At 46.0% G+C, this 60,948-nt stretch overlaps 2 protein-coding genes across 3 annotated transcripts; both read right to left on the reverse strand.

The window, feature by feature from the left end:
• Window positions 1-26,615: 26,615 nt before the first annotated feature.
• Window positions 26,616-33,241, reverse strand: LOC103112119 (ficolin-1-like). Its single transcript, XM_007521507.2, has 9 exons — window positions 33,084-33,241; window positions 31,446-31,559; window positions 30,349-30,402; window positions 29,476-29,511; window positions 29,269-29,301; window positions 28,833-28,960; window positions 28,367-28,496; window positions 27,725-27,859; window positions 26,616-27,085 (listed from the first exon to the last, which is right to left on the reverse strand). Exons 1-9 carry the CDS (start codon window positions 33,184-33,186, stop codon window positions 26,820-26,822), a joined length of 999 nt encoding a protein of 332 aa, XP_007521569.2. The 5' UTR covers window positions 33,187-33,241; the 3' UTR covers window positions 26,616-26,819.
• An 18,584-nt stretch (window positions 33,242-51,825) lies between these two features.
• Window positions 51,826-60,235, reverse strand: FCN1 (ficolin 1). Of its 2 annotated transcripts, XM_016187387.2 has the most exons (9): window positions 60,118-60,235; window positions 58,369-58,482; window positions 57,252-57,305; window positions 56,050-56,085; window positions 55,364-55,396; window positions 54,929-55,056; window positions 54,467-54,596; window positions 53,142-53,276; window positions 51,826-52,211 (listed from the first exon to the last, which is right to left on the reverse strand). In XM_016187387.2, exons 1-9 carry the CDS (start codon window positions 60,218-60,220, stop codon window positions 51,964-51,966), a joined length of 981 nt encoding a protein of 326 aa, XP_016042873.1. In that variant the 5' UTR covers window positions 60,221-60,235; the 3' UTR covers window positions 51,826-51,963. The 2 variants fall into 2 exon arrangements, with proteins under 2 accessions (XP_016042873.1, XP_060055318.1); XM_060199335.1 differs by lacking the exon at window positions 53,142-53,276 and having other exon boundaries at window positions 60,118-60,214.
• Between the last annotated feature and the right edge of the window lie 713 nt (window positions 60,236-60,948).

The raw sequence follows: 60,948 nt of genomic DNA on the forward strand, positions 1-60,948 counted from the left end.
GTAGGAAGATGGATCAGAAAACACAACCCAACAATATGTTGTCTACAGGAAACTCACCTAACTCAACAAGACAAACACAGACTTAAAGTGAAAGGATGGAAAGCTATCATACAAGCCAATGGCCCACAAAAAAGGGCAGGAACAGCTATTCTCATATCTGACATGATAGACTTTAAAATAGATAAGATTAAAAAAGATAGGAATGAACACTACTTAATGCTCAGAGGATCAGTCAATCAAGAGGACTTAACAATTATTAATATCTATGCACCCAATGAGAAGCCATCTAATACATCAAACTTCTACTGAAAGAGCTACAGCAATATATTAACAGTAACACAATCATAGTAGGGGACTTCAACACCCCACTATCTCAACTTGACAGATCATCCAGGAAGAAAATCAGTAAAGACATAAGGGAGCTAAATGAAGAGATAGATAAACTAGAACTATTGGACATTTTCAGAGTCATTCATCCCAAGAAACTGGAATACATATTTTACTCAAATCCACATGGATCATTCTCAAGGATAGACCATATGTTAGGCCACAAAGACAGCATCAGCCAATTCAAGAGCACTGAAATCATCCCAGGCATCTTCTCAGACCACAGTGGAATTAAACTAACACTTAACAATCAACAAAAGATTAGTAACAGGCCCAAAATGTGGAAGCTCAACAGTACACTTCTTAATAACTTCTGGGTCAAAGAGGAAATCAAGGAAGAAATCAAAATGTTTCGAGAGTTCAATGAAAATGAAGATACAAGTTATCAAAATATTTGGGACACAGCTAAAGCAGTCCTAAGAGGGAAGTTCATAGCTATACAAGCACACATTAGGAAACAAGAAAAGGCACAAATAAACAGCCTGATTGCACATCTTAAAGACCTAGAAGTAGAACAACAAAGGAATCTTAAAGCAACCAGAAGGACAGAAATCACTAAAGTTAGGGCAGAAATAAATAACATTGAGAATAGGAAAACCATACAAAAGATCAATGAAAGTAAATGTTGGTTCTTCGAAAGAGTAAACAAAATCGACAAACCTTTAGCCAGACTCACAAAACAAAAAAGGGAGAAGACCCAAATAAATCAATAGTAAATGAAAGAGGAGATATCACAACAGACACTGCAGAAATTCAACATATCATGCGAGGATTCTATGAACAACTTTATGCCACCAAGCTAGAGAACCTGGAAGAAATGAATGATTTCCTAGATACCTACCAACTTCCAAAACTAAGTAAAGAGGAAGTGGATAGCATGAACAGGCCCATCACAGCTAATGAAATTGAAACAGTTATCAAAAATCTCCCCAAAAATAAAAGTCCTGGACCAGATGGTTTTACAAATGTATTCTACAAAACTTTGAAAGAAGAACTAATACCTCTACTTTTAAAAGTCTTCCAGAAGATTGAAGACACTGGAATACTCCCTGCCAACTTCTATGAAGCCAACATCACCCTGATACCAAAAGCAGACAGGGACACAACCAAAAAAGAAAACTACAGACCAGTATCTCTGATGAATATAGATGCGAAAATATTGAACAAAATTCTAGCCAACCAGATATAGCAGTATATCAAAAAGATGGTTCATCATGACCAAGTGGGGTTTATCCCAGGCATGCAAGGTTGGTTTAATATACGTAAGTCAATCAATGTGATCCACCACATCAACAAAAGCAAGACCAAAAACCACATGGTCATATCAATAGATGCAGAGAAAGCCTTTGACAAAATACAACATCCCTTTATGATCAAAACACTACAAAATATAGGAATAGATGGAAAATTCCTGAAGATAGTGGAGTCTATATATAGCAAACCTACAGCCAACATCATACTCAATGGTGAAAAACTGGAAGCATTTCCCCTCAGATCAGGTACTAGACAGGGCTGCCCACTATCACCATTACTATTCAACATAGTGTTGGAAGTTCTTGCCATAGTGATCAGGCAGGAGCAAGGAATTAAAGGCATACAGATTGGAAGAGAAGAAGTCAAACTCTCCTTATTTGCAGATGACATGATAGTATACATGGAAAAACCTAAGAAATCCAGCAAGAAGCTTTTGGAAATCATCAGGCAGTATAGTAATGTGTCAGGATATAAAATTAACATTCCAAAGTCAGTGGCATTCCTCTATGCAAACACTAAGTTAGAAGAAATTGAAACCAAGAAATCAGTTCCTTCTTCTATAGCAACAAAAACAATAAAATATCTAGGAGTAAACCTAACCAAAGAAGTGAAAGACTTGTATACTGAAAATTATGAGTCACTACTCAAAGAAATTGAAAAAGACACAAAGAAGTGGAAAGATATTCCATGTTCATGGGTTGGAAGAATTAACATCATCAAAATGAATATACTACCCAGAGCCATCTACAAATTTAATTCTATCCCCATCAAGATCCCAAGCACATTTTTTAGGAGAATAGAACAAATGCTACAAATGTTTATCTGGAACCAGAAAAGACCTAGAATTGCCAAAACAATCTTGAGAAAAAAGAACAGAACCGCAGGCATCACACTCCCAGATCTCAAACTGTATTATAGGGCTATTGTCATCAAAACTGCTTGGTACTGGAACATGAACAGACACAGTGACCAGTGGAATAGAATTGAGAGCCCAAAAATGAGGCCCCACACCTATGGACTTCTAATCTTTGACAAAGGTGCCCAGACTATTACATGGGGAAAGCAGAGTCTCTTCAACAAATGGTGTTGGAAACAATGGGTTGAAACATGCAGAAGAATGAAACTGAATCACTGTATTTCACCAAATACAAAAGTAAATTCCAAGTGGATCAAGAACTTGGATGTTAGACCACAAACTATCAGATACTTAGAGGAAAATATTGGCAGAACTTTTTCCACATAAATTTTAAAGACATTTTCAATGAAACGAATCCAATTACAAGGAAGACTAAGGCAAGTATAAACCTATGGGACTACATCAAATTAAAAAGCTTCTTCACAGCAAAAGAAACCACTACCCAAACCAAGAGACCCCTCACAGAGTGGGAGAAGATCTTTACATGTCATACATCAGATAAGAGTTTAATAACCAACATATATAAAGAGCTTGCCAGACTCAACAACAAGACAACAAATAACCCCATCCAAAAATGGGGGGAGGACTTGGACAGAATATTCACCACAGAAGAGATCCAAAAGGCTGAGAAACACATGAAAAAATGCTCCAAGTCTCTGATTGTCAGAGAAATGCAAATCAAGACAACAATGAGATATCACCTCACTCCTGTAAGAATGTCATACATCAGAAAAGGTAACAGCAGCAAATGCTGGAGAGGGTGTGGGATCAAAGGAACCCTCCTGCACTGCTGGTGGGAATGTCAATTGGTCCAACCTCTGTGGAGAACAGTCTGGAGAACTCTCAGAAGGCTAGACATGGACCTACCCTATGACCCTGCAATTCCCCTCCTGGGGATATATCCTAAGGAACCCAACACATCCATCCAAAAAGATCTGTGTACACATATGTTCTTGGCAGCACAATTTGTAATAGCCAAAACCTGGAAGCAACCCAGGTGTCCAACAACAGATGAGTGGCTGAGCAAGTTGTGGTCTATATACACAATGGAATACTACTCAGCTGTAAAAAATGGTGACTTCACCGTTTTCAGCCGATCTTGGATGGACCTTGAAAAAAATCATGTTGAGTGAAATAAGTCAGAAACAGAAGGATGAATATGGGATGATCTCACTCTCAGGCAGAAGTTGAAAAACAAGATTAGAAAAGAAAACACAAGTCGAATCTGAAATGAAATTGGAGTATTACACCAAAGTAAAAGACTCTGGGGTAGGTGGGTGGGTAGGGAGAATACAGGTCTATGAAAGATGATGAATGACATAGTGGGGGTTGTATTGTTTATTTATTTTATTTATTTATTCCCTTTTGTTGCCCTTGTTGTTTTATTGTTGTAGTTATTATTGTTGTTGTCGTTGTTGGATAGGACAGAGAGAAATGGAGAGAGGAGGGGAAGACAGAGAGGAGGAGAGAAAGATAGACACCTGCAGACCTGCTTCACCGCCTGTGAAGCAACTCCCCTGCAGGTGGGGAGCCGGGATCCTTATGCTGGTCCTTGTGCTTTGCGCCACCTGCGCTTAACCCGCTGCGCTACAGCCCGACTTGGGTTGTATTGTTAAATGGGAATCTGCGGAATGTTATGCATGTACAAACTATTGTATTTACTGTTGAATGTAAAACATTAATTCCCCTATAAAGAAATAAATTATTTAAAAAAAAAGAAAAAGGAAAAGTCACATACAGGGGGAAACCCCTAAGACTATCAGCAGACTTCTCTATTCAAACTAATAGCCAGAAGAAAATGGCAAGATCTCTATCGAGCCCTGAATGAAAAAGGGTTTCAACCAAGGATAATATATCCTGCTAGACTTTCACTCAAACTAGGTAGAGGGATAAAAACCTTCTCAGACAGGCAACACTTAAAGGAGGCACCCATCAGCAAGCCTTCCCTGAAAGAGGTTCTAAAAGACCTCTTATAAACAAGAACATCACCATAATACTTGCCATATATCAAAGCGAGTAAAAAAATTGATGAATAACGGTGCTACAATACATTAAATCCATAATATCAATAAATTTCCATGGCTTAAACTCATCCATTAAAAGGCATAGAGTGGGAGGATGGAACAGAAACACAACCCAACCATGTGCTGTGTGCAAGAATACCACCTGACCCAACAAGACAAACACAGATTTAAGGTGAAAGGATGGAAAACTATCATACAGGCTAATGGACCACAAAAAAGGGCAGGAATAGTTATTTCATCTCTGACACAGTAGACTTTAAATTAAATAAAGTAATAAAAGATAGGCAAGGCCATTACGTAATGATTAGAGGATCAATCAACCAACAAGATTTAACAATTATTAACATCTATATACCCAATGAGGGTCCATCTAAATACATCAAACATCTACTGAAACAACTACATCACTAGTAATACAATAATAGTAGGAGACTTCAACACCCCACTCTCACACTTAGACAGATCAATGAAGCAGAGAATCAACAAAGAAACAAAGAATTAAATAAAGAGATGGACAGACTAGACCTCCTGAACATTTTCAGAGTTCTTCATCCCCCCCCCAAAAAAAAAAAACATGAATACACATTCTTTTCAAATCCACACAGCACATACTCAAGGACAGACTACATGCTAGGCCACAAAGACAGTATCATCAAATTCAAGGGCACTGAAATAACCCCAAGTATCTTCTCACATCACAATGGAGTAAAGCTAACATTCAATAACAAACAGAAAATTAATAAAAGTCACAACATTTGGAAACTCAACAACATGCTGCTTAAGAACCACTGGGTCAGAGAGGCACTCAAGAAAGAAATTCAAATGTTCCTGGAAACAAATGAAAATTATGATACAAGGTATCAAAATATTTGGGACTGGCTAAAGCAGTACTGAGAGGGAAGCTCATAGCCATACAACCACACATTAGAGAACAAGAAAAAGCTCAAATAAACAACCTTACTGCATGCCTTAGAGACTTAGAGAAAGAGGGAAAAAATAACCCTAAAGCAACCAGAAGGACAGAAATCACTGAAATTAAATAAAAAATAAACAGCATTGACAATAAGAGAACCATACAAAAGATCAATGAAGCCAAATGTTGGTTATTTGAAAAAATTAAACAAGATTGACAAACCCCTAGCCAGACTAACTAAAAAAAAAAAAGGGAGAAGAATCAGATTAATAGAATTGTAAATGATAGAGGAAATATCACAACTGAAACCACAGGAATCCAGAAAATCATGCAAAACTTCTACAAAGAACTATATGCCACCAAGCTAGAGAATCTGGAAGAAATGGAAGAATTCCTAGAAACATATGCCCTTCCAAAACTCCTAGAAACGTATGCCCTTCCAAAACATGAATCAAGAACTACAAAGCCCAAATGCACCAATCACAGACAAAGAAATAGAAACAGTTATTAAGAATCTTCCCAACAACTAAAGTCCTGGGCCAGATGGCTTTACAAATGAATTCTACAAAACCTTCAGGAAACAGTTAATACCAATACTTCTAATGCTCTTTCACAAGATCGAAGTAACAGGAACACTCCCTTCTACCTTCATTTTTAAAATTTATTTATTTATTCCCGTTTGTAGCTCTTGTTATTTTATTGTTGTAGTTATTATTGTTGTCATCGTTGTTGGATAGGACAGATAGAAGTGGAGAGAGGAGGGGAGATAGGAAGAGAAAAAGATAGACACCTGCAGATCTGCTAAACCTCCTGCAGATGGGGAGCCAGGGGATCGAACAGGGATCCTTCCACTGGTCTTTGCACTTTGTGCTACCTGTGCTTAACCTGCTGTGCTAACGCCCAACTCCCCCACTCCCTTCTACCTTCTATGAAGCCAACATCACCCTGATACCAAAAGCAGATAGTGACACAACAAAAAAGGAAAACTACAGACCAATATCTCTGATGAACATATACGCCCAAATATTAAACAAGATCCTGGCCAACCGAACACAGCAGTATATCAAAAGATTGTTCATCACTGTCCGGCATTAAGCCAACCCCCTCACCCCATCCTGCATTACTGACATTATGGCCTATTTACATAATCATTGTTTTGCCTGAAAGAACCCCACCCATCCCATTGATCTATCTTCTTTCTACCTCAAGACCCGCCCTGCCTGCAGGGTAACAATAATCCCACCAGTTAAAACCCTCAGTTGCTAAGGAAGCTTCTACCTTCCCAGCATGCTTTTGCCTTTCTCCACCCCCTTTCCTAGCCATTTTCTTTTCTGACTTGCCACTTCTGGTTTTATCCTATAAAAGCATTGACTCTCTGATCAATAGATCTTTTTTGCATTACTACGCTGTCACGAGTTCCTGAGTCATCTATCTCCCATGTTGCTGAGTGAGTAGCAGCCCAGGCTGAGTCCTGTCAAGTTCTCTCCAACCCAGAAAGCACATACCGGGGAAGAGGCACCACCACGCTAGTCCTGCACATCACAACCAAGTGGGATTTATCCCAGGAATGCAAGATAGGATCAACATACATAAGTCAATCAATGTCATTCACCACATCAATAAAAGCAAAACCAAAAACCACATGATTATCTCAATAGATGCAGCAAAAGCCTTTGACAAAATCCAACACCCATTCATGCTCAAAACACTACAAAAAATGGGAATAGATGAGAAATTCCTAAAGATAGTGGAGTCCATATATAGCACACCCATATCCAACATCATACTCAATGGACAGAAGCTGAAAGCATTCCCCCCTCAGATCGGGGACTAGACAGGCTGTCCATTATCACCATTACTCTTTAACATAGTATTGGAACTTCTTGCCATAGCAATCAGACAAGAGAAAGAAGTCAAAGAAATACAGATTGGAAGGGAAGAAGTCAAGTTCTCACTATTTGCAGATGATATGATAGTATATATAGAAAAACCTAAAGAATCCAGCAGAAAGCTACTGGAAGTTATTAGGCAATATAGCAAGGCATCAGGCTTCAAATCAATGTGCAAAAATCAGTGGCATTTCTTTATGCAAACACTAAATCTGAAGAAGAGGACATCCATAAATCACTCCCATTCACTGTTGCAGCAAAATCAATAAAATACCTAGGAATAAACCGGACCAAAGAAGTGAAAAACTTATATACTGAAAACTATGAGTCACTATTCAAGGAAATAGAAAATGATACCAAGAAATGGAAAGACATCCCATTTTTGTAGATTGGAAGAATTACTATAATCAAAATGAATTTTCTTCCCAGAGCCATATACAAATTTAACACAATCAAATTTCCACCAAGCTTCTCTAAGAGATTAGAGCAAAAACTATAACCATTTATCTGGAACCAGAAAACACCTAGAATCACCAAAACAATCTTGAGGAAAAGAAACAGAAATGGAGGCATCATACTCCCAGATCTCAAACTATATTATAAGGCCATCATCATCAAAACATCCTGGTACTGGAACAAAAAATAGGTACACAGACCAATGAAACAGAATTGAAAACCCAGAACTAAACCCTCACACCTATGGATATCTAATCTTTGAAAAGGGGATTCAAAGTATTAAATGGAGAATGGAAGCGATCTTCAATAAATGGTGCTGGGAAAACTTTGTTGCAACATGCTGAAGAATGAAACTACCTTATCTCACCAGAAACAAAAATCAACTCAAAATGGATCAATGACCATGGTTGTTAGACCAGGAACTATCAAATACTTAGAGGAAAATATTGGTAGAACACTTTCCCACTTTAACCTCAAGGACAGCTTTGATAATACAAACCCAACTGCAAAGGAGACTAAAACAGAAACAAATCAATGGGACTACATCAAATTGAAGAGCTTCTGCACAGCCAAAGAAACTATCACACAAAGAGATCCCTCACAGAATGGGAGAAGATCTTCACATGCCATACATCAGACAAGAGACTAGTAACCAAAATACACAAAGAGCTCAGCAAACTCAGCAACAAATAAGCAAATGACCCCATCCCAAAGTGAACAGAAGATATGAACAGAACATTCACTGCAAAAGAGATCCAAAAGGCTAACAAACACATGAAAAATTGCAACAGTTTCTGATTGTCAGAGAAATGCAAATAAAGACATACCACCTCACCCCTGTGAGAATGACATACATCAAAAAGGACAGAAGCAACAAATGTTGGAGAGGCTGTGGGGACAGAGGAACCCTTCTGCACTGCAGGTGGGAATGTAAATTGATCCAATCTCTGTGGAGAGCAGTCTGGAGAACTCTCACAAGGCTAAAAATGGACCTTCCATATGACCCAGTAATTCCTCTCCTAGGGATATACACCAAGGACTCCATAACACCCAATCAAAAAGATATATGTGTACACCTATGTTCACAGCAGCACAATCTGTAATATGTAAAACCTGGAAGCAAACCAGGTGCCCAACAACAGATGAATGGTTGAGAAAGCTATCATATATATACACAATGGAATACTATGCAGCTATAAAGAACAATGAACCCACCTTTGCTGACCCATCTTGGATGGAGCTAGAAGGAATTATGTTAAGTGAGCTAAGTCAGAAAGACAAAGAAAGTATGGGATGATCCCACTTATCAACAGAAGTTGAGAAAGAAGAACAGAAAGGAAACCTCAAAGAAGGATTTGACTGAATTTGGAGTAGGGCACCAAAGTAAAAATCTCTGGGTTGAGGACGAGGGCGAAGTTCAGCTTCACAGATGGGGGTGGGGAGGAGGGTGAGGTTGTGATGGGACACAGTCTTTTAGTGGTGGGAATGGTGTTTATGTACACTCCTATTACTATGTAGTCATATAAACCACCATTTAATTAATATGAGAGGGGAAAATTGATTAAATGTCTCAAACCTTTGAATGCATAAACCATAGGCTGAGTCTTTGATATGTTGACTCTAAAGTTTAGACAAGGCAGAATTGAAGCAACCAGTAGCACAGCTATATACAAATAATGTAAAAGTCCATAAATTATGGTGATGTTGTGTATGATACAGCAAATCCTAGCAAAGGGATTTTTCAAAGTTAACCCAATGCAAAATAATGTGATTATAGCAATAACTATCTATTGCCTTCTTAAACCCTAAGACAGCATGAACCTTCCACTTCCTCTATAGAGCCTATATTTCCCCCAGTCCTGGAACCTCTAGGGTGGGGCTCACTTTCCTGCATGTTTCTGTCAATTCATAGCAAATGATACTGCATCTGCTAATCCCAACCTAATCAACACAACGAGGACCACTTCAACATGCTTCACTTTGGACTGTATCCAAAGACATCAGACATGGAATGTCAACCCTTCAGCCTCATTACTCAAGTGAGACCTTTCCTTTCATAGTATTCTCTAATTCCATTCTAGGTGGTTCAATTCCTAACAAAGTCTCAAAACCTAGATATAGAACAGGTCCCAGGAGATAGGGTATATGTTCACATGTATACATAAATGGCAAAATATATAGCTGAAAACAGAAGTACACAATTGTCTACAGTGAGTCAGTATGAAGTTCATAATGAAATATTGCTTACTTATACTTAGATACCCTCCTCACCTACTTCTATTATATCCCTCACTCACTCCAAAGCTAACTTTATCAAAGCAATGATTGCAAAAGCTGAATAAGGGCAAAAGAGTGGCATAATTTAATGATGACTTTTTAGTCACTATCAGGCCACCCCATCAGCTAAGGCCCTAGTCAGGGAGTTCTGAAATTTCCAAACAGACATGATGGGCCTAGACCTCAAATATATCCCTCTCTTCATTGTTACTGGTCATCTCTACAGGGAACAACACAATATATGGGCCTTTGTGGGCCCCCAGAGTACCTTGTCCTCAACTTGGATCAACAACGGTAGAGAATGTTCCATCCTCTGAAAGGAAGCTGAGAACATACTCTATGCTACACCTGAAGAAGATGGGTTCTGATATTGGGGCAGCTTGGATCCTTCCTACTCATAACCACAATGTGAGCTAGAATCTACAGGGATGCAGATGTCACCTAGGTTCCTAAACTGAATATCAACCCCAGATTACATAAAATCATTGGGGTTTACAGTCAACAATATTTAAACACCTTTCCCATATTTCCCTGATCCAGCTTTCTGGTCTTTTTTCCAGCCGTGGCATCATCTCCCCAGACAATAACTTGGATCCACCTGCATATCAGATTGCAGGCTCAGGGGAAAAAAACAGAGAAAAAAAAAAAACTAGTATAGCCAAAAGCCCTTTGGATTATAACTAAAATAGGCCTACTAGCTGTCTACAAAACAGAGGCCCCCTCAACTCTTCATCTATAATATTACAGCCTTTAGGTTCATGATTAGTAACAATATTTTGGCTTTATATGTTAACTCTCTTTTCAGCCATCAGGTTCCAGATGCTACCATGATGCCAACCAAACTTTCCTGGACCAACACCCCCACCAATGTGTCCTGGAACTCCGATTACTCAGAACTCTACCCCACTAGGAATGAGAGAGGCAGGCTGGGAGTATGGATCGACTTGTCAATGCCCATGTTCAGCGGGGAAGCAATTACAGAAGCCAGACCTTCCACCTTCTGCATCCCACAATGACCTTGGGTTCATACTCCCAGAGGGTTAAAGAATAGGAATGGGGTACGGAGTTCTGATGGTGGGAATTGTGTGGCATTTTACCCCTATTATCCTATGGTTTTTGTTGGGCATTACACCAGCTCCCCCCTGCTCCATGCTGCATTGCTTGATGCTGTGGTCTATTTACATAATCATTTTTTGTCTGAGACCCACCTACCAGCAGGACATTAGTTTAATCCCTACTGGTTCAATGGAAGCTTGCTATCTTTGCGCTCTTTTTTCTGATCCACCCCATCTCCTAGCCATTTCCTTTTCCGACCTGACACTTCTGCCTCAGAAGATATAGAAGGCAGTTTATTCTGATCAATAAAAGCATTGCATTGCATTCCTGCTCAGTCATGAGAGTTCCTGCTTCCTCTCCTGCATTGTTGAGTAAGCAGCAGCCCAGGTTGGTTCTAGTTGAGTTCTCTCCAACTGAGAGAGCACATGCCCAGGAAGAAACAGCCTCAGGATAGCCCAGCATCTGGCGCCCAAACAGGGACTCACCCATCGGCTTCACACACAAATGGCAGACCTACAAAGGTGCCCCAGATAAGTGTATGCCACTTTGCTCTCTGCAACCTAGTGTTAAGGTACTGTGATTTTTTTCCTTCTTATTATTTTTCTGACACCCCTCCACAATGGGCAATCTTCCTCTTTATAAGATGTTTTACAAACCCTGTACTCTTTTTTTCTCTATACAGTTTTTATATCTCTGGGACATTTTGCTTGGGGCCACACCTTGGATCCTCTTGACCATGGTCGCAGCTTTCAGAGGAAACCTCCCAAAAGGCTAAGGGACCTTGAGGCTGAGGTCCAAGAGTTAAGGGAGATGTCATTGCACTTACCCAGAACCATACATATTTACTAAAGAAAGCAAAGCCTGTCCCGATCCTGACCCACTTTAAGCCCTCTGCATTTTGCCCCAAGGCTCCCGTTTTGGCAGTCATGTATCCAGCTTCTCCTGCATCCTCCACAGCCACTTCTCTGGCAGCCACTGCCGCCGCTTATCCAGTGGCTTCCACTTTCGTAACTACTCCCCCCTCCGCTATGCCACGATCGGTCACTGTATACCTTTGCTGGCTTCGCAATGGAGCTTTTCCTCCAGAACAAGTCCACACATTCGCAGTAAACGTTGCCCCAAATAGACAAAAACTTCAGGCATGGTATCCGTTTTCTTCCACAGATCTTAAAGGACTTCGCCAGGCAATTAAGGAGGATGGAATTCATGCTCCATGGACCAGATCCATTTGACAAGGCCTTCTCCAGAACCTTAATACCCCCAAGATTGGAGAGACATAGCTCTTGATACACTCCTAGGCCCACTCTTCCTGCAATGGGAGGCAGTTTTTCATGATAAATATTTACAGCAATCCCAAAGAAATAGCCAGAATCATCTCGAGTGGAATTTTGAGGCACTGTTTGGAATGGGTCATTTGGAAACAGGAATTCAACAAGCAGAGGCCAAGTTTCCACTCAGTTATTTTGATCAGGTTTGCCTCTGCTCATTACAAGCATGGGAGAGGTTAACACCACCCACGGGAGCGGCCTCAGCCCCCATTCTCTCCCTTCACCAAGAACCTGATGAATCCCCAGCTAAATTCATGACCAGGGTCCAATCAAGATTGGAGAGAAAGATTTCTAATCCTGACACCCATTTTCTCCTCCAGCAGTCCATTGTCTGGGATGGCATACGTCCAGACTTCCATCAGGCATGCCTCAGTCTTAAAAACGAACACCCAGATACCTGGAATTTATCAACACAGGAGTTTATATCAAGCTCTCATCAGACACCCATTATGACACAGGCCTATGAAGCGACCCTATATAAGCGAAATTCCAGTCATAGCTATTGATATACAGGAGTTTTTTCTCTATTCCCTTGCACCCACAAGATTGTAAACGTTTTGCCTTCTCTGTTCCTTCTATTAATAACGCCAGCCCTGCCGATAGATTTGAATGGGTGGTACTGTTCCAGGGAATGGCCAATAGTCCTACAATTTGTCAAGAGGCTGTTAAATCTGCCCTTTTTCCATATATTCATAAGTCCCTTAAGGTTTTTTCATTATATGGATGACGTTTTAATATGGGGAGAATTAGATACAGATCTCTCTGCCCTACGTGATTTTCTTATCCCTGCCTTAAAGAAAAGCAGCCTTAATGTAGCTCCTGAGAAGCTAATTCCTCCAATATATTTCTTAGGCTCAGAGATTTCCCTAATGCAGATCGTCCTTTAAAACCTTGTGTTACTTTTCCTTCTAATCTCACTCTTGCTTCTTTACAAAGTTTTCTTGGAAATTTAAATTGGCTTAGGAAGTATCTTTATCTCCCTACTAGCTGCCTCCAACCACTGTTTGATCTGGTAAAAAGAAACAAAGAGCCCTCCTCAAAACGTATGTTAACCCCCAAAGCCTCCTTGGCACTGGAAAGGATTAACCAGGCTCTCCAGGACATGCACATCATTCGATTCTCCCCCTTCTCTCCGGCAAATCTTCTAATTTTTAACTCCACCCCCACGGTAGTGGGGTCACTGTGGCAGAAGCATGGAGTTCTCAAATGGCTTCATACGCCAGTAGGGGGAGCTCTAAGACTCCTTACCAAGATTGATGCCTTAGCATTTATGATTCGTCAAGGAAGAAACATTTCAGTACAGGTCTTAGGAAGGGAACCGGATTTAATCATTCTTTCCTTTTCTCTCACAGATACAGAGTGACTCATATGCCACCATTCTCATTTTGCCATAAGTTTTCCAGGTCAATTAGATAATCATTTTCCTTCTAATAAATTGACAGCTTCTTTACCTCTTTTGCCTCTACTAGTACCTAAACTTTTCTCTCGAGATCCCATCCCCTTTGCTCCTACAATCTTCAGTGATGGTGGAGAAAAGGGAGCTGCTGCCCCTATGTATTATCCAGACAAGCAATACCCCAAATCTCTCTTTACTCAGCTTCCTGATAATTCCTCTCAGTACAAAGAACTTTATGCTATTTTTTTTTTTGCATTATATCAGAATCCTTCAATCTTTTTTCTGACAGTGTGTATACTGTTAACTTACTTCCATGGCTTGCTCGTTCTTATGTGAAAACTGATGTCAATTACTTTCTCCTTTCTTAATTCAAATTGCCTCTATGCTCTGTTTTTTAACCCAACCACTATATGTTCAACACCTTCATTCCCACAGCCATCTTCCTGGTCCCCTGTCTGAAGGGAATGCTGCAGCTGACCGCCTTGCCTCCACATGAATTCTCCTAGTGTCTGTCTCTAATCCTGTTGACTTTCACTCCCTAACCCATGTTAATCTTAAAGGCCTTTGAGCTCAATTTCCTGATATTCCTCTGGCACAGTTGAAATGTATTCTTGCTACATGCTTCTCCTGTGTATGTCTAATCAAGACATCTGCTATTCAAACTCTTGGGGTTAACCCCCGAGGCTTAAAAGTTAATGCTCTTTGGCAAATTGATGTCACCCACTTACCCAACATTGGCAAACAAAAATATGTGTTTGTCTCAGTTGATACCTTCTCTAAGTTTATGTGGGCTACAGCTCAGATGGGAGAAAGCTCAAAAAAGCTTATAAGCCATATGCTCTCCTGTTTTGTTGTAATGGGCATACCTCTTCAACTTAAAACTGACAATAAGTATGCTTTTACCAGCAAACAATTTAAAGATTTTTGTTCCCTCTGGAACATTACTTATACTACAGGCATTCCCTATAATCCATAGGGACAAGGCATTGTCAAGAGGGCCCATCAAACCTTTAAGGCTCAATTAAATAAAGAAAAAGGGGGAATATACCCCCCAATATCCAGCTGGCAAAAGCCTTAACTACATTCAATCTCTTTAATATTTACAAAAACTTGGACCAACATACTATTATTCTTCATTGGCAAATGCCATCCACCCTTCCAGCTATTAAGGTCAAATGGAAAGACCCACTCAATAAAATCTGGAAAAGGCCTGACCCCCTAATGACCATGGGGAGGTGTTTCACATGTGTTTTTCTGCAGAATTACATAAAACCTGTCTGGCTTCCTGCCTGCCATGTCTGGCAATACCCACATGATGGTGCTGCTACCCCTGAGGAACAAGAAACACTGCAAGAGGACTGGCTGCAGGATGCACCCCAGGACCCATAATACAACATGGCAGAATCTGAAAAATCTGGTTCACAAAAAAAAAAGCCCTCTCCCCCCTTCTCTAAATGGCTTATCCTATGACTGGCCAGTTGTGTTTTGTAAGTGAGTGAATGAGTAAAAAAAAAAAACATTTTTTAAATTTATTTTTTATTTAAGAAAGGATAAATTAACAAAACCATAGGATAGGAAGGGTACAACTCCACACAATTCCCACCAAGAGAACTCCATATCCCACCCCCTCCCCTGATAGCTTTCTCATTCTCTATCCCTCTGGGAGCCTGGACCCAGGGTCGTTGTGAGTTGCAGAAGGTGAAGGTCTGGCTTCGGCAATTGCTTCCCCTCTGAACATGGACTTTGACTGGTCGGTCCATACTCCCAGTCTGCCTCTCTCTTTCCCTAGTAGGGTGGGGCTCTGGGGAAGCGGAGCTCCAGGACACATTGGTGCGGTCTTCAGTCCAAGGAAGCCTGGCCGGCATCCTGATGGCATCTGGAACCTGGTGGCTGAGTAATGAAGTTAAAGGGTTGTTATTCCACACCGGAAGTCTCTGGACACAGTCTGAGCTGAAGCATGTTGAGGTGGCAATCATTTCATTGATTAGGTTGCGATCGGCAGATGTAATATTATTTGATATGGATTGGGAGAGACATGCGGGAAGGTGGGCCCTATCCTAAGGTTCCAGGACTGGGGGAAATATAGGCTCTATAGTGGAGATGTGAGGTTCCTGCTGTCTTAGGGTTCAAAAAGACAATGGATAGTTATTGTTATCATCACATTATTTGGTAATTGGGTTAACTTTGAAAAGTCCTTTTGTTAGGGTTTGCTGTATAAAAACATTTTTTTTTGAGTAAGTTGAATGACCAAAATTTTTTGTATGACCCATTTTGCTCAGAGTACTCTGAAACTTAACTGACTTTATATAAAAATGCTGGACACAGCCATGGTTTCTGGAGACGTCCAGAAACAGTCCAAAAATTGTTTTCTCCTCTTTTGATTTTTTTTTAAGTCTTGGTATAAATATTAGTCTTAAACTATGTGAGTAAAGATGGTTCAACTAAGACAGTACAAATCTAAATTCGTGTTTGAAATGATATGTCTTTGTAACAAAGTTTTTCTTCTCCTGTGTGTTACAAACTACATGTTTATGTGTGTGTTTCAAGTTTGGTAAACATTAACTTAACGGTTAAAAGTGTAACTTTGAAGCTCCATTCTTACCAAGCAGAGTTAAAGAAGGAGTTTTCAACATGATTCTTATAAAGGTAAAATTAATTCGCTAAAGTAACTGAGTATTTAAAGTAAAAGTCTAAGTATTCAACGTGACAATTCATCATCTCCAAAATTAAAATAGAAATTCTCTATACAGGACATTTTTGGAGGGCCCCCCAAAATGCCCTGTAAATAATCTTGTGGAAATTAATCCACAACAAATCTGGCACCAATCTGACGTTTTAAATGTTCAAAAAAAAAAGAAAAACCATTGTCACTAACATGTGTTAACTCCCTAAGTAACCTGAGTTTGTTTAAAGTCCAAAGTAAAAAATAGCTAAAAATCAATATATATTTTACCTAAATTTGGTCTGAAGATCCTGTTGTACAGATACTGCTACATGAGGTCACATAAGATGACCTTTAAACAAAATTATAAAGATACTTAAACCAATTATAATCATCGAGTTATCATTTATAGTAAACTTTTGGCTTGTTACAAGGTTTGTTTCACAAGTAAGTGATTACAGCTATGTCAAGCCTTCACATGAAGAAGCATCTACTCAAACGGAATCCCCAGAAATCCATTTGGATCTCTGTCCTCTGACATTGCCCACAAATACATCTGCCCCCGAAACCCATGATGTGACCTGACATGATCTAAAGAACCTGATTCACAGATTCCAAGGACAGAAATTTCCTACTGCCTTTCTCTCTCCCATCGCTGTCTGCCCTTCTTGCTTCTGCTTTGCCTGTCACGTTTTGGCAGTTCCAGCTCACTCTCTACAGAGAAGCAAAGTTCCAGTGGCTGTCCTCCCCCATCAAGATGGACGTGCAGCATTTCTTCCCTTGGTTGTTGGCATTGGACTGATGCTTCTATGGGACTTGCTGATACACCTTTGGACACTCCCTTTACACTGCTGGACTTCTCGAGGACTGACTGTAGCAGTCCATGGACCTTGCAGCCAGCTATCTTGGGACTTGCAACACCAGATCACCCCTCTCGCTCCTTGGCCTATCAGGCCCCCACTCCTCCGCCTATCAGGCAGCACCCCCTTTATGCCCATCAGGCAGCCCCCTCTATGCCTACCAAGCCACTCTTCAGTCTCATGCTGTCCCTTGGTACTCTTACTTATTCCTCCCTGTCTTGTTCCAGTTCTTTAAAAAAACAAACAAAAAAAAAAAAACGCCTACACAATATAGGTTTCTGTTCACCCCTACACTGCTATTCCCCCAACTGAAATGGAGTATTTTACAGACATTCACCCATTTAAATATGGCCATTTAGAAAGATGAGATGTCGGGAGTCGGGCTGTAGCGCAGCGGGTTAAGTGCAGGTGGCACAAAGCACAAGGACCAGCATAAGGATCCCAGTTCGAGCCCTGGCTCCCCACCTGCAGGGGAGTCGCTTCTAGGTGGTGAAGTAGGTCTGCAGGTGTCTATCTTTCCCTCCTCTCTCCATTTCTCTCTGTCCTATCCAACAATGACAACAACAATAATAACTACAACAATAAAACAACAAGGGCAACAAAGGGAATAAATAAATAAAATAAATATTTAAAAAAAAATTAAAAAAAAAGAAAGATGAGATGTCAGGAAATTGTGAGGATGTGGTTGAACTTGGCAGGGCTTGAACCTGAGGGGTGTCTAATCCTGTTAGTCTCTCTCTTTCTCTACCAGGATGTTGAGCAAGGAGGGACAGTAGTACCCCAAAGGTGTGCCTCCTCCTATCAGACTTCCTACCTCACAAAGCACCAGACATTCCTGATACTATGGCCATTAGATAAAAAGAAAGGGGGAGATGTTGTGCATTACGCCAGCTCCTCCTGCTACATGCTGCATTGCTTGATGCTGTGGTCTATTTACATAGTCATTGTTTTGTCTGAGACCTGCCCTGCCTGCAAGGTATTGGTTTTATCCCCACTGGTTAGATGAAAGCTTGCTACCTTTGAGCTCTTTTTCCTGCTCCTCCCCCTCTCCCAGCCATTTCATTTTCCTGCCTGCCACTTCTGACTCAGAAGATATAAAAGGCAGGTTTTTTTTTTTAATCAATAAAAGCATTGCTTTGCATTCCCACTCAGTCACGAGAGTTCCTGGTTCCTCTCCCACATCACTGAGTAAGGAACAGCACAGGTTGGCTCCAGTTGAGTTCTCTCCAACCCAGAGAGCACGTGCCCAGGAAGAAACACCCTCAGCCTAGCCTAGTAGTTTTGGGTTTCCTTTTTATAAATAAAATTAAAATAATGGAAGAAAGGGAGGTCAGTGAACTCAGCCCAGTGCTGAGTGTCCCAGAAAGCCAAACACTGTCACTAACTAGCTTTTTCAGAAAGGGAAAGGCTCTTTACTGCAATGTGGATTCAGTGGAGGCAGGAGCAGCTTCTCAACTCTACCTTATTATTAGTTCTTCTTTCAGGAAATGACAATACAGTAGGAGGGGATAGCTATTCTGAAGGCAAGTCCTGTACAAACAAGATGTGGTTTGAAGCCATCTGTTCTCCCTGGATCAATGTAGCACTACTGGAAATTTCCTCTTAAAGCAAAGCTTGTACCAGGGCTTCACTCATTCCATTGTTTTGAAGGATCTTGACAGACACTGTGGAGGATGTGAACCTCAGAGACTTTTCCAAATTCATTGTTAGTAGATGAACAGTTCCTAAAGAAGCCTTTTCTTTCTTTTATCTTTTTTTTTTTTTTTTTTTTTTTTACCAGAACACTGCTCAGCTCTTGCTTATGTTGGTGCAGGGGATTGAACCTGGGACTTTGGAGGCTCATGCAGGAGAGTCTGTTTGCATAAACATTATGTTATCTATCTCTGCCCCCTTAGGAAGCATTTTCCTACAAGCAGAGCAGTCAGAGCTATATTTCTCCAGTGTGATTAACAACCTTCTATTTAATTCATCCCTTCAAGACAATGCCAGGCAACCTATACCTTGGGGTCTCAGTTTTTTACCAGGATGTTACTGACAGCAAAGAAACAGAAGTTGAATGGCTTTGTGCTTCAAAATTTCTGCACAAGAATGGATGGATGGTGGATTGGAGCTCCAGGCACACCCAGCTCAAATAGGAGGGAAAGGGCATGAGCAGAACACAAGGTTGGCAATGCGGGGGCTTAGGGGATGGTGAGGTGGACACAGACCTTCATTCTAGCTTCAGACGATTCTGAAATGACTCTAGACTTTGACATTGCTTGTGCAGTAGTTCTGAGGAGGGAGAGAGGGGAGGAGGGAGGAAGGGAGGGAGAGAGAGAGAGAGAATGCAACATAACTGTATTAACATAGGTGACACTAGTGTCTCTGAGGTACTGGTAAAGCAACTTGTCCCTGTTGAGGACAGAGCTGCATCCAGTGGTATGACCTTCAGGTGACTTTGACAAAAGTGCAGTGCCAAAGCTCAAAGTCTGTGTGCTGCCCCCAATACTCTCACTTTACAAAGGGGTTCCTGGATGCAGAGGATGGCAATCCTGGACCTGGTAGGGATCTCACTGCCCCTGCAGCTGGTATTGCCAGGTGTCTCTCTAATCGACCATGCCTCAGCTGTGTGAGCCCACTAGGCACGACCACCAATCTGGGACTCTGGATCTGCAGAAGTCACTGTGGCTGGTAGGAATGGAGGGTGGTGTAGTCGGGCCCCAGCCCCAGCTGGCCTTCCTGCTCTGAAGCTAGTGGAATGCTGAGGCTGCTCCTGGGGCTGGGTGGTCAGTTCTGGCAGGTGCTGCGGAAATGATGTTACAGCTCACAGGGTTCCCCCAGAGCCAACTGATGTTATAAGGGGGCCTGGTCAGAAGGCCTGCTCATAACCACTGATCGCTGTCACCCTCAGGTCGACACACACACACACACACACACACACTCATGTATGTCACATGTAGCAACATCTGCATTGCAAAGTGGTTTATTATCACTTCAATTAAATACAAGCCACTCTCCCAAGTGCCTTTAATTTTCATCTTTTCAAGTTCCCAAATCCAAAGACTAATTTCTAAATAAATCAAAGTCAGAAACCAATTAGGTATTTTTGAAAAAGAAGTCTGCTTTGCTCTTAGACTGTATCTCTCATAAGCAGAAGTTTAAAAAATGGTGATCACTACCAGTACAAAGAAGTTTTTCTATGAGAGTGGCAGGACAAGACTGCAGTACCGCTCTGGCATAAAAGACCCCTGCAAGTCCTGTGCTCTACCTACTGAGCCACTTCTTCCTTCCCAAATGGTGACTTTAAAAATGACATTGACATGGGGTGGGGAGGATGTTTCAGGCTCTTGAACATGTTTCAGGCTCTTGTGTTCCGTGTTTAAAAATTTCATTGCTTCTTCCAGAGTGATGACAGTGTATTATTATAGGGCTGTTTATTCTCAAGAGGAATTTCTCAAGAATTGTTTTCCTAGCACTAATGATTCCCAGAAGAAGACTTCCTGAAACAGGCTCAATTTCAGAAGCACACTGACTCCAGGGAGGGGAGGCCCAGGGAAAGCTCAAACTCTCCCTTTCTAGTGTTGTCGGGAGGTGTTTCCACCGAAAGGGGTGAAAGACGATAGAACCCTAAATAGGGAGAAGCAGGAATGGAGGAGGGTTCCTATATGTGGTGGTCACTCCCACCAATTCTAGCCCCATAATGATCCAGGTTTGAAAACATGTACCTTCATCTCTGACACCCAGTAGCTGCACTGTGTTCTCACCATGCCTGCCCATTGATGCTATTGGCAAAGCTCCCAGGAAGTGGCAACTCAGGTTTGAAGCATGACAATCTGCAGACCATCTGACCCCTGGGACTGCTGAACATATTGTGAGGATCTCTGGTCATGGTGGAGAAGAGCTTGTCCTTGTGAGATATCAAAGTGTCACCTGCTCTGTAGGAATTGAGGATTGTGTGGGTTTCACAGCCCAGCCCCCTAGTCAGGGCTGACCCTAATGTAGACCCCCATGCTGAGCTGCAGAGAAGGGAGGCTCTGGGCCTGGAGGAGAATATGAGGAAACCCTTCCCAGTGACAGTGTTCCCCTTTCTAGAATCCAACTTTCTTCCCAAGAAGACTGGGTCCTCCCTTCCCCTAGCTTGGGCCTTTCCAGAGTTTCCTCCCCCTTCATGGGGATCCAGGGCACAATGTGGTTGCAGCGAGAAGTGCTTTCATAGGTCCATATCCATGGAAACACATGGGCACAGGTCTGAGCCGGTGTGAAGTGACTGTCCTCAGCAGGTGTGTGTGATTTAATGGCAGGTCAGCTCATTGAGTCTTAGCAGCTGGAATCCAACTGGCTGTGTCACTGACCCCCAGCTACTTTGACACCTGACAGTGGTCTCTGTGGGACAGATGGACAGCAGGTATCAGAGAGCACAGACCCCAACCCAGGTAAACAGGGGAAATAGCCAAGAGACTAAGCTGGGCTTCCACCTGCAAGAAAACACATTGGAGCCTAGGACTTGTGCCTCTGAGGAGCCAGTAAATGAGCCCACACATATAGAACCACCAAACAACATGACAAACTGGCCAGAAGCATTCAATTTGTTAAAAAAAAAAAAACTTTTTAATTAACTGTGCTAGGAAAATTGGACAGTGATGTGATAACAGTTAAACTAGACCTCCACCTAAACCATATAACAAAATTATAGCAAGAATGCATCAGAGATCTAGATTTTAGACCAGAAACTCTAAACTTTATAGAAGAGAATGTTGGTGAAACTTTGCAGGATCTTCATGTAAAGCTGTATTTGGAGACTCAATCCCATGGGATATTTGCATATCACACATCCAGTAAGTGACTGATGTCAAAAACTTCTATATAGAGTTGATACAGATCTACAAAAAATGTAAAAATAATCCAAGAGAAATGAGACAAAGAACTAAACAGTTTTTCTGAAGAAGAGATACAACAGACACATAAACAAATGCTCCACTTCACTAATCATGAGAGAAATGGAAGTTAAAATTATGCTGAGATTCCATGTCACAGCTGAGAGAATAGCTCGCATCAACAAAACACGTGTTGGCGAGGCTGTGGAGAAAAAGATATTCTAACACATTGCAGGTGGGAATCCAAACTGGTATAACCACTATGGAAACTGTATGGAGAGTCCTTTAAAAATAAAAACACAACTTAAATTAAAAAAATAATAAAATTAAAATAATTAAATAAAAAATAAAAACAGAATTGCTTTATGACCCAGCAATACCACTCTTGGGCATTTATCCAAAGGACAGTCGAACACTGTTTTGAAGTGACATGTTACCCTGAGTTCAGAGCTGCATTATTCACAATATCCTAAAAGTGGAAGCAGCCTAAATGCCCATTGACAAATGAGCACTTAAATCAATTGTGAGATCTATATTCCATAGAATAGTATTCTACTCTCAAAAAAACACAATTCTGTGTCCTTTGGGACAAAATCAATAAAACTGGTGGTGATTATATTCAAGAAAATATGTACAGGGATCAAAGATGGTTTCACTCCTAAGTGGAATCTTGAGACCTAATACACACACACACACACACACACACACACACACACAAGCAAGCAAATTGTTTCTAAGACTTTGTAAAAACATAGGTGGTTATTTTGGGGAGATGGGAGTATGGGTGCTCAGAATTTGGTGATGGGTGTGATGTGGAAATATACCCTATAACCTTCAGTCTCTGTAGCTCACTGCTAAGTGCAGATAAATAATAAGGGTTGGGGGCGGGGAATGCTGTGATCCTCTGTTGAATGTCATGGCTTGAGACTCAGACACACCAGCTCACACCCTTGCTCCCCTCCTTCCCACTGTATCACCAGGGCAAATATCTGGCTGAAGATAGAGCACAGTGTCCAGAACAGATGCAGGTGGGGGTCTAATTAGGAGACACTATCAGTGACCATGATGGGAGTCACCTCCTTCCCAGGGCCAGAAAACACAGGCCCACCTTACCTGGACAGGTATCAGCAGCTTGTGCATTCAGGGTCCTGATGCACAGGAGCAGGAGGAGCTGGACCGCAGGCCCCAGGGCCACCATGACCTTGCTCAGCTCCATGTCTTCTGCTCTGTGCCCTCAGAGGTATCCCAGCTCTTAGAGAGTGGAGGAAGTGCAAGCTGGGGCTGCAGTTTCTCAACTCCCTGGACTGCCCACTTCCTGCAGGCTCTCTGCTTGCACCATCATGGAGATGATGGCAAAGTCTCTCTCCTTCTATCCTGGTCTCAACCAGCTGACTCCACCTGCACTACTTCCTGGACAAAATCCCATGCCTCCATAGAGGTAAACAAACGGGCTGAAAATTTCTGAGACCACCAAATAATGTGGGATACAGTCCTTATTTCAATCCCACTGGTGGACAGTGTTCTTTGATTTTCCCAGAGAAAGATTAAAGCCTGTTAAATCTGACTCAAGTCCACTCAAAACACAGCACCTTTGGCCTCCCTCACGCTGATGGGGTGGACCTGTCTTGTCCTTCCAGGTTCCTGAGGCCACATTCCTCATCCTACTCAACCAGTGACACTCCCTCTGGATGAAGCTGTGCCTCCAAAGGCCCAGGGCTGCCCAGACATATTGATGCCTTGAAGCTGATCAAGTAGATTCATCTAAAAAATACCTGCCAGTGCTCTGCTTACAGGAACTAATTTTGCAAGCAAGAATGCACCCTTTTTGACTTTGTGGATTCTGTGACACTTGTGAAGGGTCTAAAATGTGGAGGAAGTATCACCAGGGAGACCAGTGCGGCTGACCCTATGCTCACGACCTGGTGCAATGGGAGGCCAAACTCTGTGACAGCAGCTTGTGTGGGAAGGGAAAGGCCCTCTACTGCCACAAGAGGAAAAATGGAAGCAGGAGTCCATGCTCAAATCTACTTCCATCCCTTTTCTAGAGGGAGTATGATGGAGGGTTTAGGGGAGTTTAGAACACCACCTTAGTTGTTATCCACTATAGACTGGGATCTATACAAGGTGCATGGAGTTTGAGGCCATCTGATCTCCCTGTCTCCTGAGTCATGGCCCCATGAATACTGCTCAGTTTTGTTTTTTGTTTTGTTTTTGTTTTTGTTTTGTGAATTTCCTCGTGAGTCAAGACTTGTTGTCAGATGTGAACTCTTTCCATTGTTCTGGATGTTCACGGCACTCTGTGTAGGAAATGTGTCTCAGAAACTATTTGTTTATCTTGCAAATTTTTGTTAAAATTTCATTTTATCTGCTCCTTGGGAAGTGGCTCTTGCACTGGGAACTCTGAGAGATCTACTGGGCTGGTCCAGTTTATCCCCCTCAAGTTATCGCATCTCTCATGCCAGGCATCTCTAGGCTCCTGGTGCACTTTGTGGTAGGATGCTACCAAGAGCACAGGGTCAGAGGGTGCGATGTTTTGTTGTCTGAGGTCACCAGAGCTGAGTCCCAGTGGAGTGGCCTCACCTGCTGAAGAGGAGCTGAGTCAGGATTACCCCTCCCTCGGCTGTCAGGTCTTGCAGAACAGAGCCACGTCTACACAGCTCAGTCCCAAATGTCCTTCATCCTCCTTCCAGACTACACGGCCAGTGCTTTGGGGGCCTGTTTCAAAGCTCCTGACAGCTGATGGACATTTCCCCAGCATGCTCACTGTGGATATTCTAGGGAAAGCTTGCAGTAGGATGTGACTGAAGAAAGCATGATGATGGGCAGCCCTGCACCAACCAGCACACAGAACCACAGCTGCCTGTTAGCTGGAGTGGATGTGGGTGTTCACACCTGTCCCCTGTCCCCAGCAAGTCTAATAGTGACACCTTAAAGAGATCAAGACCCCTACTCACAATCCTCTTTACTCTCAGCCCACCTTGCAGGCCCTGAGAGGACAATGTCAGTGTGTATGAATAGGAGACAGTTCCCTGAGGAGGAGCCCCTGCCCTCAGATAAGACCCTGCTTCTAGGACAAGCCCCTGGCTCACCAAGAGGAGCATTAGACCTGTTTCAGGTAACAAGCTGAGCTCAGTGGTGAATCCTCTGAATCTGGAGGACACTCCCTGGACACTGGTGTTGGTGGCCCTGCAGTCTTCATGTCTGAGAGGCTGATACCACCCTGTGCTCAGCTCCTGCATCACCATCGCTTTGTGACCTGTGCTGACACTGAGGACCAGGGGCTACAGAGTGAATATGGGGGTGATTTCAGGTGGCAGCACCATGCCATGATGATAAGCATCGCCTTTACAGTCTGACCCAGGCCGGGAAGGAAGGAGCAGACATTTCGTGTGAGCTGGTCCATTAAGTGCTCTCACCAGCTTGTACCTCAGGGGAGTCTGCGTGTTGCTCCTATGCTCATAACTCTGGGTTAGACAGGTGAGAGGGCTGAGAGTCTTCACTAAAACCCATGGTGATGCACCAGACAGTGGGCTGGGGGTGTGTGGGGAGCACAGCTGAGTCTCAGGCCAAGTACAGAGAGCACACTGACCAGAGGGGCTCCTGAGTCCTTAGCCCTGGGCAATGGGCTGTGGTCTTTAGGACAAAGGTCTCCAGCAGGTAACAGAAAACTGTGTCCTTTCCTGGGAAAGCCACTCCACACCAAGCTCTCCATAGTGCTGTGTGCTTCATAGTGGTAATAGTCTCCTAAAGGACTGTGGCAGGGGGTAGGGAGGAGCCCTGATTGCAACTCAAAAGGCAGTTTGTGGCTACCTTGCACCTTTCAGAGTGTAGTCGAGACAACTGGCAGAACACAGAGTGTAGAGGGGCTGATACTGGGAGCCTGAGCCTAGGAGGGATCTCCCAGGGAGTGGACAATAGGAGAGGCCCGCACCCTCCCCAGAAGACACAGGCCACTGTCCTCCCTGGGAGGCCCTGCCTAGGAAATGTGGGTGCAAAGTGAGAGTCCTGGGACAATGTCTATGTGGGTTCTAGGGGCAACAGGCTGGACTCACAGTGAAGCAAAGCAGCCCCACTTGCAGGAGGCTCAGAGGCCAGCTATCTGCCCTGGGGTTTGATTTCAGTTGTGCTTTGAGGAGTATTTCTGCTCTCACATGCTCTGTAGTCCCAAGTCTGAGGATTTTTGCAGTGAGCCCAGGACCAGGGATTCTGAGTGTGGACATGGGACTCTGAGGTTTGGCACCCCAAGTCACCTATATAGCAGGGGAAACATCATCTCCAAGTGGTCTTGACTCTCACCTACCAGTCACTCCCAGGGGAATAAGGACAGACTAATGGACACGGGCACATAATCAAACTCAGGTGATCTTCCCCTTAGCCAGGGACAGACCAGGGTGCAGGTGAATACATTGCAAATATAAAGTACTGAAGACACAGAAGGGTCTGCTAGCCTCTGTGATTGCAGAATAGCTGTATTGAAGTGACATTTCCTTCTCTGACAGGTCTCCTTTACAGTGTGACTTTCCCTCCTCCAAACCCATCTGTGTGGGCTCACCACTCCCAGTAGATATGCGGCTGGGGAGGCCGCAGTTTCATCTCTGACAACCTGTAGCTGTAGTTGTATCCTCGCCATGAATTCCAGTTGATGCCATTGGCATAGCTGTGGTGGGCCCCTCCCAGGTAGTGGCCATTTAGGTTTGAGAGATGACAGGATGCATACCACCAGGCTCCCTGGTAGACCTGGGCACACCTTGAGGAATCCATGCCCTTGTCTTTGGTAGAGAAGGTCTTGCCATTATGGATTGTCAAGGCATCGCCTACTCAGGAAGAATGGAGCGTGGTGTGGGTGTCACAGCCCAGCCTCCTGGTGTTGTTCCCCTAGTCAGGGTCAACCCCTGTATAGACTGAACTGCAGGGGGGAGGGATGCTGTGGGCCTGGAGGAGGTCATTTAGGACTCTTCAGCCTCTGGACCCTTCAGTCTCCTGACCCTGATACCTTTCCCACAAGGCAGTGTCCCCAATTCCAGATTCAAACATTCCTCCCCAGGAAGTATAGGCCACTGTTGCCCTATAAGGACCCTCCTTCACCCCAGCCTGGGCTCTCCATAGGTATTCCCCCTTTGGGGTATTCAGGACAGACAGAGGGGCCAGTGTGATGTGGTTTCTTGGGCCCATATCCCTGGACACATATGGGCACAGGCTCTGAGCCCTTGTGAAGTGTGTGAGCTGGTGGCAGGTCAGCTCACTGAATCTCAACAGCTGGGACCTGACAGGCTGTGTCAACATCCCTCAGCTACCCTGACACCTGGCTGTGGTCTCAGTGGGACAGATGGACAGTGGGGCACAGAAAGCAGAGACTGCAGGCTGGGTCACATGCAGAGACAACCAGCAGCCTGAGTTATTTCCCACCTGCAAACACAATGGAGCCCAGGCTCTGTGCCTGTGAGGACCCTCACCTGCAGTGCCCCCCACGAAGTCCCCCAGCATCAGCTTGTAATCCTCGGCCTCAGTCTCTATTCTGAACATCCTGTAGTGGGCAAACTTGTGGTTGCCCTCAAAGTCCACCAGGTCCACACGGAGCTCATTCGTCCCTGTTGGGAGGGGTTTTGCGAGGGAGAGACCTTCTGAGTCAGACAGGGCTATGAGGAGGTGGGGTACATTCTCAGAGGAAAACTTAACAGGACTCACAGGATACTGCTGGCAGGAATCTATGAACACTCTCTGCTGTCTCAGGGCCTCCTGGGTGACCCCTGAGCTGAGCTGGCCCTCTGGGTTATAGACTCATCAGAAAAAGATCAAGAGGAGATGGGAAACCTACACAGGTCCTGGGGACTGAACATTGTCCCTTCTATCAGGACTAAGACCTTAGGTCCTGAGTGGAATACAGCTCAGCAAACACCCCCACTCTGAGTCTGAATACAGAGACTCAGAGCAGACATGTCTGTCTGGGGGTGTCATAGGAATTGTGATATTTCTGCACCCATATTCTCTCCCTGTGGGCAGAGAAGACACAATGTCAATTGTTCCAGACATCTAGGACCAAGGTTGGGAGAGATGACTTGTGAACCCTTTGTGTTGCCAACGCCTTGGACCCTTACCCTGATTAGTGAGGGCGTAAATGTTGTCATTGCCCAGCCAGAATTCACCCAGCTGACTGCCAAAGCCCTTCTTGTAGGAGGCCCAGTCCCTGTAGAAGTCCACAGAGCCATCCACCCTGCGCTGGAACACCTGGGGAGGGAGGGCTCTCACCCCACAGCCTGGAATGAACCATCATACCCCCCCCCCCCCAGGTGGGACACAAGAGACCTAAGGCCCAGCAAGGAGTGTGATGGAGAGGAGGGACGGGGGTGTGGGGAATAGCCAGACACAGCAGAGGGCTGCCCTGGCCTGGCTCTACCCCTGGGCACTGCCCATAAAGGCTGCTTTTGGTCTCAGTGAAGGAATGCACTGGGTTCAAGGAGGGGACCTCTAGAAGCCAGAATGGGAAACACAGAGACACAGAGCCCCAACCCAAGGCGATGTCAGGTGAGGGGGTCTCCAGTTTCAGGGCTGAACCTCACTCACTGTCCAGCCCCCTCCATCAGTGTGCATGTCACACAGCACAACCATTGGCCGGCAGAAAGGCAGGAAGATAGTGTACCAGCCACTCAGAGTGTGTCCCCTCTTAAGTACATCCTGGCAGGTCCTGGCGCCTAGAGGGCATGGGGAGGAGGAAGCACAGGAGGGTAGGCTCAGTGGGCATGTGCATGGAAGAGGGACCAGGCTTGGCATAGACACTGTGACACAGCAACCTGAGTGATGCCTGCTCCCCACTGTCTTCCCATGTCCATCAATCTAGAGCTGCCCAGAGCCCCTGGAATCTGGGAACCCTGATAGCAGAGTCAGGAGAGGGAGGGAAAGACAGAGGGAGGAAGGGAGGGAGGGAAGGACAGACAGAGGGAAATGGTCTCAGGGACATTTTCCCCAGCAGCACTCGGGCTCAGTAATTGAGGAGGGTTACCTTTCATACAGTCCTCAGCTGATCCAGGTTCTCCTGTAGAGAAAGGACAGGTGTCATAGGTGTTGTGGAAGGCCACGTCCCTTGAGCACAGAGTGATCTGTCCTGGCCTACCCTCCCTCCCTCACTTCCATTTCTACCAGAGCCTCTGCAATCCATCTCCCTACTTGGAGTTCTGGGACCCCTACCCCAGAAGAGCTGATAGCTTACCTTTCTGCCCAGGAAGGCCCTTCTCCCCTTGCTGGCCTGCAGAAGGGCAAGGGGGTCAGTACAGAGAACCCCACCAGACAGCACCCTGATATCTTGGGTATAATCTGCAGGTAAGATGATGCAATCATGCAACTCATCTCCAGCTGAGGATCGAGGCACCTTGTCCCACTCTGATTCAGGGCTTTCAGTAGCAAGTCTCTGTGGAGAGTGGGGCTTGAGGCCACAGAATCCCCTGGGTGAGGAGAGGTCACACTAGACTAAGAACCCTGGGTCAGGATTCTCAGGATTGTCTCCAGCCTGTTTGGGAATAAAAGTGACAGTCCCCTCTCTGTCCTCCTGTCTCCATTTTCCTGGTCTCCTCCCCCTCCCAGTATCTCTGTCTCTAATGTGTCTTCACAACCCCATTCTATCCATATGCTTCTGCCTCTTGCATATTTTTTTTTCCTCTAGGGTTATTGCTGGGCTCGGTGCCTGCACCATGAATCCACCACTCCTGGAGGCCATTTTCCCCCCTTTTTGTTACCCTAGTTGTTGCAGCCTCGTTGCGGTTATTATTGCCATTGTTGACATTGTTTTGTTGTTGGATAGGACAGAGGGAAATGGAGAGAGGAGGGGAAGACAGAGAGAGGGGGAGAGAAAGACAGACACCTGCAGACCTGCTTCACCGCCCGTGAAGCGACTCCCCTGCAGGTGGGGAGCCGGGGGCTCGAACCGGGATCCTTATGCCGGTCCCTGCGCTTTGCGCCACGTGCGCTTAACCCACTGCGCCACCGCCCGACCCCCCCTTGCATATTTTATCTTGTATCTCCCTCCCTTCTCTGCACATCGCCGTGGGGTTCTCCTCTAAGTGCTCAGTTTCAGTCACTAACTCACCTTTGGGTCCAAAGTATCCAATCCTCCCACGGGTTCCAGGGGAGCCTGGTTCTCCTGCAGGTGCCAAGGACACAGTAGAAGATGCAGCTGTGCTCCTCCCAGGATCATCTCCATGTTCACCTGCCGTCACTCATTCCAGTGACCCTCATAACAGGTGCCCCCACTCACTGGAGATCACAGACACTGGGATGGAGCCCCACTGTGGCCAGAGCACAGAAAGCTAGCACCAGAGCTAAGGCAGGTATGGTGTCCCAGTTCCAGCTTCCATGAGCCCAATGCAGCCTGGATCTGAGGCTGCACTCGGCTACACTCAGGAGTCAGGGGATGGGGAACATGGCAGCCCCTTCAGAAACCAGCCCTGAGGGGCCAGAGGAAGGGAATCCTGGAAAGGGACCTCACTGCCCTTTGCCTGAGCCTGAGCCTTGGGAGCAGCTTAGGTCTGGTCACTTCTCTCAGGGTCCGACACCTCCCCAGGATCACCTGCAGGAGCCAGGGCACCCTAGGGTGACACTGAGCAGTGTGTCTATACGCCCTCCTAGAGTCACCCCCCAGGTGGGTTTATGGCTGGAGAAGCTGCTGTGCTCAGGGCCCAAGTGCTCCCCATTTGGCAGGTGTCTAGGTCTGAGAGTTTGAGTCCTTCTCTGGATTAACAGTCCCCAGTGGGGATACCTGTGACTGCCAAAGCACAGAGCACCCTCTCCAGTGTCCCCAAAGAAGCCCCAGCTGTATCCCATCACTTGAACACATAGCTCTCTTGTCCTGGATACCAACTCCCTTTGGGGACACTGGGGGACATTGTCACTTTCTTCCAGCTTCAGCTTCCTTACTGAGGTTGATCAGAGGAGTCTGTCTTCCAATTTCCAGGTAGAACGTGGATTCAGATCCTCTCTCCACACGAGCCAGGAACTCAGGACAAGAAAGCAAGAGAGCAGCCTCCCACAGGGCTCCCAGACCCAGGGACCTAGGATCCCTCTAATGCTGGCTCTGAGTAGGGCCAGACCCCCTTGCACCTAGAGTCCCACAAGACTCTGCCCACATTAGACCCTCTGAGCAGCTGCTCTCAGCCCACCCCAGCCACCATGCCCCTCAGCACCTACCTTTCTTTCCAGGATCACCTGTGAATCCCTTGGGCCCTGTAGCTCCAGGTAGCCCCGGGCAGCCCCGCAGGATGGTCATCTTGTCGGAGCCCTCCAGACTCACTACCTGCACCTCTAGGGATAGACAGGCAGCTTCACAGACAGCCTGACTGAGGGCCTCAGAGGCAGTACTCAGGCCTTTGTTCCCTAGACCTACCCAAAGTGGCCTGTGGCCTGGGGGTTTCCCATCTCTGATGGCAGAGGTCAAACAAGTATGTCACAGGGCAGTATCCTAGTGAATACTGTCATCCTGAAGGATGCTTTCCCCCTGTGCTGTTTATCTTCAAATCAGTCCCTCAATCCCTTTGTTCACTTTAGCCCTGAGTGGCCAAGTGAGGGTAGGAGAAATGGGAGTGATTCGAAGACATAATACCCAAACAACATTGTCATATTCTTGATGGTACTTCTCAGGGGCATTAGTAGACACTTTCAGTGCAACATTATATCTGCACATAAAGTTGAGAGAAGCTCCTTCTCCCCCATCCCTGGGCATTGGCCAAGATTCCTGAGAGGGTATGATGTTATGAGAGATGTTTGATCCAAGGACACAAGGCTAGGTCAAAAAACTGGGACAGGAGATTTATTTAATTTTTGAAGAAAAGTTGTAATCAGGCTAATGACACAACCAAATGCCTCTTGAAAACTCCCAGGAATTGGTGACGTGGGCTCTATGCTCCCTGGGTGCCCACCCCATGGCTCCACTTCAGGATGTCTCTCCATTCTCCTGTCTGCTTGCTTTGCAGTGACACAGGTGATGGACTGTTTGTGATCCCTCCACAAATGTATCACCACTCAGAGAACTGTGTCCCCAAGAGAAAGCTATTACCAGCTATGCCTCTGATTGACCTGTCTGGCCTGAGATGGCATGGAGGTAGCTTAGAACCATTGCTGTCTTTGCACCCCAACAATATCAGCAGAATCATATTCTCTGTATGAGGGTGAGAATCTGTAAGGCCAATCCTCCAAGTAATTTTGGGAAATTTCATTTACAGAATCTACCAGGGACCAGAGACTACTTCTCCAGGTAGAATGTGTGCCCTGTCGTGCGTATCATCTATGTTCTAGCCCCATCACCACATGTGAGATGTCATGATCGTACGAAAACTCCAGTGTTGTATTGTCTTATCCTGCTTTTCTCTTTCTGTGTCTTTTTCTCTAAAGTAAAATGAGTAAATGATATCCATTAATAGTATCTAAATGATACTATTAATGATATCTTCCATGGGAAAGACCATTAGCCACACACACACACACACACGCACACACACACACACACACACACATACACCTCTTGGGGAGATTCTTCATGTAGTTTCTAAGAAGACAGGAAGACAATAGAGGGCATTGTCTCCTTCTCAGGAGAGAGGCACTATGATGCTGTGGACCAATCATAACCTGGTACTCAGACTTTCCCAAACAACCCCTGCTCCTGTCCCCTCACACTATGGCACCTGGGCAGGTGTCCTCCTGCTGAGAATAAAGCAGAGTTGTGGGGAGTCTCTGGAATCAGACATGCAGGGGGAAATCTAGGGACACTATCAATGACCAAAGATGGGAGTTACCTCCTTCCAGGGGCAGAAAAACGCAGGTCCACCTTACCTGGACAGGTGTCAGCAGCCCAGGTGCTCAATGTCCTGAGGCACAGGAGCAGGAGGAGCTGGCCTGAGGGCCCCAGGGCCACCCTGACTTTGCTCAGCTCCATGTCCTCTGCTCTGAGTCTTCAGATGAGCTCTGACTCTTATAGGGTGGAGAAAGTTCTGTCTGGTGCTGCAGTTTCTCAACTTTCCTGGAATTCTAACTCCCCAAGGGTTTCTGTTTGCACAAGCAAGAGAGAGCAGATGATGAGAAAGGACCTCATCTCCCACCTTGGCCCCAACCAGCTGCCCCACTCCCTTGCCATTTCTCCTGACAAGGACATCTGCTCCTACACATAACCTCTTAGTTGAAAAAAAAAAGCCAGAACACCTGTTAGAAGTCCTGTAATTTATTAAATATGTTTCAAGTACTCCTTATTGCAGCTCCAACTAGTGATTATCATCACTTAATTTTTGCAGGCAGAGAGACTGAAGCTGTTGGGCAGCCCCCCTGCTCCGTCCTCCATTGCTGACACAATGGCCTATTTACATAATCATTGTTTTGCCTGATCTATCTGCTTTCTACCTTGAGACCTGCCCTGCCTGTACGGTATATTAATCCCGCCAGTTAAAACCCTAGCAACTGTTGCTACAGAAGCTTTCCACCTTCCAGCTGTTTCTTTTCTCCACCCCCTTTCCCAGCCATCTCCGTTCCTGACTTGCCACTTCCGGTTTTATCCTATAAAGCCACTTCTGTTTCTGGATTCTCTCGTCTTCTTCTCTTTTCTCTCTTGTGTCCCAACCTGGAGAAGGGCTGGTATGCAGAGAGGGAAGCGGCCATTGCAGTTTGGTGCCAGTGACTTAAGCCTTTGTGCTCACACCCAACTCTGGAGCTCCCACACGAATAAAGATTTGTATTGCTACCACCCCAAGCTTGGTTCCTGGATCGTCTCTCCCACCCGTGAAGCTAGCCTGACATGAAGCTATTTAAAAATCAGTTAGTTCCATCCAATTCCAAAGATTCTTGAAGTCCATCACTCCTGAGCATGAGAGTTGTCATCTCTGCTCACTCCAGATCTCTGACACCACATTCCATATCTTGTCTAGCAAGGCACACTCCCCTGGGTGAGATACAGCCCTAAAGGCACACGAGTTGGGAACTGCTAAGGAATGGACCTGGCACAGTTATAACTGTCAGTACTCTCCTAATAGGAGCTGTTATTGCAATGGCCAATATGTGCTTTTAGTCTTCGTGGGCTGTCTGTGGCCTTCGCAGGTGGGTCTGAATCTGGGAAGAAAGGGAGATGAGTGAACCTGAACACCTGCCCAGTGCTGAGTGGATTGGAGCTCCAGGCACACCCAGCCCAAGTAGGAGGAAAAGGGCATGAGCAGACTGCAAGGTTGGCAGTGTGGGGGCTTAGGGGCTGGTGGGTGGACACAGACCTTCATTCTAGCTTTGGAAGATCCTGAAATGACTCTAGACTATGACATTGCTTGTGCAGTAGTTCTGAGAAGAAAGATACAGAAAATGAGAGAAAGATAATACAAATTTACTCTATAACCATAGATAACACTAGTGCCTCTGAGGTAACAGTAAAGCAACTTGTCCCTGCTGGGGACAGAGGTGGGTCTCAGTGGCATAACCTCAGGTCAATCAGGTCTACCTCTCTCAAACTTGATTTCCAGAGCCCTTTTCTAGTGAGCTTTCTCTTCCTTGCCTGGTAAATAGCATCATTTTGGTGAGATCATTAGCACCAGGAAAGTTATATGAGTAATTTTTTTTTTTTGTTAGTGAACCAGGTTTATGAAATTTAAGTGGCCCAAAATTTGTGAAAAAAAAACAAAACGATTTTTTGACATGTTCTGGTGTTTACAGTTGGAACAATGAAAATAATAATGCTTTGGGCAATGATATCTTAGTTACATATCTGCCATAAAAGAAAAAAAAAAAAATAAACCAGTTCAAACATGATATTTTTAATTATCTGAGAAATTTTAATTTTTAATTTTAATTTAATTATCTGAGAAATTGATATCGACAAAAGTGCAGCGCAAAAGCTCAAAGTCTGTGTGCTGCCCCCAATACTCTCACATTAAAAAGGGGCCCTAGATGGAGAGGGTGACAATCTTGGACCTGGTAGGGATCTCACTGCCCCTGCAGCTGGTATTGCCAGGTGTCTCTCTAATCGAGGATGCCTCAGCTGTGTGAGCCCACTGGGCACGACCACCAACCTGGGACCCTGGATCTGCAGAAGTCACTGTGGCTGGTAGGAATGGAGGGTGGTGTAGTCGGGCCCCAGCCCCAGCTGGCCTTCCTGCTCTGAAGCCAGTGGAATGCTGAGGCTGCTCCTGGGGCTGAGTGGTCAGTTCTGGCAGGTGCTGCGGAAATGATGCTACAGCTCACAGGATTCCCCAGGAGCCAACTGGTGTTCTAAGGGGGCCTGGTCAGCAAGGCCTGCCCATGACCACTGACTACTGTCACTCTCAGGTTGACATACACACACACACACACTCACATATGTCACATGCAGCTGCATATGCACTGCAAAATGGTTGTCACTTCAATTAAATACAAGCCACTCTCCCAAGCGCCTTAATTTTCATCTTTTCAAGTTCCTAAATCCAAAGACTGATTTCTAAATAAACCAAAGTCAGAAACCAATTAAGTATTTTTGAAAAAGAAATATACTTTTGGGTCCTGATATTGGGGCACCTTGGAATGTTCCTATTGATGACCACAGAATATGAGCTCAGATCTACAGGGATGCAGAGGTCACATAGGTTCCTAAGCTGAATATGGGCCTCAGATCACATCAAATTGATGGAATTTACAGTAAACAGTATTTATACACCTTTCCCATATCTGAGAGCTACTCTCTTCCCTGATCCAGTTTTCTGGTCCTTTTTCCAGCCATGATATAATCTCCCCAGACAATAACTTGAATCCACCTGCATATCAGATTTCAGGCTCAGGGAAACAAACAAACAAACAAAAAACTAGTATAGCCACAGGCTCTTTGGTATATAACTAAAACATGCCTACTAGCTATCTACATAACAGAGGCCCCCACCCCCAACTTTTCATCTGCACTACTCCAGCCTTTAGGTTCATGATTAGTCAACAACTTGTTTGGCTTTATATGTTAACTCTCTTTTCAGCCACTAGATTCCAGATGCTACCATAATGCCAACAAGACTTCCCTGGACAGACAACCCCACCAATATGTCCTGGAGCTCTGATTCCCCAGAACCCCACCCCACTAGGGAAAGAAAGGCAGGCTGGGAGTATGGATTGAACTGCCAATGCCCGTGTTCAGCAGGGAAGCAATTACAGAAGCCAGACCTTCCACCTTCTTCATCCCACAATGACCCTGAGTCCATACTCCCAGAGGGTTAAAGAACAGGAAACCCGGGTGTCGGGCAGTGGTGCTGCGGGTTAAGCGCAGGTGGTGCAAAGTGCAAGGACTGGAGTAAGGATCCCGGTTTGAGCCCCCAGCTCCCCACCTGCAGGAGAGTCGCTTCACAGGCGGTGAAACAGGTCTGCAGGTGTCTATCTTTCTCTCCCTCTCTCTGTTTTCCCCTCCTCTCTCCATTTCTCTCTGTCCTAACAACAACAATAACTACAACAACAATGAAAAGCAACAAAGGCAACAAAAGGGAAAATAAATAAATATAAAAAGAAATTAAGAAAAAGAGTAGGAAACTTATGAAGGGAAGGGATGGGATACAGAGTTCTGGTGGTGGGAATTATGTGGAGTTGTACCCCTCTTATCCTATGGTTTTGTCAGTGTTTCATATATATGTATATGTATCTGTATCTGTATATGTATATGTATATAGTAAGCTTTGCTCTTAGACTATATCTCTCATAAGCAGATGTTTAAAAAATGATGGCCACTACCAGTGCAAAGATGTTCTTCTATGGTAGTGGCAGGACAAAACTGCAGCACCACTCTGGCATAAGACCCCTGCAAGTCCTGTGCTCTACCTACTGAGCCACTTCTTCCTTCCCAACTGGTGACTTTAAAAATGACATGGGGGGAGGGGAATTCAGGCTTTTCAGTAGTCATGTGTTCTGTGTTAAAAGTTTCATTTCTTTGGAATAGGGCACCAAAGTAAAAATTCTGGGTTGAGGATGAGAGTAGATGTTCAGCTTCACTGGAGGAGGGGCAGACCTTTGGTGGTGGAAATGGTGTTGATGTACACTCCTATTAACTTGTAGTCTCATAAATCATTATTTAATTAAAATGAGGGGGAAAATTGATTGAATATCTCTAACTTTTTGATGCATAGACCATAGGCTGAGTATATGTTCCTTTAATCTAAGCACTTAAGTCTTCAAATTGGTAATCAGATTGAATTTTAATAGTGGGCTCAAACTGTTAATACATTTCTAATAATTACTTGTTCTTTGAAATATTATATTGGGGAGAAAAGAAGCAACCAGTGGTGATACTTTATAAGATACAGCTATATATAAATAATGTCAAAGGATATAAATTATGGTGAAGTTGTGTATGATACAGCAAATCCTAACAATGGGATTTTCAAAGTTAACCCAATTGCCAAATAAGTTGATAGTAGCTAGATAGTATCTATTGCTTTCTTAAATCCCAAGACAGCAGGAACCTCCAACTTCTTCCATCAAGCCCATAATTCTCCCAGCCTTGGAACCTCCAGAATTGGGCTCACTTTTCTGCATGCTTCTTTCAAGTCATACCAACTGATACTGCATCACTTCGGCATGCTTCATTTCGGACTGTGTCCGGAGATGTCAGGTGTGGAATGTCAACCCTTCAGCCTCATTATTTGGGTCTTTTCTCATAGGACTCCTTAATTCCACTTCTGGTGGTTCACTTACTAACAAAGCCCCAAAACCTAGATATAGACCAGGTCCCTTGATATAGGGTATATATACACATGAATCCATAATGGGCAAAATATATACCTTAAAGCAAAAGTGAACAATAGTTTGCAGTGAGTCAATAAATGAAGCAAGCAAGTAGAAAGACCTAAAAAGATACCATAAAGTACTTAATAAAATAGTTTATACTTAGGCCTTCCTCACCTACTTCCTGTTACACTTCCCTCAATCACTCCAAAGCTAACCTTGTCAAAGTCAGGACTACAAAAGCTGAATGAGGGCAAGAGACTGGCATACTTTAATGATGACTTTTTAGTCACTACCAGACCACCCCATCATCTGGGGCCCTAGTCAGGGAGTCCTGGGATTCCCACAGGCATGATGGCCCTAGACCTCGAATAGATTCCACTCTCCACTGTCACTAATCATCTCCATCAGGAAAAATACAATTGTGGGCCCCCATAGGACCTTGCTCTCACTATGGATCAACAATGGTAGAGACTATTCCATCCTCCAAAGGGAGGTTGGATAACGTACTCTACCTAGCACCTAAGGAAGATGGGTCCTGAAATTGGTGCAACCTGGAACATTCCTATTCGTGATCACAAAATGTGAGGTCAGACCTACAGGGATTCAGAGATTACACAGGCTCCTATGCTGAATATGGGGCCTAGATCAAATTGATGGGGTTTACAGTCAACAATATTTATATTTGGTAGCTACTCTCTTCCCTGATCCAGCTTTCTAGCCCTTTTTCCAGCCGTAACATCATCTCCCCAGAAAATAACTTAAGTCCACCTGCATATCTGATGTCAAGCTCAGACAAAAACTAATAAAGTCATGGGTCCCTTGGAATATACCTAAAATAGACCTACTAGTTTTCCCAAAACAGAGACCCCAAATCTTCATCTGCAATATTCCAGTCTTTAGGTTCATGATTAGTCAACAATTTTTTTTGCTCTATATCTTAACTCTCTTTCAGTCACTAGGTTCTAGATGCTACCATGATGCCAACCAGACTTCCCAGGGCAGACAACCCCACCAATGTGTCCTGGAGGCCTGCTTCCCCAGAGCTCTGCCCCACTAGGGAGAGAGAGAGGTTAAGAGTATGGATCGATCTGCCAATGCCCATGTTCAGTGGGGAAGCAATTACAGAAGCCAGACCTTCCACCTTCTGCACCCCATAATGATCCTGGGTCTATACTCCCAGAGGGATAAAGAATAGGAAAGCTATCAGGGAAGGGGATAGAATACAGAGTTCTGGTGGTGGGAATTGTGTGGAATTGTACTCCTCTTAACCTATGGTCTTGTCAATATTTTCATTTTATAAATAAAAATTATCTAAAAAAATTTTTAAAAAGCAAAAGGTGGAGCCCTAGAAGGAGTGAAGGGACAAGCATGGTGAAAGCACGGGTGTTATCACAGTCAAGGACTGCAGGCCAAGCCCAACCTGCCGAGAGGTTTCACAAGTAGCGGAGAAGCACAGCGGTCAGTATAATGGGATTATTTTATTTTCCCTCAGGATTCTCAAAAATATAAATGTTTTTACCCATTGCTTATAATCTAGTTGTTTTATTTTGTTGTGTTTTGAGGCACTTGTTTAGAAGTAGACCATGAAAAACATTTTCCTATGATGTTTTTGCCCCCAAAAGAAATAATCAACTTAATACACCATTTGTCGACTACTTGCTTTACATATAGCATATTGTATTTACTGAAAGAAAATAAAAAGCTTGCCTCAGTTATAATTCAGTAGTCATTGAAATAAAGATAATGGTCACTGTTATATTTTTGTAGATTATTTTGCTAACCCTATGCAATCAAGGATTTCAGGATTGCTATTACTGATTTTTAAAGTAATAATTTTCTTAAACTTTTGCAGAACTAAAGCAGGTGTTCCAAGCAGAATGTGAATATTCCTGCAGGTTTGTACAGTTAATAACATTAAATGTAGAAATCTAATAGCATTTCACTAAGTTTATACAATCCTTGTCTACCACTGATATCCTAAGGTCTAGTATTTCTCCTGACTCATGAAATTTGCCAGGAGTATCTATTGAATTGAAAGATTAATAAATAATTCTCATCTCAAAATGATATCTGTCTGCTAAACATTCTCGAGCTTAATTTAAGTCATTTTCCACCACCATGAACCAGGACCCCCAACAGTCCACCTCCATCCTGCCTTCCCCAGAGTCCTTTGCTCCCAATAAAATGATAAACAAAGTGAAAAAAAAAGTTTCATTTCTTCCTCCAGAGTGATGTCAGTGTATTATTGTAGGGCGGTTTATTCTCAAGAGGAATTTCTCCAGAATTATTTTCCTAGCGCTAATGATTGTCAGAAGACTTCCTGAAACAGGCTCAATTGCAGAAGCACCCTGACTCCAGGGAGGGGAGGCCCAGGGAAAGCTCTTAACTCTCCCTTTCTTGCGTTGTCAGGAGGTGTTTCACTTACTGAAAGGGGTGAAAGGGAACAGAGCCCTAAATAGGGAGAAGCAGGTATGGAGGAGGGTCCCCACACATGGTGAACACTTCCCCCACATCCAGCCCCATCATGACCCAGGCTTGAAAACATGCACCTTCATCTCTGACACCCAGTAGCTGCTGCTATAGCCTCACCATGCCTGCCCATTGATGCCACTGGCAAAGCTTTCAGGCAGTGGCAACTCAGGTTTGAAGCATGACAATCTTCAGGTTATCTGGTTCCCTGAGACTGCTGAACACAGTGTGAGGAGCTCTGGTCATGGTCCTTTGGTGGAGAGCTTTGAAGCCAGTTACATCTGATTCAGTTCCATCCAATTCATAAGATTCTTGAAGTTCATCACTCCTGCAGGGAAAGGATGTGCCTGCTCCTCCCAGATTCCCAAGGCCACATTCCTTATCTTGTTTAGAATGTCATACTCCCACTGGACAAAATGTGGCCTTAAAGGCATATGACTGACCTGAGAGAGGGGGTGAACTGGAACTAAGGAATGGACTAGGCACAGTAATAACTGTTAGTGCTCTCCTTATAGGAGCTGTTATCACAGTGGTCAATGTGTGCTTTTAGTCTTCATGGACTGTCTGTGGTATTTGCAGGTGGGTCTAAATCTGGGAAGAAAAGGAGATCAGTGAACCTGGACACCTGCCCAGTGCTGAGTGTCCCAGAAAGCCAATCACTGTCACTAACTCTGTCACTAACTAGCTTTTTCAGGAAGGGAAAGGCTCTTTACTGCCATGTGGATTCAGTGAAGGCAGGAGCAGCTTCTCAACTCTACCTTATTTTTATTTTTCCTTTCAGGAAATGACAATGCAGGTAGAAGGAGGGGATAGATATTCTGAAGGCAAGTCCTGTACAAACAAGATGTGGTCTGAAGCCATCTGTTCTCCCTGGATCAATGTGGCACTACTGGAAAATTCCTCTTAAAGCAAAGCTTGTACCAGGGCTTCACTTTTTCTATTGCTGTAAAGGATCTTGGTAAACACACTATATGGAGGCAGGTATAGAGCTGGGGGGGGGGGTGAGGGGAGGGACCTTTCACCCTGTGTTACAGGGAGCCAATCTGTCATAAAAGAACTTGCATGAAGGGAAAGTTTTGTTGCTACCAAAAACTGTACTCTATTATAGCTGCTCCTGCAAGAGTAAGACAGCATTCCCAACACTGAAACGTGCTAATAGGAGGCCAGTGTGTCTCACTCAAATCAATCTCTAGATACAGTGTCATCTTTTCATGCAAAAGGACCTGAGAAGGGCAAGACAGGCAGGAACATTCTAAGCATGCTGACAGGGCAGGGGAGGACAGGGTTTATCTGGGCTGGGCCACACCCAAAGACCAGCTTTATTTGTTGATGTGAGTGATGCATTTTCTAGGTAAAAAAGAAAGCAAAGCTTCACTCCTTTCCCCCTATTCTGGGGCTAGTGTTTGCTTAATAAGACCTTAAATTAATGCCAACATAGAGAAAAAGGTAATAAGTTAGATTCATAGTTGGTCTTTGAATCATTTTTCATAAAGTACTTGGACTGGAATTTCCCTGAGTGGGACTCAGGTGTAAGAACAGACTGTTTGGTCACATCTCCACTTCCTGGCTTTATGAGTGGGTGGGGGGGGGTTGGCATTGGTGACAGTCAAAGGACTGGGTCTTTTTACTTACTGTTCAGTTACTCTAAGTCTACAGATCACCTCATGGGGAAAGGCTAATTTCTGTTTATATCAGTTTTGGGGTTTTCTGATCTGAAGCCTCCTTTACAAGAAGGCCAGGTTGGGGTTCTTGGTGTGGAAGGATTTCTGGGGGGCATATGTGTTCTACCCCAAGCATACTCTCACTTTAAAGGGGTCCCTGGGTAGAAAGGGTGGCTACCTTAAACCTGGTGGGTACTCCTCATTGCAGCTGGCATTTTCGGGTGTCCTCCCCTCCAAATCCAGGATGCCTCACCTGTGTGAACCCAGTAGGCATGGCCACCAATCTGGGACCCTGGATCTGCAGGAGACACAGTGGCGGTTAGGGGTGGAAGGTGGAGAGGATGGGCCTCAAAGCCCCAGATGACCTTTCTATTTCTGAGACAGAGGGCTTTCTGAGACTGCTCATGGGGCTGGACAGCCAGTTCTGGCAGGTACAGGGCAGATGGGGCTATAGCTCCCAGGTGTTCCCCAGGGCCAACTGGTATCCTAAGGTGGGCCTGGCCTCCCCAGGACCACCAGCCAGTGACACCTTCTCCAGACCTTACACACACACACACACACACACACACACACACAAACACACACACACACACACCTGCATATGCAATGCAACTCAGTTTATGATCATTTCATTTAAAGACACACACTCTCCCAGTGCCTTTGACTGCCTATAAGTACATTTTATTTTCATCCTCACAAGTCCAAAATTAAGAGAGTAATTTCTAAATAAATCAGTCAAACTCAAATTAAATGTGACAGAATAGATATCTAGTTTGCTCTTAGGTTATATCTCACATAAGCAGATATTTTTGGGTCCAGGGATTCCTGGAATTCCAGCGACTCCAGGGAAACCTGTGTCTCCTGCAGATGCCAAAGACACAGGAGAGATGCAGTTGCGCTTTGCCTGGGAAACTTTCCCTCATTTCTCCTTCAGTCACTCACTTTGGGGACCCCCAAAACAGGACTTAGTGTTGGGCTGCGCCGTGGAGGAGAGAGAGGAGATCCGGGGCAGAGAGGGAACACAAATCTTTATTTGTGCGGGCACCTCAGAGTTGGGTGAAAGCGCAGCGGTTCGGGCCACTTGGAGCTAGCAGAAATGGCCGCCTCCTCCTGCGCACAACAACCCTTCCGTGCCAGGGTGAAGAGCGAGCCAAAAAGAGACCTGACCGCAGCAGCGGGCTTTATAGGATAAAAACTGGAAGTGGAAGTTGGGACAGGATTGGTGGGGAAAGTCACTCCGGGAATATCGTTTCAACTCTCGTGGGAACTGGCAATACCCTGAGGGGACAACATGGCGGATATGACCTAGCAACTTGGGTTATGGTGACTACTAATCACTGTGTTCAGGGCTCAGAAAGCCAGCACCCCAAGTTAAGACAGGCCATTGAGGCTCCAGCTTCTTCTGGTACCAGTCAGGGAAGCTTACATGAGCCCAGTGCAGCCTGGATCTGAACTGAGCCTGCACTGGGCTGCCCTGAGGAGTCAGGGAACCATGGCAGCTCCCCCCCCCCCCCCAGGGCCAGGAGACGGTAGTCCTGGAGAAAGACTTTACTACCCTGCACCAGAGCCCTGGGAGCAGGGTAGATGTGACTATCCCCTCAGGGTCTGACACCAACCCAGGATAAACTATGGGAACCAGGGAACCCCAGGGTGACATTGTCAGAGAATTGGGCAGGGTGTCTGTGTCCTCTCCTCTGAGCCATCCCCCAAGTGTATTTGTGGGTGGAGGAGCTGCCATGCTTAGGAGCCAGGGACCCCCAGTGTTCTCCGTACCCCAGATATCAGGGGCAAAGGGGCTATGTCCTGATCTGACTTAACCACCCCTTCTGGGGACACCTATGACAGAGCACCCTCTCCAGTGCCCCCAAAAAAGCACCACCTCAATTCAATCACAGTAGGCACACAGCCTTCTGCCCTTGTCTTTCACCGCCATTCCCTTTAGAAGGCCATTTGGGGACACTATCACCTTCTCTCAGCCTCCTGGGCTGAGGTAGATCAGAGGACTCAGTGCCCCAGTTTCCAGGTAGAAATTGGAATCAGATTTTCCCAAGACACTGAACCAGATCTGACCAGGTTCTCGGGACCAGGAAGCAGGAGAGCTGTCCCTCCTTACACAGGGGTCCCCAGACCCAGGGTGTCTCTGATGCTGGCTCCAAGCAGGGCCAGGCCCCCATGCACCCTGAATCCCACATGGCTTTGCCCACATAGATCCTCCGAGGCCCAGAGCTCAGTTACTCCAACCACATAGCATTTACCTCTCTCTCCAGGGGTGCCTATGTCTCCCTTGGGCCCTGCAGTTCCAGGCAACCCCAGGCAGCCTTGCAAGATGGTCATCATATGTGTGCCTTCCAGACCCACCGCCTGTGTCACTGTGGACAGATGAGCACCTTCAGGGCCAGCCTGGACAAGGGCCTCAGAGCCAGCAAAAAGGCCGCTGCTCCTTGCACCTATTCTCTGTCACCTGGGGTCTGGGGGTTCTGTGCCCAATGTCCCCAAGATGGAGGGTCTCACTTCTCCCTTCTCTGGTAACATTGGTCAAACAAGGGTGTGACCCTTTGGTGTCCAGGGAACTCAGTTCCCCAAGGCTGTGTGTCCACTCACCAATCCCTCCACTTCTCTGCTCTCTTGTGCCCTGAGTGGCCAAGTGGGGGAGTAGAAATAGAAAGGTGACGAGACAGCACCCACTTTCCATCTTCATACACATGACAGAACTTAGCCAGAGCTCCTTTTAGCAGCAGAAACTTTCAGCTGCAATGTTATGCTTGCACACAGGCGAGAGAGAAGCACCTTCACCTTGGGCATTGACCAAGTTTCCTGGCTCCCGGGGTGCCCAGGGGCTGGCTCCACAAAAGTGTGTCTCTTCATTGTCCTGCCTGTCTGCTCTGCAGCAACACAGGCTGCTGGCATCTCCTCCACAAATGTGTCATCACTCAGGAGACTGTGTCCCCAAGGGGAGTCGATTGCCAGGTGTGGCTCTGGAAGATCCACCTGCCTGGGCTTGGAAAAAGGGGAATCCCTTGCCTTCTTGGCACCCCACAAATATCAGCTGACCAAACTCTTTGGATGAGGGCTAGCAATCAGTGCTATCATACCTTCAGGTTATTTGGGGGAGCCTGGGTTAAAGAACTAACCTTGACTGCATGATTGATGTGCTGATGATGTACTTTCCTGGATGGGGCCTAAGTATAGAAAGAAAAAAAAAAAGCAAGAAAGAAAAGAAAAAGAATTTACATGAAATAAAATCAATGAACAAATAGGCCTATAATTGGTAATATCTCTCATGGGCAAGACCCTAGCAACACACACACACACACACACACACACACACACACACTTGGTGAGACTCTCCATTTATTTCACAAGAAGCCAGCAAGACAGTGAAAGGTATTGTCTCTTTTCAGGGGAGGGGTCAGCGGTGGTGTGGACCTTTATGATACCATCATGACCTGAGAATCATATGACCCCAGGCAAAGTCCTGCTACTGTCCCCTTAGCCTATGGCACCTGTGGCAGGTGTCCTGCTGAGACTAAAGTAGAGATGCTGGAAATGTCCTGAAGCAGATGTGTGTAAGGGGTGGTCTAACCGGGGGATACCATCAGTGGCCAATTATAGTAGTTACCTCCTTCATATTTTTTGATTGCAGAGTAGTATTTCATGAAATATAACCTATAACTTATTTAGCCAACATCTGATAGTGGGTAATTCTATCAGAGAGAGAAGTGAAAACCCAGAGAGAGAAGTGAAAAAAAATAAGGACACATGGAAATAGTAATAGGTGTAGATGTGACTTAGAAAGGAAAAGAAAGCAAGACCATAGGAAAAATATGGATAGAGAGACAAATAAATAAGTAGGTAGACAGGTGATAGATAGATATGGAAGTAATAGTCAGCATATATGTGATCTTGTGAGAACTATTTCAGTTTCCAGTGAAGGAAATGGGAACACACAACTCTGATGGTAGGAATGGTGTGTAATTTACCACATTATCTTATAATTTTATAAGTCAATATTAAATCAATAATAAAAATAAAAAGATATAAAGAACACACACACACACACACATATATATATATATATAGCTGATCTTTAAAATTTTCTGTTTTATGAAAATGATAGAATGAGACTGGGGCATCTTTCTGGCACATGAGACCCCTGCCCTTGGCTCAGCAAGTCCTGTGCTCTACCCACTGAGCTACTTGTTCCTTCCCAAAAGCTGATTTAAAAAATATATGAGGAGGTGAATGAGTCCTTTCAGCACACTCAGATTTCTATACATAAAAGTTTCTTCCTCCTCCTCCTCCCCCTGCCCCTCCTCTGCCTCTTCCTCTTCTTCTTCTTATTCTTCTCCTTCTGCTTCTGCTTCTACTTCTTCTAATTTTTCTTCTTTTTCTTCTTCTTCTTCTTCTCCTTCTCCTCCTCCTCCTCCTCCTCCTCCTCCTCTTCCTCCTCCTCCTCCTCCTGCTTCTGCTTCTGCTTCTGCTTCTGCTTCTGGTTCTACTTCTTCTAATTTTTCTTCTTCTTCTTCTTCTTTTTCTTCTTCTTCTTCTTCTTCTTCTTCTTCTTCTTCTTCTTCTTCTTCTTCTTCTGCTTCTGCTTCTTCTTCTTCTTCTGCTTCTTCTTCTTCTGCTGCTTCTTCTAACTCTTCTTCTTCTTCAGCTTCTTCTTCTGCTTCTTCTAATTCTGCTTCTTCTTCAACTTCTGCTTCTTCTAATTCTTCTTCTTCTTCTTCTTCTTCTTCTTCTTCTTCTGCTTCTTCTTCTGTTTTTCTGCTTCTTCTACTTCTTCTTCTTCCCTTTCTCCTCCTCCTTCTCCTTCCAGAATGATGAGAGAGTACTATCAGAGTCAGATTTTGCTCAAGAGTTGTTTTCCCAGTGCTAATTATAACCCTAGAAGAGGACTTCCTAAAAGGAAGCTGCATTTAGGAAGAACCCCAACTCCAGGGCTCAGAGGCCCAAGAGAAGCCCCATTATCCCTTCCTGGTACTATAAGCTTGCATATCCACTGAAAAAGGTGAAGGGAGTATCTTGCTGGGAAGTGCTTCCACGGATTTATATCCATGGAGACACTGGGCACAAGCTCTGAGCCCTTGTGAAGTGAATATCCTTGGCAGGTGTGTTTGAGCTGGTGGCAGGACAGTTCACTGAGTCTCACCAACTGGCACCCAACTGGCTGTGTCAATGTCCCCCAGTTGCCCTGAGACCTGGCAGTGGTCTCAGTAGGACAGACAATGGGGCTCAGAGAATAGTAGACTCCAGGCTCTGTCACCTGGGAAGACAGCCACAAGGCTAAGCTGTTTCCCACCTGCAAATACATTAAGGCCCAGGTCCTATACCTGTGAGGACCCTCACATACAGTGCCCCAAATAAGTCCACCACAACCAGCTTGTATTTCTTGGCCTCACTCTCCATCCTGAGAGCCTTGTATAGGGCAAACATCCACCAGATCCACTTGAAGTTCGCTGCTCCCTGTGGGGAGGGTAGTCAGGGCAGGGTGGCCTCCATCCTCTATCCAAGGCAAAATTGGGACATTTGTCTAATTTCTTTTTTTCTGCCATCAGTATTCTAGCTTGGTCTCTGTGGATACAGGGCTCCACTGTTCCCAGCAGCCATTAGCCTTTCTCTGACTTTTGACAAAGTATTAGAGGTAGATACAGTGAGAGAAACAGGATCTGACAGCACTGCTCCACTGCTCATGAACCTTCCCCCATGCAGAGGCTGGAGGAAATAGCTGGCATATTTGGCATGAACCTGGGTCCTCCTACATGGTAACTTGTACACTCTACCAGGTTAGGCAACTCCACTTGGAAAGTTTTCTGCTATTTTTTATCTGAATGTGTTCTCTGATCCTCTATCCCTCTCTTCTTCAAGATCCCTAATCACTCTCACATTCACCTAATGGTGTCTGCCACTTCCCAAGAATCCATTTCATTTGTCCTATATCTTTCCTCTTCAGTTTTAAGTTCACAGAGTGTGATGGTTGTGTCCTCTAGTACTGATATTCTCTCCTTAGCTTGATTTAGTCTACTCACTAGGCGTACTCCCCAACACTGAACTGCATTCCGTTTTCTTCACACTCTCAGTTTTGTTTAGAGTTGTTCCTTCATTTTTTCCAATTTTACATCAACTTTTGTCCATAGTTTTTCCCCTGTATTTTGTAATTCTTGGTGAAATGATCTCTCAATTCTTTTATATGTTATGTGTGTTCAGCTTATATTCTTGATGAACTATTTCTGACATTTTTCCAAATCTTTTATTTTTTTATTTTTTAAATTTTATTATTGGATAGTGACAGTAATTGAGAAGGGGAGGAGGAGCTAGAGAGGGAAAGAGACAGAAATAATGTTTCATCGGAGCCTCCTGTGGCCATGAAGGTGTACACAAAAGGGTTTTGCAGATGTAATTAATATTTTTTAATTATTATCTTTATTTATGGGGTAGACAGCCATAAATGGAGATCACGGGGGAGATAGAGAGGGAGGGAAACAGAGAGACATCTGTAGCCCTGCTTCACCACTCATAAAGCTTTCCTCCTGCAGGTGGGGACCAGAGGCTTGAACCCCAGCCTTTGTACACTGTAATGTGTGCATTTGACCAAGTGCACCACCATCTGACCCCTCCAAATCTTTTTGTATGTCTTATCTTCATCTAGGTTTTCTGACATAGCTGTATCTGGGATATTTCAAAACTTGCACATTTAGCTTGGTTTTTGTTATTGAGCCAGTAGATGGCATTGTGGCTATGGTGTTGGAATTCCCTGCTTAGATATTATTGGTGGGGAGGAGGTGAGGAGATTCTATCCTGTGCTGCTAGTCTGGTTTAGTGCCTGTGATGTCAATATGTGTTCTTGCTGTTATTTTTCCAGCCTCTGGGATATAACAGAATGAGAGAATTACTTTCTACTGAGTGCTCAAATAACAAGTAGGATTTATTTTCCTAGCAGGCTGTCAAGGTCTTAGCAGATCATACAATTTTAGTTCTCAGCCAGGTTTTTTCCCCAGGTTTTTAGGCTACCGCTAAGAATGACTTCTTAGTAGCATGTGCACTCAACCAAGTGTGCGACTGCCTGGCCCTGGCTTCTTAAGTCCTGTAACTCTCTCCTTCATTTCTCTTTATATCCACTGACCACATGCATCTGCACTTACCTATGACGAAGTGAGTATTTTTAAGAAGTCCAGCTGTAATTTGGTGAGTTTTCAGGTGATTTTTCCCCATTACTTTAACTAGTTAATCAGGGGAGTCATGTACAGCAGCTGCTACTCAATGGCGAAGCCTTCAGAAAGGCTGCCCTTGTTGTTTTATTATATAGTTATTATATTTTATTGATGTCATTGTTGTTGGATAGGACAGAGAAATGGAGAGAGGAAGGGAAGATGGGGGGGATGGAGAAAGATAGACACTTGCAGATCTGCTTCACCACTTGTGAAGTAACCCCCCCCCCCCCGCAGGTGGGGAGCTAGAGGCTCGAACCAGGATCCTTACGCTGGTTCTTGCTTTGCGTCACCTGCACTTAACCTGCTGTGCTACCGCTGGACTCCCAAGATTTACTTTCTTAACTGGCTGCCAAGGTCTGAGCAGATCACATGATATTAGTTCTCAGCTAGATTTTTCCCTTAAACACTACTGAATCCTTACAGGCAGTTCAATATCCTGATGCCCCTGAGTTAAGTGCCCAGAAATCCCCTACCTTCCTGTGTCCCATAATGTGTGACACTGAATAATGAACAGTTTGGTACCGGCTACCCTTCAGAATAATTTCTTAAGTCCTGAGGACCCCTCCCTTACCCCTTCTCCATGCTCTGAACACATGTATCTTCATTCACCCATGGCTACATGGGTTTCTTAAGAAATACTCATTATAATTTGGCAAGTTTCAGCTGATTTTTAGTTCTTTAACAAGTTGATCAGGGAAATGGTGTGTGGTAGCTGCTACTTTATGGGCATGCTTCCAGAAACCTTCCCAAAATGCTATTTTTTAAAAGCTTTGAGAAGAAAACATTCAGGCCTCTCAGCTAAAACAGTTTCTGTGTTTAAAAGTTTTCATTCTGGGAGTCGGGCGGTAGAGCAGCGGGTTAAGTGCAGGTGGCGCAAAGCACAAGGACCGGCATAAGGATCCCGGTTCGAACCCTGGCTCCCCACCTGCAGGGGAGTCGCTTCACAGGCGGTGAAGCACGTCTGCAGGTGTCTATCTTTCTCTCCTCCTCTCTGTCTTCCCCTCCTCTCTCCATTTCTCTCTGTCCTATCCAACAATGACAACAACAATAATAACTACAACAATAAAACAACAAGGGCAACAAAAGGGAATAAATAAATAAAATAAATATTATTTTTTAAAAAAGTTTTCATTCTGTTTCCAGAATGGTGACAGGGCATTATTGCAGAGCAGGCTTTTCTCAAGAGGAATTCCTCAAGACTTGGTGTCCCAGTGTTAGTGGTAATGTCAGCAGAGGAGAACCCCAACTTCAAGGTTGGGAGGCACAGGGGAAGCCCCCAGCTCTCCCTCCCTAATGTGTGAATAGGGTTCCCCTGAGAGAAGGGGAAGGGTGCAGAGATGAGCTCAGAAGGAGGGCAGGCATGGAGGTCTCCACACCTGGCATGTGCTCCCTGCTCCAGTGCTGGCAGTCCCCCGGTGTTGGCATTCAGGTCTGAGGATCTGACACCTGCTCCAGGCTCAGATCGTGTGTCACCAGTGCCCTGTGACCCATGTTGACACTGAGGACTGGGAACTACAGAGTGAATATGGGGGTGATTTCAGGAGGGCAGTGCCACACTGATGGTAAGTGTCACCTTTACAGTCTGACCCAGGCCGCAAAAGAAGGGAGAGACACTAAGTGTGAGCTGGCCCACTAACTCCTCTCACCAGCTTGTGCCTCAGGGGAGACTGTGTGCTGCTCCTGTGCTTTCAGCTCTGGGTTAGACAGGTGAGCAGGGTTGAGAGTCTTCACTGAAACCCACAGAGATGCACTGACTGAGGCTGTCACTGTACTGAGCCCAGCCAGTGGACCTCACACTCAGCACGGTGGTGCCAATCAGAGGGGCTCTGGAGTCTCAGGCCCTGGGAAGTGTTCTCTAGTCTTTAGGACCAGGGTACCCAGGAGGGGACAGAAAACTGCTCTTTTCTGGGAAAACCCCTCCACACCATGACGTTGTATGGTTGTAGAGCATTAAAAGCCTTCTAAGGGACTGTGGGGTGTAGGGAGTAGCCCCAGACTAGCAACTCAAGAGGCAGCTGGTGCCCACTTGGACCTTTCAGAGTCTCCCAGACCATACCTGTCTGGGTTCTTGAAGGGGCAGCAGGCTGAACTCACACTGAAGCAAAGCAGCCCCACCTGCAAGAGCCTCCAGGGAGCTCCCTGCACCTGGGTCTGATTTCAGCTGTGTTTTGAGGAATATTTCTGCTCTAACATGCTCCTTATTTCCACATCTGCAGTGCTGCCCAGGGAATACAAGAATCTCAGTGTGGACAGGAGATGCTGGGCTCTGGGCATCCCAAGTCACCAGTGCAGCCAGAGGAAATATCCTCTCTAGGTATCTCTGACTGTCACCTGATATCCATCCCATGGCAGCAAGGACAGACGAACAGATGTGGGCACATAACTCAGACTCAGGAAACATGGCACCGGAGCGGGCATGTAGAGGACATGGGGAGGCAGATGATTCCTCAGCTCCAGGGACAGACCTGGATGTAGGTGAACACATGACAAATAGAAAGGGGATGCAGACACAGAAAGGACTGCAAGCCTCTGTGACTGCAGAATAACTGTATTTTCTTCTTACAGTATCACATCCCCCCCCCGCCACACACACACATACACACACACACACACACACACACACACACACACACACCATGTGTATGTGATCCCTGGGGCTCATGGCACCAGCTAGGCAGGCCGCACCTTCATCTCAGACACCTTGTAGCTGTAGCTGTAGCCTCTCCATGTTTGCCAGTTGATGCCATTGGCATAGCTCCCATGAGACCCACCCAGATAACGTCCATTCAGGTTGGAATTGTGACAGTCTCCATACCACCAGGCCCCCTGGTACTGCTGGGCACAGTGTGAGGAGCTCAGGTCGTTGTCCTGGTCTTTGGTGGAGAAGGGCTTGTCCTTGTGGGATGTCAAGGAGTCACCTGCTCAGGAGGAATGGAGGGTGGTGTGGGTGTCTTCTTGTCGGGGCTACCCCACCCCCGGGGTAAACCTTCCAGCTGAGCTGTGGGGAGGGGTGTGAGGAGGGAGAGGCTGCAGGCCTAGGCTAGAGCTGAGGGGATGCCCCAGACTCCTGGTCCTGGATATCACCCTACAAGCAGTGTCCCCCTTTCCAGAATCCTGCTTCCCCCCCCCCCAGGAAGTCTGGGCCTCAGTTCCACCAGGACAGCTCTCTGTCCCAAGCCTGGGCCTCTTCCCAGCCCTACCCCACTATCCCCTCTATGGGACCCATGGCACCAGAGGGCCTCTTGGGGCTTCCTGCTCAGCTCAGAAGAGATCTACAAGCAGATCCTGTAGTCCCTCACCAGCATCAGGTGATCCCCTATTGATGAGCCACTGATCTTTGCCCCCACCCTGATAAGAGCCTTCTGTGAGAAGGAGGTCACAGCTGGCCCAAGCTCAAAGGGCCTCAGGTCACCCAGGTCCTAGGAGAGCTTTGCTCTGGATCTGACCACAAAACAGTCTGCAGCATGTCTCTTGGAGCCTTCCTGGGGGGTGGTACTGGGAATCCCCCAGAGGACCCTGCATTGGGCACTCCAAATATGGGACCAGGGGTTCTTTCCAGAAAGTGCATCCATGGACAGGGGGCAAAGGTGAAGTGACTGTCCTCAGCAGCTATGTATGAGCTGGTGGCAGGACAGTTCACTGAGTCTCACCAGCTGGGACCTGAATGGCTGTGTCACTGTCCTCCAGCTGTCTGGACACCTGGCAATCATCTCAGTGAGAGAGATGGACAGTGGGGCTCTAGAGCACACACCCCAGGCCAGGTCACCCAGGGGGACACCCAGAAGGCTAAGCTGGGTTCCTACCTGCAAACAGTGGAGGCCAGGCCCTGTGCCCATGAGGACCCTCACCTGCAGGACCCTCCACAAAGTCCCCCAACTCCAGCTTGTATTTCTCAGCCTCACTCCCCATTCTGAACATCTTGTAGTGGGCAAACTTGTGGTTGTCCTCAAAGTCCACCAGGTCCACTCGGAGCTCACTGTTTCCTGTGGGAGAGCAGGGGGAGTCAGGACAGGGTGGCCTCCTTCCTCCTCATGGGGAAGAGTTGGGACATTGTGAAATTCTTCTTCTTTTTTTCTTGTCACCATGTTTATAGCAGGGTCTCCGTACCTACTATCCCCAACAGCTATTATCCTTTCTCTGTCTTTTGGCAGAGAATTAGAGGTAGAGACAGAGAGAAATGGAGACACCTGCAGCACTGCTTCACTGCTCTTAAAGTTTCCCCTATGCAGGTGGGGACTGGAGGGCATAGTTGGCATCAACCTGGGTCTTTCTGCATGATAAACTATCCACATAATCAGGTGAGCCACCACCTGGTCCATCCATTTGGGAAATTCCTAAAGGAAGTCTGAACAGAGCACCCAGGAAGAACTGGAAAGTGCAAACATTCCCTGTTGACGGGAGGGTCTCCCAAGCGTCCACCCTTCACCCAGACATCTTTGCAACTTCCTGGCGAGCAGGCCTGCAGTTCTCTGGAGGGAGTCCATTTTACAGGTAAACGGTGCTCTGTTGAATTTGTGGGCTTCTCCAAGCCTTCCTATGGAGGGTGAGAGCTTTGTGAGTATTTGAGGATCCTGAGTGAATGTTTGGTAGAGATGGAGGTGAAAAAGAACCCGTGACTTTGCCATTGATCACAGAGACCAGCTGAGAAGCCAAGGCAGAAGGTGGCTTCCTGTGACAGGCTCACTTGACACACATATGGCCTCAGTCACTGCAGTGATGCTGGAGAACAATGTGTCACAGGACTAAGAGTATCAGGCAGAAAGAGGAGCAATTGGCAGAGGAAGATGAGCAGGTGCAGGATGCCATAGAGAAACACCATCCACAGTGAGCTGGTAGTGCCAAGTGTCCCAGGAGGGGGGCCCAAGCTCAGGTGAAGAACACAGGACGGTGTGGAAGGTCTCAGGGCTAGATGCTCCTGCTCAGCTCTGGCCACCATTCTACCATGAGCTCTCCTGAGAGAAGTTCACCCCACTTGCACCCCTTGGCCTGAATGCAAACACTAAGGAGGTGTGTATCTGAGAGAGTCACAGATTTTGTGACATTTTCTAGTCACAGTTTTTATGCTGAAGTAGAATAAACTTTTAGTCATCTGTTCAGACAGCCATTACAAAAGTTGGAAGAGATGACTTGGGGGGTTACCCTGTGCCCCAACCCAAGGCTTCAGTGCCCCTACCTTGAGCAGTGAGGGCGTGGATGTTGTCATTGCCCAGCCAGAACTCCCCCAGCTGACTGCCGAAGCCCTTCTTGTAGGAGGCCCAGTCCAGGTAGAAATCCACGGAGCCATCCACCCTGCGCTGGAACACCTGGGGAGGGAGGGCTCTCACCCCACAGCCTGGCATCCTCCAGCCTCCCTATCCCCACCTTGGAGACACAGAGGCCCAGGGCCAAGCAGGAAGAGGGGAGGAGGGCAGGAAGGAAGAGAGGAAGCAGCCAGCACACAGAAGGGAGCTGCCCAGGCCTGGCTCTGCCCCTGGGCACTGCTCACACAGGCTGCTCTGGGCCTCAGTGAGGGAGGGTGCTGGGCTCTGGGACAGGCCCTGGGGGAGTTGGCAGAGGGAACACAGACACACAGAGCCCCCACTCCAGAGCAGGGCCAGGTGAGGGGGTCCCCGTCCCAGGACTGAGCCCCACTCACAGTCCAGCCCCCACCATCAGTGTTCATGTCACACAACACCACCAGGGGCCTGCAGTCAGGTAGGTAGATGGTGTGCCAGCCACTTAGAGTGTGTCCCCTGCTGAGCAGTTCCTGGCAGGACCTTGGGCCTGGGGGGCAAGGGAGCCAGGATTGGGGGCTGGCTCTTGTGCATGGAGGAGGTACTAGGCCTGGTAAAAACACTGCCTCAAGGTGATACCACCTACCCCTTCCTTCCCACAGGCCCATCAGTCTAGTGCTGGTCAAGGCCACTGCAGTCTGGGAGCCCTGATGGCAGCATCAAGAGAGGCTGCATGGGAGGGAAGGAGGAGCTGAGGGGACAGGCCTATGCTGTTTCTGAGAGGAATCTGGGGGCCTGACCTCTTCCCCCTCCCCCCAGCAGGGCCCAGGCTCAGTCAGGTCAGTGAGGAGGGTCACCTGTTTCACAGGTCTCAGCTGGTACAGGATCCCCTGTAAAGAGAGGACATGTGTCACAGGTGCCCTTGGAGGCCTTGTTCCTGAGCACAGAGGGATCGTTCCCTGGGGTCTTCCAAGTCCCCCACTCCTACCCCAACCCCAATGCTCTGACTGTTCCTCCTGAGGGACTTGAGGTCAAGCCTTCTTGGGTGTGATGTGGCCTACAGGATAGGGGTGCCATGTGTCAGGCACTGAGAGGCCTGGCCTGCTCTCTGTCCTTCTATAACTAGGCCCAGTGTGGAACCTCATTTCTCCATGTTCTCAGACCATGTTCCCATCTGGGGTTGCTGTGTGGTCGGGCTGCAGGACCAGTCCTGTCACCACCACAATTCCTATGGGACAGAGTCTAGATGCTGGACAATGGGTTGGTTTTCCTTTTGTGATGTAAATATATACATATGTGAATAGATACATGGAACTATATATAATAAAATATAATAATGCAAGTAAAGTTTATACATATGTTCATTCTAAGACCTAATCATGCGTGCTTACAAACATTTGAGATCACACTGGGGACTCTCCCCCATTATCAGACTGTGGACTCATTTTTAAGGCCTCCTCCCCCAAATCTCGCTACAGAATATCTGAGATCATTCATTCATCCAGCTTTCAGGACCCCAACCCGAGCACAGCTGACAGCTCACCTTTCTCTCCACGATCACCCTTCTCTCCTGGGTCTCCTGCAGAAAGACAGAGGGTCAGTGCAGAGCACGCCACCCAATTGCCACCCTCCTCTAGTGGGAGGGTGTGGGAAGCACAAGACATCTGCTAGATGAGTCCCCATCCAGGGGTCCAGGCACCAGGTCCCCCTCTGTGATTACAGGGTTCTCAATGCCAGGTGTTCATTGACAGAAAGGATATTGAGGGCAGGAATTCCCTGGGGAAGGTCACTCTGGTTGGGCCCAGGGTTCTGAATCATGATCCTCAGATCAATCTTCAAATTCACTTATTTATTTACTTATTTATTTTTATTGCCACCAGGGTTATTACTGGGGCTAGGTGTCTTCATCGCCAGTTCACCATTCCTGGTGACCATTTTTTCCTTCTCTCTCTTTTATTTGATAGAGCAGAGAGAATTTGAGAGGGGAGGGGATATAGAAAAGATGAGGGAAAGAGAAACACCTGCACCCCTGCTTCACTGCTTATGAAGCTTCCCCCCTATGGGTAGAGACCAGGGGCTTGTACCCAGGACCTTGCACATGATAATGTGTATGGTCAACCAGTACCCTTCAAACTCTTTGGAAATTAGGGGGTTGGGCGGTGGCGCAGTGGGTTAAGCGCATGTGGCGCAAAGCGCAGGGACCGGCGTAAGGATCCCGGTTCGAGCCCCCGGCTCCCCACCTGCAGGGGAGTCGCTTCACAGGCGGTGAAGCAGGTCTGCAGGTGTCTATCTTTCTCTCCCCTTCTCTGTCTTCCCCTCCTCTCTCCATTTCTCTCTGTCCTATCCAACAATGAATTGCGTCAACAAGGGCAATAATAATAACCACAACGAAGCTACAACAAGGGCAACAAAAGGGGGAAAAAAAAAAGAAAATGGCCTCCAGGAGCAGTGGATTCATGGTGCAGGCACCGAGCCCAGCAATAACCCTGGAAGAGGAAAAAAAAAAAAAAACTCTTTGGAAATTAGACAGTCCCCTTTCTGTCCTCTTGTCTCCATCTCCCTCATTCTCTCTTCACATTCCTCCTTTATCTCTGTCTCTCACTTCCTTTCCACATCCCATTATCTTATCTTCTGTTTCCCTCATACTGTCTCTGTATCCCTTATACTGCTATCTCTGTCTCTCATCCGCTCTGCATGCAGTCCTGGGATTCTGCTCCAGGTTCTCAGGTTCAGTCACTCACTCACCTTTGGGTCCTGGGGGTCCTGCTTTCCCAGGGGGTCCAGGGGAGCCTGGTTCTCCTGCAGATGTCAAAGACACAGGAGAAGATGCATCTGTGTCCATCTGCTTTCACTCACTCCAGTGGACCCCCCCACACACACACACACAGACAGGTGGCTGCACTCAACCTGCTGGGAACCACACATGTGGGGGTGGACCCCACTATTGACAGGGTACAGAATGACTGGCACCCCACATCAAGTCCAGACAGGGTGTCCAGGGTTCCACCTCTTCAGAAACAAGCGGTTCAGACGCCCTGAGCTGAGGTGTAGGCAAGGTCTGTGCTCTGACAAGCTTCCACTGAGGAAAACCTACCATCAGATCTTAGGAGAGGGGAACCCAGTGCCATGGGCCACAGCAGTGGTACTTTCCTCCTCCTTAGCATGGGGTGCAGGCTTGATGAGCCATCTCACCAGCATATAGGGGCTGGCTCCAACTCCAGGTGAATGTGGGAGCCAGGGCACCCCAGGCTGACATTGTCAGTGGCAGGGTGTCTGTGTCCCCTCCCCAAGTGGATTGGAGGGGGTGTCGTGTTCAAGAGCCAGGGACTCCTGTCCCCCAGATGTGAAGGGCAGAGGGGGTCTCTTCCTGCTCTGGACGAGCCACCTCCAGTGGGGACACCTGTGACCTCCCATGAGCAGAAAACTGTCTCTGGTGTCCCCAAAGGAGCCTCACCCAGATTCCATCAGGTGAGTGCACAGCCTCCTGTCCTTGTCCTTTCATCTTCATCCCCTTAGGGGGACACTTAGGGACACTGTCATCTTCTCCTGACCTCACCTACATAGACTGAGGTATGTCAGAGGAATCTGAGCCCCAGTTTCCAGGTAGAACATGGAATCAGGTCTTCCCTGGACACTGGACCTGATCTGACCAAGGTCTCAGGACAAGGAAGCAAGAGAGAAGCCACCCCCCACCCCCCCTACACCTAGATGTCCCAGACCCAGGGACCTGGGGAGCCTATAAAGCTGGCTCTGAGCAGGGCCAGGCCCCCTGAACCCTGAGTCCCACAGGGCTCTGCCCACATTAGACCCTCTGAGCAGCTGCACTCAGCCCACCCCAGCCATCCTGCCCCTCAGCACTCACCTCTCTTTCCAGGTTCACCTGTCTCTCCCTTAGGCCCTGTAGCTCCAGGAAGCCCTGGGCAGCCTCGAAGGATGGACAGTTTGTCAGAGCTCTCCAGACCCACCACCTTCACCTCTGTGGACAGACAAGCACCTTCAGGGACAGCCTGGCCAAGGGACCCAGAGGCAGCACACAGGCCTCTGTTCCCTGGACTGGCCCAGTGTGATCTGTGGCCCAGGGGCACTGTGCCCAGAGGCGCCCAAATGGTGGTTCCTCCCAAATGGTGGTTCTCCCTTTTCTGATGGTACAGGTCAAACAGTCATGTAATATTGTAGTGTCCTGTCCCTAGGGTATGCTGTGACCTACAGGACTCAACTCCCTAGGGCTGTGTGTTCCAGGTTCAGTTACTCCACCTCTCTCTGGTCCTGAGCCCTGAGTTTCCAAGTGGGGAGAATAGAAATGGCAAAGATCAGATTAGGCAATACAAATTTTACCTCTAGTGTAATTCATGGCACTAAGCAAAAGTTCCCTAAACAGCAGGTACTTTAATAAGGAACAATCATGGGACCAGGCAGTGGCACACCTGGTTAAGTGCAAACATCACAGTGCACAAGGACGCAGATTCAAGCCTCTGGACCACATCTTCAGGTAGAAAGCTTCATGAGTGGTAAAACAGTGCTGTCGGTGTCTGTTCTCTCTTGCTCCCTATATCCCCCTTCCCTCTCAATTTCTCTGTCTGTATCCAATAAATAAATAAATAAATAAAATATAAAAAATTAAACAACAATCACATTTCCACTCATGTGAGTATATACCTCAATAGACATATGAGTCAGAGAAGCTTCTCCCCCCGACTTCTGGCACTAACCACATTCACAAGCTGCCAAGGTGGCATTTCTGTTTAATTCTCTTGGGGAGCAAACATGTTTGACCCAAGGGCATGTAGCAATCTAGACAGGATTTGGACCAGAGATTTATTTGCTTGGGGGGGGGGGGCGAGGGATCTTTTAACTGTGATACTTACAAAACTCAAACAGTCCCTTGAGAGATACCTGCGAAAGACAAGCTGAGTGCTCAGAGGGAGAAGATACAACTGCAGTAGGACCTCATCACTACTCCCAAGGGGACTTTTTTCATTCCCATCGAGAGAGACAGAGGTGAAACAAGAGATGTCATAGCACCGAGCTTTTGCAGTAGCACTCCCGTGGGCTTGAACCTGGGCCACATGCATAGTGCACAGTACCCAGTCAGCTACCTGTCTGCTCTCATTATCACCTGCTTTGTGCCAGCACAGGCGATAATGTAGGACTGTGTCTCCTCCAGAACTGTAGCACTGTGCAGGAGGACCCTGTCCTCAAGTGAAATTCATTGCCATGTGTGGTTCTGATCCACCTGGGTTTGGGATGATGATCCGTTAATCTCTTTAAACCCTGTTGATACCTAGTGAATCAACTCTCTGGGTGAGGGCTAGAATCGGTGTTGCCAAACTCCCATAAGCTGGGGGCTCTGGGTTTAAAAAAAGAAAATTCTTTAGATAGCCAGGAAGAAGCCAGAGAAACTAAGTCTATCACACCCACCCCAGGGGAAAGGTCAAGGTCAACTACCAACTTGTGTAGGACCAACATCTAGGGGTGCCTGAGAGTCAGACACACCCAGACAACCCCTGCTTCTGGTCCCAGAGCCCCTGGCACCTAGATAGGTGTCTGCGGGCTGAAGATAAAGTAGAGCTTCTGGGAGTCTCCAGAAGCAGATGTGTGTGGGGGTCCTTACCTGGACAGGCGTCAGCAGCCTGAGTGCTCAGGGTCCTGAGGCACAGGAGCAGGAGGAGCTGGCCCAAGGGCCCCAGGGCCATCGTGACCTTGCTCAGCTCCATGTCCTCTGCTTGTGCACTCAGTGGTGTCCCAGATTTTATACTGTGGGAAAAAGTGCGGTTTGGGGTTGCGGTTCCTCAATTTTCCCAGGACCCTGCTTTCCTACCTTGCCCTTCCTGTAGACCCTATCAAAGCCAAACAATACCGTAAGTCATGACTTGGGAAGAAAGAACATTAGCTTAAGATTTCTGCTGATTTCCTAACATTTGGTGGTGAGCCAGCTATTGAGCACTTGACATAGAGAAGAGAAAAAAAAATTCTTAAATATCTATTTATGATGTGCCAAATACTACTTAATGCCAGCTCTCAGGTGAATAGCCTTATTTAATTTTCACAAGCTGGTATGTTCCAAATACTAATTACATCAGCTCCTGAGTAAATAGTATTTGAGTCTCACGGATCCCAAGAGACTGATGTCCCTTAGTGCTTCAAATTGTTCCCATGTCTATCAAATGGATGAGAATCACACCAGAAGATAAGGTCATAATTCGCTTCCTGTTCAGCAAGTACATTCCCACTGGATGAAGCCATGGGCAGCCATAATGGAGTAGGTGGCCTCAGCTGCTTCTGCAAGGAACACTGTGCCTTCTTTTATCCTCACGGGTTGACTGTGCATCTGTGAAGGGACCTGAAGACTTGCAGAAAAGGCCACCAAAGATACCAGTGAAATTGAACATGTGCCCACTGCCCGGTGCCTCAGTAAGTCACACATAGTCAAACTACATCTTGC

Source organism: Erinaceus europaeus, chromosome 10 (assembly GCF_950295315.1).
Source record: "Erinaceus europaeus chromosome 10, mEriEur2.1, whole genome shotgun sequence".
Taxonomy (NCBI): domain Eukaryota; kingdom Metazoa; phylum Chordata; class Mammalia; order Eulipotyphla; family Erinaceidae; genus Erinaceus; species Erinaceus europaeus.

Excerpts from the sequence above, each read along its gene's own strand:
- LOC103112119 (XM_007521507.2), bottom strand. The coding sequence starts at position 33,186 with ATGGAGCTGAGCAAAGTCAGGGTGGCCCTGGGGCCCTCAGGCCAGCTC. Across the intron at positions 31,560-33,083 it reads GGCTGCTGACACCTGTCCAG|AGGTGCAGGTAGTGAGTCTG; the intron begins GTAAGGTGGACC and ends GTCTATCCCTAG. Across the intron at positions 27,086-27,724 it reads CTTCGTGGGGGGCACTGCAG|GCGATGCCTTGACAATCCAT; the intron begins GTGAGGGTCCTC and ends CTTCCTGAGTAG.
- FCN1 (XM_016187387.2), bottom strand. The coding sequence starts at position 60,220 with ATGGAGCTGAGCAAGGTCACGATGGCCCTGGGGCCCTTGGGCCAGCTC. Across the intron at positions 58,483-60,117 it reads GGCTGCTGACGCCTGTCCAG|AGGTGAAGGTGGTGGGTCTG; the intron begins GTAAGGACCCCC and ends GTCTGTCCACAG. Across the intron at positions 54,597-54,928 it reads CTGATGGTGGGGGCTGGACT|GTGTTCCAGCGCAGGGTGGA; the intron begins GTGAGTGGGGCT and ends CTCCCTCCCCAG.